The sequence below is a fragment of the Phycodurus eques genome, chromosome 14 (assembly GCF_024500275.1).
Source record: "Phycodurus eques isolate BA_2022a chromosome 14, UOR_Pequ_1.1, whole genome shotgun sequence".
NCBI lineage: Eukaryota > Metazoa > Chordata > Actinopteri > Syngnathiformes > Syngnathidae > Phycodurus > Phycodurus eques.
Genome location: NC_084538.1, coordinates 2,766,886 through 2,838,393, shown reverse-complemented (window position 1 = coordinate 2,838,393; position 71,508 = coordinate 2,766,886). Strand labels below are relative to the sequence as shown.

Sequence of the window (71,508 nt, the reverse complement as noted above, 5' to 3'; positions counted from 1 at the left end):
GAGTAATATAACTAAATAGAATGTCAAGAATCATGATTTCATGCTTTAATTGAATGCATTCTTCCGCTCTTTTTAATGTGCCTGCCTTGGCCACCGGGGGCAGTATAATAGTCATACAGACCCAAATGAGTAAGAGTCATCATTACTCGCAGCGATTCAGCAGCCGCAATAATATTAGTCGTTTTTTTCACAGAGGATGAAGAATATATGCCTGTGAGCATTGTGACGGTGTCTGTCGTACGTGTGTTCAAATACAACGGGCATTAAAGGGTTAGAAAATCACGACTATTGACGAGTACTCTAGAACGGCCTACCGGTGGAAATTAGAGCGCCTACCTCGGTAGAAATGTTTAAATCTCGATGTATGACTTATTTCTACATGCTGGCATTTATTGAAACCACACCAAGTGTGCAAATTGCCTCTTTGCCAGCTCTACCCGACATCTGGATTTTGGCCTGTTTTACTGCCACTTCTCCTCTGCCCTCCTTCCTTTCCTTCTTGAAGAAGGGACGAGGTGGCGGTGATCGGAGTGAGGCTGTTGCTGGAATGATTCGGCAGCGACCGACCGGGACGGGTATTGAGGAAGAACCGCTGGACGTGTTGTGGTGGGCGGCAGATGGCGGGCGGGGTGCGTTTTGGGTGCGCTCAGAACTCGGACGGAACCTTTCAGGAAGAGACGGCCAGGAAAGTTGGTTTTGATCCCAACATCTGCTTTCAGACTCTACAAGCCCTCTTTGTTTTTTTGTTTTTCTTTGTTTTAAACTCGGTCATAACGGTGGTAAAATAAAGTAACCACTGTAGCAAGTTTACTAGTACTCTCACTACAACATAAATATGGAAAGTAGCAGTATGAAGCTCCACATAGTAGTACCAGTAAAAAAAAAAAATTAAAAGTAGTATGCATTTTATGAAGTTCTGCAGAGGAGTAATAGTAGACTATATATAAAGTAGCATAAAGTTCCATGTAGTCATAGTATTAGTAGACCATGAAAAGTAGTATGAAGTTATAGAAAATCATCATCGGGGTGGGGGACACACACACACACACACAAAGGGATGAGGATCTGTTCTGGGTCACTGCTTTATGGAAACTGCCAAAATCTTCACAGATTATCTTGTGTGAAAGTAAAGCCGCAGCAGCATTTGGGCGAGGCTTTCATTGCCCTGGCTTCCTTCCTTCCTGTGTGACGCAAAGTGAATGCGTGCCAACGTGTGGGCGTCCAGAAGCGGCTTCCCGAGGGACACACGGCGGGGAGCAGCTGCTAAGCACATCCACAACACCCATTTTGCACACTTTTGACACCCTTTTTCCTGTTTTCTTTTTCCTATTTTTGGCCCGACATGAAGTCAATGACGTATGAAGGCAAGAGACACTTCATTAGGTACCCCTGCACATTCTGGTGCTACTACTACTATGCTTAAATTCACACTACTCTTCATGTAGTATAATACTACTACCAAAAGGAAAAGAAGAAGAAGAAGATGCAGAACTTCATGCTACCCTCTTACCTGGAACTCCAGAGTAGTCCAATTGTCTACTACTACTACGACACAGAATTTCATAAAACTACTATAGTCAAAAGGAAAAGTAGGATAAAGTTCCACGTGGCAGTAAGAATATTAGTAGATTGTATGAAGTTCTGCGCAGTAGAACACATAGAGGTCATAAGAGTAGAAAACTATTAAAAGTAGTTCCACGAAGCAGCAGTAGTAGAATATGAAAAGTAGTGTTGCGTTCATTATCGGAGTTGTTGTACTAAATGACATGAAAAGTGGTTTGAAGTTCCGCAGACCATGTGCAAGTAGAATAAAATTTTGCGGAATATTAGTAGCCGGCACGGTTGGAGACTGGTTAGCACATCTGCCTTACAGTTCTGGGGACCGGCGTTCAAATCCTGGCCCCGCCTGTGTGGAGTTTGCATGTTCCCCTCGTGCCCTGGGTGGGTTTTCTCCGGGCACTGCGGTTTCCTCCCGCATCCCAAAAACATGCGTGGTAGGTTGATTGGAGACTAAATTGCCCGTAGGTGTGGATGTGAGTGCGAATGGTTGTTTGTTTCTATGTGCCCTGCGATTGGCTGGCGACCGGTTCAGGGTGTACCCCGCCTCCCGCCCGAAGATAGCTGGGATAGGCTCCAGCACGCCCGCGACCCGCGTGAGGAGAAGCGGCTCGGGAAATGGATGGATGGAATAGTAGTTATAGTACTTACTACACCTAAAGTACCTGATGTGCCTTTTGCATCTCATGTGCCTCATGTACTGAAAGGTCCCCTTTCATCAAAATCCCAAATTTTCCATCATTTTATGGTTAACAAACGGGAGGTCAAAACGAGTCTGTGACCTGTGTGTTTCAGTTTGACCTCTTTGCGGTTTGTTGACTGAATGCAAAAGACGATAAACGGCGTAAGGCTCTCAAAACGACCCGATCAGATTTGCACGTGCTCGTGACGTAGCAAAATAGCAATTATTCAAGAACCTGCTCACTTCGTAAACATAAAAATTTAACAAAGTGGATTTATGGGTTTCGAGCGAGCGGCCGCCGAGCCATGCGAACGCAGTTTATAAAAGCATACGTGCTGTGGTGTACAACAATACTTAACTATATTTATAACTTATAATGTACTGTCACATACCCTAATGCACTTAAAACTCATTCACTGCCATTGACGGCTGTTGAATTCAAATGTCCATGTTAACATGGAGGACAGTGTTAATGACGCTAATGCCGCAGCCTATGAGCGTACGTGTGGAGATCAGGTCCGCGTCCGTGACGAGTGCCGCGTATGAAGCCGTCGTGCCGAAGTGTGAAGAATGGCGGCAGTGTGAAAGTGAGACGGTGGTGGACGACGAGTGGAATGCGATGACTGAAAAAGACAACAATGACATTTTTTTCTCTCCCGTATTGACTTTGGAGTGATTCCCTAGCATAAAAACGCCCCACAAATATCGGAGGAGAGTCTGGTGCAGCGAGTTGAGCTTCCGGCTATTTGTGCGATGTCATCACCCGCCGCGGTTCCCACAAAGCGGACGAGGCCCCGAGGGGACCCTCGCTCGGGAGCCTATCGCTTGGGAAAACACGGCTGCCGGGATAGTGTTATTGTTACGGGAGCCGGTTGCCACGGAAACTAGGCTTTTCTCAAACACGCAGCATTCCGACTGATTTCCAACTCAACGCGGTTTGTTTTTTGTTTTTTTTCAGATCTTTGACATTCAAATGGAAGCCACACAAGGATTCACAATGCTTCACTTTGAAGATCACACGAAAAGTACTCCTGTATGACACTCCGCATAGTAGTAGTCGCAGTACAAATAAAAAGTAGCATGAAGTTCTTTATAGTAGTAGTAGTAGAAGAGGACTTTTAAAATGTACTATCAAGTTCTGTTTAGTAGAAGCAGTAGTAGGAGGCAAAAAACACAAAATAGAATTAAGGTCTGTATAGTTGTAGTAGCAGTAGATGAGCTGAAAAGTAGTGAGACCTCGAGGTTCCACACAATAGTAGTAGTAGTAGACAATATTAAAAGTAGTATGACATTCCACATGATAGTAGTAGTGCTAGCAGTAATATAAAGCGTCGTCTGAAATTCCGTAGAAATAGTAGTAGTTCTATAAAAAGTAGTATGAAGTTATTTATAGTAGTAGTAATAGTACACGACATAAAAAGTAATATGAAGTTCCATGCAGTAGTAGTAGTAGTGGTGTAAAAAGTAGTATGGCATTCCGCATTGTAGTAGTAGAGTATATTTAAAGTAGTATGACGTTTTGCATGGTCGTAGTAGTAATGGACATACAAAAAATACTATGGAGTTCTGTATAGTAGAAGTAGCTGTTTCGCATAGTAGTAGAAGACATAAAAAGTAGTATCGGAATCCTCTTTATTTTGCCAAGCATGTCCAAAAAATACACAAGGAATTTGTCTCCGGCAGTCGGAGCCGCTCTAGTACGACAACAGACGCTCAATTGACAGAGAACACTTTGGAGACATAACGGCATTGAGAAACACAGCCACTGAGCAATAAAGGCTTGCTAGTTATCTGGTAATGCCGGCACAGTTTGTATTTTTTATTATTATTATTTTTTTTTTTTGGACAAATCCTCTAGCTCTTAGAGCAGTTCGAATGACTAATCTCGCAATAGTCCGGCGCAATGGCCATGGTGCAAAGGGCGCCGAGGCTTATTCTGTAGACTGTATTCAAGTTTAAAGTGACTGGGAGACTGTCGATTGTGCAAATGGAGCAGATGCTACTCTGGCATGAGTGGCCAGTATTGGTCAACAACAGATATGCAAAGAGCGCGGCCTGGCGAGACTACTACAGTGAGTGCACGAGTAATGAAATGTGACAACAAACTCGAGACAAAAGAAATTGGCAGGATGTTGCAATGGAATTGTACGTCAGCTGTTGGACAAGTTGATGGCAAGAGGGAAGACGCTGTTGGAATGTCTGCTAGTTTTAGTTTGCATTGATCGGTACCGCCTACCTGAGGGAAGGAGCCGGAAGAGCCGGTGACCGGGATGCGGAGGGTCCGAGAGGATTTTGCACGCTCTTGTCTTAGTTCTGGCGGCGTGCAAGTCCTCAAGGGAGGGTAGGGGGGTACCGACAATCCTTTCAGCAGTTTTGATTGTCCGTCGCAGTCGGCGTTTGTCCTTTTTTGTAGCAGCACCGAACCAGACTGTGATGGAAGAACGCAGGACCGATTCGATGACCTGCCTCAGCAGCTCCCGTGGCGGGTCGTGCGTCCTCAGAAGCCGCAGGAAGTACATCTTCTGCTGGGCCTTTTTGATGTTGCTGTTTCTGCGTAGTAGCAGTAGTATAAGTATTCATAGTGCTTCCGTTTTTCCACAGTTTGTAATGTATTTTTTGTTATATTCAAAATAACAACCTAAGAAATCTCATGTGCATTCCCAGCCTTTGGCACAATGCCTCAAATCTTTTGGAAATATGATGCACCAAGTTTGACCTTTGGCACGCTTGCAGTATCTTTGGCCAATTTGGCCCCTTCCATCAGCTTTATATGCGCAACTACAGAACAACATCATTCTACTGTTCATACCTCGTACTGCTCAACTGAAGAATGTGAACGAGGACAAGTGGCACATTTTGCTCTACTTCTGCTCGTCAACCTTGGCAAGTAGTAATTAGCTGCCAGAAGCGAGTTGTTGTCTTTGCTGCGTGTGCAACTAAAGATGCCGCTCAACATGCTTTCTGGTTTCAGTGTTCACAAACACATTCCACGGCCAAATGCTACGCGGTTCCCCCAAAAACACCGACAACAAAAAATGTAAACGTGTTTTTTAATAACAAAAGTAGCACTCGTAAAACATACAGCAAAAACAATCGTATGTCAAGAAAAGGGGGCAGCATAATACATGCATATTTATACACGTAAAGAAGACTGTCACAACCACCCAGTAAGCTGCAGTAATATTAGTCGTATTTTGCAAAGCATAAAGAATATAATATGCTCTGTTACCTCACAAAATAAGCACCCCCACGCCGACAACCTGGCAGCCAGGCTTGGAGGAAGTTGCAGAGTGAAAGAACCTCTTTGACGCACTATCATGTCAAACGCCAAAAAGGTAAGCAGAGCTGCAGTGTTGGAACAGATGACCCACAGCTAGCAGTGTTAGCAGCATTCATCAGTACAACAGTGGGCCAATGTCCCAGAAAGTGACGGCTCAAAAAATAGCGCTTGAGCTTGGGTGCATGTCGGTACACGTGAATGTTATTTATCATCTCTCATGAAATATTTTTAGATTTTTCCCAGATGTTAGGACTTACACCACTACTGCGCGTCACTTAGTTTTTTTTTTTTTGTTAATCACAATTTGTCTCTTTTCCTTCAGGGAACGGATGATACTGACCAGCAAGAAACTGAAGATGATGACATCATCTCAGTTGTGGATTAAAGTGCAAGCAATATGATGATGCAAGTCCAAAATCGTTGTTTAGAGAAATGCCCAACTGTTAGACGAACCACAATTTCTGTCAAAACACGCATCCACAAAAAATAATCCCCCAAATTTCTATCACGGCTGTAAAACTTTAACTTACTCTTGTGAAAATGACAAAAAAATGGAGTTTGCCCACTCAAGCATTTGAGCATCAGAGGCTTTTATATAGTCCAAAGACTCACCTGACACACAAAATGGCCTACACGCTGACAAGCAGGAAGTGAAAAACGCAGACATGTGATGCCACACACAGGAAGTGCTGTCAAATTCATATTTTTTAATGTATCAACTGAAAAGAATACAATCAAAAAGAGAATATTTTTCAGTGGAAAATTTTTTTTTTTTTTTTTTTTTGTCCATTCAAAGTCTAATTTTGTCCGTAATTGCTGGTTTAGCGTGGCCGTTGAATCCGCAGTTTTGTATCCAGGCAACCCAATGTGGAAAATATTGCAGTCTGTATTTGAATTTTGAATTAATTAAAAATAATGATAACCAGTGTGGTCGTGTGCAGCAAAACCGTTTTCAACACAGACCAAAGGCATGCAGTCAGGGTGCGGCCTCTGTCATCCAAAAAGCTCAACCTGTCCCATTTTCACAAAATGGCGCTAAAAGCAGGGATGGTGGACAAGCCTCAGCTCAGGGCTCCAGACTCCACGCAAAACCTCTAATCTCACAGGAACTTTTAAGAAAAACGCTCTAAAATATCCTTCTTCAAAATCGCATGGTTCCAATTGGCTTCTCGGACGTGGTGTCCGTTTGAAGTAACTTGCCCAATGAAGGCCAACAATCGGCCGTGTAGTTGTTTTCCCCCATAAAAAGTATGATATTCATCAAAAGTATTCCATAACAATGGATATTATTGAAAAACTCAATATTTAAAATTCATTAATTCAAAATAATTGTTGCTTTTGTAGTTATCATTCGAACCGTGAAATCTGTTAAATAAAATAAAAATTCCATTAAGTGGATGTTGAAAAATTAAATCATATTTCAAAAAGAATGTAAAAATATTTGCTTATGAAGTTATTTTTTCATCAATCGTATTAAGTTAATAAAAACAGTCATTGAAAATGACTTGAAAAAATTGCTGTGTAGTTTTTCATCCAATATATGTTCATTAAAAAAGATTCCATAAAAATAGATGTTAAAAAAATAAACAATTTAAAATGTATTTATTGACAAAAGTGTGTTATTTGCTTGTGTAGTTATTGTTTTCATCAAACAAATTAACATATAATGCAAACATTTTACAAATTCAATATTTCAAATTAGTTTTCTTTTGTAATCATGTTTTATTGACATGCATTCACTTTGGAAAAATAAATATTCCAATTAAAAAAAAATGTATTTAACAAAATAAAGAATTTAATTTAAACGTTTAACTCATTCACTGCCAGTCCTCCATTAAAAGTATTTTGATTATCACAAAAATATGTTATTTTTGTTATGATTAAAGTTACTTATCACTGTGATCATTAGGTAGCAGACAGCTCCTGTAAAAGAAAAGCAACAACGCTTAACCAATGACTTCCTGACAGGAAAGCGTCCCCATGTGCAGGGACGATGACGTCATGGTGTCAAGTAAGAGCGCTGCTTCTTCCTGTTCTTTAGCCACATCATTAGGTACACTTGCACAATTTAGGCCCGGGCCATCTGGATTGGAGACATTTTTCGAGACTACAATTTGAGTACAGTTGCTCTGCCTCGTGGCCAAGTTCGTACATTACACTTCCGTCTCCTCCAACTAAAGCGAACATGATTTTTTTTCTTTTCTTTTTTTATTAGTTGTAGATTTAGAAACAGATTTAATAATGTAAGGAGCAAAAAAATACGTTTTGATCAACAATTTTGAACAAAAAATAATTGATAGAAAAAAGTTTTAAATGTAATATAAACAATGTAGAAAAATTTAATGGAAAAGAAACTATGCATTATGTAATAACTTTTATAAATAAACACTAAAATGTACAATTTTAAAAGGAGCAAACTACTTTTCTCCTTTGAAAATGCATTAAATTTAGTTAAAAAATCTAATTTAAAACATGAAAATAAAGAAATTTGTAACGCTTTCAATGTTGAAGCAGACATCACATGGTGCATGTAGTGATGATTTTATTGCATCTTTTATACAACAGACATCGCAATCTGCCTAAAACAGATGAAGACTACCATGAATATTAATAAAACATGTTTCTGCCGTATAGCGAGTGTGTCTCAGATACAATGCTAAACTAACAATAGCACACACAATGCAGTGTCTCTACAAGCTACGCTAACAGAACACTTTGTCGTCAAACAGCTTTATTTTTTCTTAACGTCTTGAAATGACAGGAATACTTTTTTTTTTTTTTTTTTTCCTTTAGGGTGAACTGTAGCGTATCCCAGCTGACTTTTGGAATGTGGCACAGATAGAACATGCAAACTCCACAAAGGGGAGTTGAACCTTAGAAGTGTGAGGCAGAATTGCTGGCCACTAGATCACACCGTGCTGTAACAGTCAACTTTTTCATGTTGTCAGGCTGTCAAAACTATTAAATATGACCTTGAAAAAAATCTCCCCTTTTTTTGTCCCCAAAACCACTGGAATTTTTTTTTTTTTTTGGGAATGAATGGCTGTGCAATACAAGTTGGTCATGAGAAACTGTTAACTTGTGTGTGTGTGTGGGGTGGGGGGGGTTAATTCTGGCAAAACAGCTACTCGGAACAGGTCAGAATTTTTCAAAAGGAACAAGATGGCAGGAGAAAGTGGCGACGGATGGGTTGGGAGTGTGGGGGGTGGGGTCTCGGCGGGAGGGAGGAAGGCCGGGTCACTGGGCAGGCTCGTAGATGTAGCTGCCCACGCCGCCCGTGTTGACGCCTGGAGAAGGAAAAAGCACAAAGGGGCAGGAGTTGGGGGAGGCTCGTTTGCATAACGGCAAGAGGGGTGGGGGCAAAATACGGCACTAGGGCACACTTATTGTCCCGCGTATTGTAATAATATAATGTAATAATTTTATTAAAAAGTTAAGTACAATTTTAAAAAATGTAATCATTAAATTGTATTTAAAATGAATTAATTCTTGAATATATTTTTATGTAACAATTATATATATATATATATTCTGACTGAAAATAATTTTACATACACAGATTTTTTTGATAAAACAATTGGGTGACTATAATTACATAAAATATTCAGTAAATAATGCAATCAAGAAAATGCAATGATTATTATTTAATTATTGTACCTATTTTACATGCACATTTTTAAAACTCAATCTGCGAATAAACTAGCCCACCTGTTGTTTTTAAAAATCTAATCTGGGCCTTGCGCACAAACGTTTGCCCACCCCTCGTGTAGTGTGAGTTGATGTCTGTTAGTGTATGACATTCAGGTTGCGGTGCAGTTGATATACGCCGGGTCAATGGCGCCCCCTAGCGGTTACCTTTGGGCCCGAAGAGGACGGCGTAGCATGGCTTGTGGCAGTAAGGCTGGCCGTCGTGCTGGAAAATGACCACAAAACAATATGTAGACTTGGTGAAGCAGCATAAGGCTCATAGATATGAAAGTCTGATAGCGACAATAGCAGCAAAAGTGGCTGAATTGTAGTGTTAGTCGACTGATAAAAGCAACTAAACTGTAACAGTGTGGCAATGAAAGCAGCTAAGATTTAACGGCAGCATATCGACGAAAGCAGCTAAGTCATGCGTATAGCGTAGTGATACAAACGGCTAAATTGTAGCAGCAGCGTCGCAACAAATGTGGCTAAGTTGCACAGCGAGCACTGCGACAAAAGTAGCTAATTTGTAGCAGTAACAAATTGACGAAAGCAGCGGTAAGCTACCGCTTTGACTTAGCCATCATTATGCTACCGCCGAAGTGGCTTGGTCATAGCAACCAACGTGGCTAAGTCGTTGTGGTAGCGTAGTGTTGAAAGCAGCTAAGTTTTAGCGCCAGCGTAGCAATGAAAATGGAGGGAATGCGCCCTTGGGGTAGACGTGGAATAGTGAAACTGGGCAAGTGAAGAGATTGCCGTCCTATTTATTTATTATTTATTTTTTAGCTGTAATGTAGCCAGTGGTTACCTCCGCGTGGCCGCCAGCAGACAAAGTCTTGCTGCACCGCTCGCAGCGCAGGCAGGGGCGATGCCAGTCTTTGCCCAGCGACGTCACCTTCTCGGCTACACACGCAACATAAGAACAACACAACACAACGCTAATGACGATGAAAGTCTGAGATCGCAAAAAATAATCAAGGTGAGTGGAGTCACCACTAAATTTAACATTTTAAGCCACGGATATTTGACAAACAGTGCAGCAACACATGAAGGCAGACAAGATAACAGTATTCACAGGCATATATTCTTTATCCTCTGCAAAAAAAAAAAAAAAAAAACTAATCTTACTACAGCTTAGTCTCGGTAACCCTTAGTGTTACACTGTCAAATCTAAGTGTATAATATCAGTCTGCCTCCTGGTGGCCAAGGCGTGCAGACTAATAGGAGGGCTATTTAATTAAAGGATGAAATCATGATGCAAAAACTGGAATTCTTTACACAATTTCATTGTTATTGCTGGATGTTTTTATAAAGTACTATACTGTAGAGTGATATTTTTCTCATTAAAAACACATGAACAAAAGTTTTTGTCGATGTATTTTGGTGGTGACGGAATGGATGAATGGCCTTTCCGCTCAATTCAATGGGGAACAATCATTTGAGTGTTTTTCCAGTTCCAAGCGTGGTCACGGAACAAATTAAGATCGTAAGTGAAGGCAGCAATGTACTCGTGTTGTTTAGTTGTACTAACACATTCACAATGCCATTTGTATTGTCTGTGACTTGATTGCCGTCTCAATGAAGCGCCTAACCGACAGCCAGGACTTACTCACCGAAGTACACCTTCTTGTTACATCTGGGACACAAGTTGGCCTCGCCGGAAAAAGTGGTGACGCCGCCAGCTGTACACGCAGACACACAACGTTGTTAAAAACGTTCACACATCAGGTGTTTGCGTTGGCTCGGCAGTATTTGAAGTCACTTCAGCGGGCGGTGTTTCCATGGCAACAACAAAGGCAGAAGTATTCTCTGCATTACAAGCTAGGGGAATCAGCAAACATCATTTTTAACCCTTTAAATATAAGTTAATAACGTACAGTACGCTCTCTTCTTGAATCTGGGGCACCGAGCATTTAAATTACCAAGAGTGCTGTAATATTTGTTGCTTTCATGTAGACAGGTTATTCCATATAATTGGTGAGTTAAAGTATATTTATTCATTTTATGACTTTTTAGTCATCTATTTCATTAAATACTTGGTAAATTGTTTTGTGAATAAAAACAATGAATAAATACATTTGTATAATTTACATTTAATTTTATTAAATAATTGGTTAAATAATTATGACTAAAGGAATTGTTAAAAATGAACTCAATTGTATTTATGTAGCCTAAATGGGTTAATATGCATTTACTCATTTTTAGATTCCTTTGTCTCATTAAATATGTAAATTCATTTTAAATGCCAAAGTGGATAAACAAAAATAACAGTAAAATTGAGAATTTTACATAGAAATTTTTAACTTACAGTATATTTAAGCATATATTTGCTCAGTTTACGTATTGTTAATAAAATAAATATATAATAGTAACATAAGTGGAGATGTTTATGAAATACTTAGTATAAATATCGTCACAACATGAAAATGAATAATTTTATTAAAATCAACTTTTGAATAGTTTACAGCGACATTTAACTTTTTTTTTTTTTTTTTTTTAAACCATTCCTACGAATGACGTGGCTCATCTTTCCCAATTAAAAATCAAATGAGCACACAAGTTGGCACACGAGATCATTATCTTTACTGCTGCAGTGTTGTCGTCCGACCTGCTGGTGGTGCCAAAGAGCTGTGAGCCCAAACGTAACATAATGCGTGCAAAGTCGTTTAACTGCCTCAGTAGTCGTGGGAACCCTTATATAAGAGCCCGGCACAATTGGTTCATTTTAGCACCGAGCCATCAGCCGCTGGTCTCTAGAATGGAAATCTATCTGTGCCCTCTGAATCTGAAAAGACATTTTTTTGCATCAAAATTAAAGTTATAATAAAAAAAAGTGAAGCACATTTATTTTTTGTCTGAGATTTTAAAAATGTAAAAAAAACAAAAAAACCCTTCCATTTGTTTACTTCAGTTTTAATTTGAATTTAAAGATTTTTAAACACTGAATATATTAAGAATTTTTTTTTACTACAATTTTTTCTTAATGAGTAAAAAAATCTGGATAAAAAAAACAAGCTAGAAATGATGATTTTTAACATTCCGAGTTTGATTTTGAAGCTAAAAAAATATATATATATCAGTGCTAGAAATTCAAACTCAGATATACTTCGATACTACAGGCCAGTGGCTGATGACTTTGTGCTAAGATGCACCGAAAAAACAAAAAACCTCTCTCAATACCTTTAGACGGCGGCTTGGCAGCGAACGTCTTCTTCTCCTCGGCCTGCATGGGGGCGCTGTCCCCGCAGGCGGGTGACACGTTGTTATTGGCCGGCGCGTCGTACACGTAGGAGCCAGCGCCGCCGATGTTCACGCCTGCAAACATTCAAAAGGTTGCTAGAATGCGTCGTTTCGTGAAGGATTAAAACAAAAAAAATGACATTGTGTACTGCACCTTTAGGCCCAAAGAGGGCGGCGTAGCACGGCTTGTGGCAGTAGGGTCTTCCGTCATGCTGAGAGAAGACAGAATGTGATGCAGTGGAGATAAAAAGACATCACAATGAACTTCCGTTACTGTGCGGATGCGTTGTGACCCATCATGGGTGAAAACCTGCGATTGACACCGTATAGAAACATATTTTTAAACATTTAAATGTAGCGCATTTTATACATAATTGAACACAAAATTAATTGCAAGTATAAGGTGTATAGAAAATACTACTTATTGTAGAACATGTTAGGTATCTGCCTTTAAGAGGCGGAGCCTGGTGGGGTGGCGTGACTGTCTGGGCGTGAGTTGCGGCCAACAGCAGTTCAAACAACAAATGGTTACCGTCGGTCGTAACCAGTAACCACGCCCAAAACCCCCCCCCCAAAAAAACATCAGGCTCAACCAAACTTCGAAAGGCAGAAGGCCGCTCATCTAATCACAAAGATAAGAGCAGCCGTGTTAGACTTAAGACGACGCTAATGACTGCTTTGGCAAACTAGGACTAAACATGGCATCAAAACAACAACAGCTCAGCGGAACATCGCTAAACTTGCTGGATCTACCGCCACCCACCGTGTTGATCCAGCGGTTTTGGGGCAGTAAACACCGAAGCGTTGGCCATTCTAGCGCGAACTGCTACGTGTATCTGCGTGCTAAGCTGTAAGCCGTTTACTGTATTTGTAAGGGTACAGCAAGGTTTGAAGATATTTGTGCGTGTTTCAAATGTTATTAAAGTGTTTTGGAATCATAGTGTGTGTTCGATTTTTGCTGTAAACTATGAATATATGCAATTATAATCACTTTTAGGGAGCGTCAATTATTTAGGAAAATTGGCTATAGCATGGGTCCACTGTACTAAAAACATGAAATAATCGTTCTAAATCTCGGTCCTGGCTGCAACACAAGCTATTTTATAAATAACTAAATGTCCCCTCGTAGGAAAAAGCGACTCTTTCCAAAAAGGGACACACTTTTCCATCTGACGGCTGCCTGATGATGTCATCGCTGCCGGTCCACCCAACACAAAACAGTATAACATGTCAAGTGACTGTTTCCACTTGACCCCCCTGATGGCCTGTTGCATGCTGGGAATGCGGCGGTCGCTCACGGGAGAATGTGACACGGAGGGTGGGGGGGTTACCGCTGGTCCGGAGCTCAATGACCATAGATGAGGGGAAAGTGGCGGTGGTGTCGCGCTCTGGCAAGGTGCTACCCACAATGCTCTCTGCTTGGGCCACATGACCTCATTCAATTTCGTGACAGTCGAGACCACCGGTGGGCAAACTATGGCCCACCTGGCATTTATATTAACAATGATAATACATGGCTCTAGATTTTCAAATTTCTTGACATTCTTATTTTGGACAATTTTTTAAAATCATCCTGTAAGGTTTGGTGTATAAAATTAGTTGTTTTCTCACCCCAAAATTGGTTCATTAAAATATATATATATATATATATATATATTTTTTTTATTTTGCTTTCTTTAAATATTACCTCATAAGAAAAACAACAATGGGGGACCACGGGGCCAACATTTGAAAGAGAGTCTCAAAATGCTACCGTTCTAAGAGTGCGGCATCACAATTCACCATTTCCTGTGTAACTTAAACTAAGAACTACTGGCTGAAAAACTTGCCTATTCGCACCTCGCTACGTGTTTTTGGGCTCTTTCTGTAACCGCAGGAGCGTTTTGAGTGTTTGGGCGCCATCTTAGGGTGTCGCACAAAAATACACAGACAGGTGCGAATCGGTGTGTTTTTCAGCGGATACTTTCAGGTAGGATGTCGTGCAAAATTCCCTAGCAGGCGAGTTCGCATCAGCAGGGTCCAAGAACTATCCCTACAAAACTCCTACTACACCTGTATTTCGGTTTAAAAGCGACGACCTTCGAGAAAAGAAGATTAGCTGGAGAAAATGTGGACGTCAGTGTGGGAAGCTGACTACTGGGAACCGAGTGGGCTGCAGTGGTGATGGATATAACGAGAGGCAGCAGCAGACTTGCGCCACAAAGGAAGCCGTGTGTGCGTGTGTGTGTGTGCGATGTCCTGAGAAAGTCATTAGTAGAATTGTAAAAATCCAGACCATCATTTATCACATCAAAGAGAACCAATGAGCAGACATGTCGTGATGTCTCCACGGTAGTCCAGTGAGAACTTGTGACAGGCATACCATAATAATTGATTTACTGGTAGTTAGGACGTCTGTCGACTGAAAGGAACCGATTGTGGATTAATCGCATCTTGTGCTGTTGTCGTCAGAACCGACCGCAACGCTGTTTGGCTCGTGAGACCGCAGGCCAATGACGAGTACGGTTTTCGTTACCATGACGACCGGCCCGGAGTGTAGGGCCACAGCTACAGAATATCTTTAGAAGTTAGTCTTTTCAATGATTCTACCGATTATCCAAGTGACTGATCGAGTAATATATACAAATGTATTTTGCAGGGCGTTTGGGTGCCATCTTTGGATTCCAGAAAGTATACAAAAATACACAAATAGGCGCGAAGAGTTGCAGTTATGTTCTCCAGAGAAAAAATTCCTAGTTCCCAAATCAGCTAGGATTTTACTCTTTCTCCGTTCTCGTCTGTTTGATGGCTCTCAATTTCTTCCACACCAAACTCATCCAGGCGGATATTTTTTTCCCCCTCTCTTCTCTATCAAAGTCTGTATTTGGATTATGTCCGCAGAGGATGGAAGCAGGGGGTGCCGGGTGGGACTACAGTACTGATTAAACAGCAGCATGCTTTTGAGGTCTGTCAGGGAAATTGCTTTCGACGCCGAGATCCCGTCGTCCTCGCCGCACAGTGGGGGAAGGTTACGTTCACAAACCAGTGACACATTCCGATGCGGTTCACAGCGGAAAACTGTGAAAACCACGCAGCATTGAACACACAGGTCGCGACGGGTTTCGCGGACAAACGGCAATGGACAACGAGGAGCTCCTCTCTAAATTTAGATGAGAGGAGACTGAGGGCAGCAAGAAAACGAAGCGTTGCCAGCGTGTAAAGGTATTCTGCAAGCAATGCGGTGTCGCTGGGTGAAAGTGCACAAAGTTGCAGAAATATCCTGTTTTCACAGAATTCTCTGTATAAATGTTACAGTTCTGACCCGATAATGTTACGAGATCCTCATTTTTACATTTATGAAATTATATAACTATATTTAATGACCAAATACTTCAAAAAAATAAATAAAAAATTGTTAGATATGGAATTATGAAGTGTTTTTATTGTACGACAATAACAGATTTTCATTTTCGCACTTAGGGCTGTATACAAATGGCCATACTTTGCCCACCGGTCCTCTAGATGGTAGCCGTGAACCTCTTTTACATTACCCGTTTTTCCAGTGTTATCATAATGCCGAGACAGAGCTCGGCAACATTTAACACCCGACACACTTGCTTTTTCTTGACACTGTCCGCAAATTAGCTCCTCTCAATTCACAGCCGAGCTGTTAGAGTAAGCAGCGCGCATTAGTAAATCAATAAAATCGATTAAATCGGCCAGCCCTAGTTATACGTCGCTCGCATGGTATTGGTTTGCGATGCTTGGAATCCCCAGCTACCCGCTGGTGCCAACTCCGCTGTTTAAGAGCCCGGTTGTGTTGTGTCTTCGTCCCCAAAATGGCGTCGTACTGACCTCAGCGTGGCCGCCGGCGTTCAGCAGCTTGTTGCATCGGTCGCACTTCAGGCACAACTTGTGCCAGTCCTTGCCCAGTGACGACACCTTCTCGGCTGGGGGGGAGACACACAAAACAAGACACGCGCACACACACATGCACAAAAATGAGTCAACAAGGGCCTTTCTTTGTTCTATGGCAGAAGAATGATTAATTTGTGCTCCAATCCTGTCATCAGGCCAAGCCAGTGATGACTGGGAATGCCTGTGAACTAGACAGGATGCTGCAATGATGTCATCAAGGGACAGACACACAGCTGCGTGGTCCCAGTCCTGCTGGAAAAGGGGCGGCGCCCCCTTCTTCCCTATTGCCCCCTCCCCCAAGTCTAACCTAGATCCTTTGTGTGACCCTCCCACTCCCGCCGCCCCCCTCATTTTACAGTTCACCCATCCTGCCTCAGACGACCTACCTCACGCTACAAAATCTAACCTGCAACGACGATTAAATTTTAATTCCATTTTTTTGCATAACACTTCACTTGCTTGCACCATTTTTAGCACCATATTGCATAAAAACATGAAACACGCTAAAGCGAACATTCACAGACAAACTGAGTGAGTGATGTGAGGAGGTGGACTCGGTTCGTCTGCGCGCATGTGAGCATCTGGGTGCGAGCTGTGGTCCACAGAAGAGCCTTGCGAGTGTTTCATATTTGTGCATTTGACTCTTTGTCCCGTTCAATACACAGCTGAGAGGGCGTCTGCGACAGTGGGCTCCCTTGCCCACATGCGAGGGCATTACCGTACCTTAATTGCTTAATTTTTCTGCGACGGTTCTGTGGGTATATAATATAGATACACACAGGTTTTAGGACATCATTTGGGTTTTTGAGGCTAGCCATGTTCACTTGTTTTCAGAAATCTTACCAAGTAAAAATGTCCTGTTCTTTTGGGAGATAATTTTGTTTAGGTTAAGAAAAGCAATGTATTCGGCTATTCGTTATTTTTTTCCTCCCCCCCCCCCCCCCCCCCCCCCCCAAGTCAGGTTTTTCAGCCCCCCATTCTTTTTGCACTTCCAGACAGACCCCCCCCCCACCCCCTCCGCCAAGGAACCTAATAATACTCGTTCCAATAATAAGTCTGTTCGCACACAATGGTGCCCCAAGGAACCGTGCGGGGGCCACAGAGGAAAGGCCTTCTCTTATCACGGTGGGACACTAATAACCGGATACTGGAGTTGACTTCCTACAAAAGACCCCCCCCACCGACAAATATCCCGTCAAATTCTGGCGAGGAAATCGTTTTCATGAGAGTAACCAAAGCAAAAACAGGAAAGTCAGAAATGCTGAAGTCCACGGAGTGCAGTTCAACTGCTAACATTAGCCGGTAATATTAGCCGCCGACTAGCTAGCCCTGCCATTGACAAGCTGCTTTTTCGCACCGTCGTTTGCTTTCGGGAGCCCCTTAAGCCAGCCGCTCACCGAGCGACACGACTGAACCGGACAGAACTGAACAACGGGAGTGGACAAACGACAGTCAGTGACTAGCAACTAAAAAACAAGCATTGTAATTAGGGAACCACGTTTTTTAAGTGCATGTTATGTTTTACATGTTACACCCTCTGCTGTCGACTGAAATTAACGTCATAACTGCTCTCCCGCTTGCGTTAAGAACGTAACATGACCAAACCCGGAAAACAGGTAGCAGACTCCCCATGTATGCTGTGATAACTAGCATAACTACGGGTTAATGACATGATGGTTTGAACAAAATTTTAGAAAGAAAGGATTTCAGAACACTCAGAGATGATATTATAATTGATATTACTGTACACTATAATACTATTCCTCAAACCAATGCATTGGTTGTTCATTTTCCACATCATCGAACAAGGGAATTTAGGCAAACAGTCATCCCTTCAGTCAATGTTTTATTGTTTTAACATCTTTTCACGGCCAGCACAGCGCACGAGTGGTTAGAATGTCTGCCTTACAGTTCTAAGGTTTGGAGGTTTGAATCTCCTTTGCATCTTCTTTCTGCGCTTGCGTGGGTTTTTTCTGGGTGGCCTCAAGATATTGCCTAAAACAAAATTACGGTTTACAGTTTGGCGTCTCTTGGAGGAGGAGGTGCTCAAACGTTGCCTTTGTGCGACTTTCACCATTTGTGTGTCGTGACGCAACGGCGAGGTGTCAACCAACAGTCCCGAGCGTTTAAACTGGCTCTGGGAAGCGTTTTGATTTATCGCCTCGCAAATCCGAGGACACCCGTCAACATCCCGACACCGCTCTTTCTGTTCTAAAAATAGACCCACCTGCCTGCGGGCCAGCTTTTGCTCGGGTGCACTTCAGTGAATGAAAAGTGCATCGTAAAAAAATTAAGTGTCCATTTAACAGCTCACTGTTGTTGTTATTGTGAGTGTGGCGTGTAGGGTTGCGAGTGGGGGGAGGTGGCTCAGCGTGTGTGTGGCCTAGATGATGTTTATAACACACCCACCCACCCCCAGTGAGGCCGAATTGCAATACTCATTATCCCCGGGAATGAGATGTCAAGGATTCATCTGGACGGTTACCGTAACAACGCATGAACAACATATTCCCGACTGGGGGTCCTTGGTTACAATTACCTCTCAACTCCCTGTTTTTCATTAGATTGTTTTGTATTTACCGTCTAAAAGTGTTCTTCATACAAATATTTACTGTAATCGTGACGACTACTGTCTAGTGAGACAATTGGCACCTTTGTAATGCACATTACTACCTCCACAGGACTGGAGCGAAGAGAATGGCCCGACACCTTGTGTCCCCCCAACCCAATCGCTAACATACAAATTTCGTTATGGTCGCCACTGGAGGAGCGAAACTCAATCGTAAACTGAGGAGCCCCTCTATATTCCATTTAGCGCATCTATTTTACACTGCATATACTGTACATTGAAGTGAACATGATTCTGTGTTATGAGGATACACATGAAACCGAGCAGTACGGATGATACCTGCGTGACTGTAAGCAGCATTTCAGTTGAAGGTCAACTGGGTCGGAATGTCAAGCTAACACACAATTTTGGTCCGTTTCCAATCAAATTCAACAACTACACTCACTAGACTCAAAACAAACGCAGTTACTCCAATTTCAAACAGATTTTCCCCATTGGAAATTAACGAGCCCTTTTTCATCGTGAATCCCTCAAAATGGTGATTTCGACGCCTCGCTAGGCAACAAAGCTTCGTAATTTAGCCTCATCCTTAATCCCCGAAGAAAGTACTGACAAGCTTCTTCTTGCCGTTTGAAAAGCCTTAAACAAAAAATTGTAAAATCGTCATCACAATGCAGGAAATTAAACAAATTCAGGGTTGCTTCAAGTTCCTAAGCAAATTAGCCATGTGATATTCAACAGAATACCATGTTTTTACTTGTAAAGACTTCCAGTCAAAATCCTTCCACATTTTCCAGTGAACTAACGCGACTGGGGCAGCTCAAGTCTCCGGCTTAAGGTGTTCGCTCGAACCCCTGGATCTGACTTGCAGATCTCAAGTCCCGTCGCCGTGAAGATGTGGAGCGACGGATTCCATTTCATCCTACGTCAAGTTTCAGACTTCAAGGAGGAAAACTGTGACTTCCAAGAATTGGACAGAACATTGAGGAAGAGGAGTGGGCGGGGGTGGAATAGCCTGTAACTCTATGATTTAATTGCAGTTGATTTTTTCGGGCTGAACCGAGTCAGACAAAAGGGGTCGCCCTTCCTCTTGAAAGTCACAACACCCCAGGGTGCCGATTTATTTATTTTTTTATTTTTTTTTATACACAGCGGATATCCCAGAATGCACCATAGCAGGAATGTCCCGACAATCTATAAATCCGAGTGTGGCGATTCGGGCGTGGGGGTTTGGATGTTAATGGGTTTGACAGACACAGGAAGTCCACGCTGAGCTACGGTCGGAATAATAATCTTTTGTCCTCCTTATGATCGGTCGCATCAAATGACGGCTGACCGGACTCAATTTACCCTCTGGCATGGCGACCCATCTGCTCAGTCACGTGTTCCTCATGCCAAAAAGGGGCAGCTGCATCCCTGCGTGAGGTTCTTTCGGGAAGAGTCAGGTCCAGATCGTAGAGAGAAAGAACTACAATATCTTGGAGAGTAAACCCAGGACCTGTATGCTTAGACAAAGGTCTGAATCCACTTTGAACAGTCGCTAGGCTGCTTTGCCAAAAAGTGAATGGCGTGAGGTTCCCCAGGTTGGCAAAGTTGGCGTCTTATACCTCTCCATTCCTTCAACTATAATTCAGGGAGCGGTAGTTGTTTTGCTACTGCCTGACTGCAGCCGTCACTTTGACTAAATATGAAGTGATAAATTGAACGATGTTTCTAAAACTTCAGCATCCCAACAACTCGGGAGATAAATCGGGAGTAGGTATGAAACGGTTTTTGGTATACTGATAAACTGTGATGAAATCCCAAAAATTAGAATCACCGTTTCTATTCTCAAACTTTTCCTACTCCTTTTCGAATCTGTATAATTTAACTTCAGTTTTATTTTACTTTGTTTAATCGTGTCGGTTTTGGTGTTGTTTTTGTCACTTTCACACTTGTTCGAAATAAAGAATTCAACCAATCAATCGTCAATGGAGTCGGGTTCCCTAGGTTGACAAAATATGCCTGACGGCATCTCCGCAATCTTAGTACCTTTTTCAGCTACTACACTGACGAGGCAAAAATTGAGTCACGGAGCAAATGTAGCGTCTCTGCAGCTTTGGTACGAAGGAAGAGTGAACTTTCAGTTCCTACACTACACTAACAGTCACTACCCTGTTTTGACAAAAAGTAACATTGGGAATGGATCCCTGGAACTGTTGGTACCAAGGAAGGGTGTCTTTTCAGCTACTATACTGCTTACGCAAAAAAAAAAAAAAAAAAAAAGTAAATGGAGTGAGTTTCCCTGTGCTGGTAAAGTTAACACTCTTAATACATCTGCCTTCCCTGAGTCAGCTCAGTCCTGAGTTTCTTTCAGGTTGATTCAGGTCCAGAGGGGAGGATATTTCCAGCTGCTACACTTTGACAAAAATGGAAGAAGCAAATATTTTGTGGTTCTGGGTGAGCTTAAAAAAAGAAAAACAGCAGCACAGCGTGGAACAGCGCAATCGATTTCTTCTGGGTCACTGTGCGCAGTGGGCCCAGCGCCACGACATGCTTTTTGAAAAACAGGGACCTCTCTCGCCCTTTATCTCTGTCGCCCAGTGGCTGACACAACCTTGCGGTAAAACTCAGCTCTGGAGGTCGTCTGTCGCCTCGGCCAAGGCGACGTTCCCTGCGCGGGCTAACCCCCCTCCCTCACCGTCACCCTCGCTCTGCGAATAAAAGAGGCCGACCTCGTGAATTCTTGCGTCTGACGTAAATGGGCTGCAGTTAACTCGCATCCTGTCTGTGTTGGTCAGAGAAAGCCGCCGGGCAAAACTGCAGCCCTGCCTCGGTGACTCGTTTCTCCCGGTTACACGCACGCTTCAGAGATATTCAGCTTCTCGGGAAGTTTACAGAATGTTTGCATTTACAACCCCAATTCCAATGAAGTTGGGACATTGTGTTAAACAAATAAAAACTGAATACAATGATTTGCAAATCATGTTCAAACTGATAAACCTCATTGTTTTTAGCAAATAATCATTAACTTTGAATTTTATGGCTGCAACACGTTCCAAAAAAGCTGGGCCAGGTCATGTTTACCACTGTGTTACATCACCTTTTCTTTTAACAACATTCAATAAACGTTTGGGATCTGAGGTCACTAATTGTTGCAGTTTTGTAGGTGGAATTTTTTCCCATTCCTGCTTGATGTATAGCTTCAGCTGTTCAACAGTCCGGGGTCTCCGCTGTCGTATTTGACGCTTCATAATATGCGCCACACATTTTCAATGGGAGACTGGTCTGGACTGCAGGCAGGCCAGTCGAGTACCCGCACGCTTTTACTCTGAAGCCACGCTGTTGTAACACGTGCAGAATGTGGTTTGACATTGTCTTGCTGAAATAAGCAGGGGCGTCCATGAAAAAGACATTGCTTGGATGGCAGCATATGTTTCTCCAAAACCTGTATGTACCTTTCAGCATGAATGGTGCCTTCACAGATGTGTAAGTTACCCATGCCATTGGCACTAACACAACCCCATACCATCACAGATGCTGGCTTTTGAACTTTGCATCCATAACAGTCAGGATGGTTCTTTTCCTCTTTGGCCCGGAGGACACGACATCCACAATTTCCAAAAACAATTTGAAATGCGGACTCGTCGGACCACAGAACACTCTTCCACTTTGCATCAGTCCATCTGAGATGAGCTAGGGCCCAGAGAAGCCGGCGCCGTTTCTGGGTGTTGTTGATGAATGGCTTTTGCTTTGCATAGTAGAGTTTCAAGTTGCACTTACGGATGTAGCGCCGAACTGTATTTACTGACATTGGTTTTCTGAAGCGTTCCTGAGCCCACGTGGTGATATCCTTTACACATTGATGTCGGTTTTTGATGCAGTGCCGCCTGAGGGATCGAAGGTCACGGGCATTCAATGTTGGTTTTCGGCCTTGCCACTTACATGCAGTGATTTCTCCAGATTCTCTGAACCTTTTGATGATATTATGGACCATAAATGATGAAATCCCTAAATTCCTTGCAATTGTATGTTGAGGAACATTGTCCTTAAACTGTTCGACTATTTTCTCACGCACTTGTTCACAAAGAGGTGAACCTCGCCCCAGCTTTGCTTATGAGTGACTGAGCAATTCAGGGAAGCTCCGTTTCTAGCCAATCATGGCACCCACCTGTTCCCAATGAACCCGTTCACCTGTGGGATGTTCCAAACACGTGTTGGATGAGCATTCCTCAACTTTCTCAGTCTTTTTTGCCACCTGTCCCAACTTTTTTTGGAACACAATTTTCAAATCCTTGTATTCTCGTTTTATTTATGTTTCATACAACGTCCCAACTTCATTGGCATTGGGGTTGTACTTTGTTTTAAAAATATATATGTTCAGGCCCGACGAGTCTGCTATCAAAACAGGCTGAAGAAATCAAACGAAGCAAGTCCAGTTCAAGACAACAACAAAAAACAACTCTTTTGCAGGTGTTTTACTGGTCTGAGCAACACTAGACAGCTTTAACCAATAGCGATGGTGACTGGAGTGAGGTTCCCCAGCTTGGCAAAGTGAGCGCATCAACGCATCCCCTCAACTTTGATATTCCTGGAGCAGGAGTTTGTCGGCTCCTGGACAGACTTTCACTAAGTTGCTTTGACATCAAGCGACATCATGAATGGAGTGAGGATCCCTAACTTGGCAATGTTAGCGCATCAAAACCTTAACGCTTATAGCAAAGTAGTTAGGCCGCTTTTACACAATGACGTGTCGCCTCTGCTGTTACTTGAAAGGTGACGCGTGGTAAAATGCTTTCACCTGCGTCGGAAATTGAGAGGGTCTCCCACGACATAATGGCGCCTCCATTCGGGGATCATATTTGCGCCTCCAAAAAGGCAGAGGACCGGAATTGAGCGGCGGTTACGCAACGGCGCAGTGCGGGAATCAGCGACTCAAGAAAATGGACGTTACGTAACAAACGAGGAGCATTCAAGCAGCCGAGCGGAAAAAAAAGCTACTCCGGGTACGCTGACGGGAGGATAAAAAGGATATTGTGTGGTCAAAGTGGCATTTAGGTGTGGGAAAGAGCACGGTTCGGCGGTGGGGACGTTGCGACTCCACCACGGGGAGAAAAGAAAAAAAGCCTGGTGTGAATGGAAATGTCGTCTCTAATTATAATGCATGAGGCGCTTTGGGACACTCTTGTTTAAATAAAGGCCAGCCATTACAGCCTACCGAACCACCGCGCAGTGGGAGCCAAGGATAAAGGAGAAGATGTGGAACAAGAAGAAGAAAAAGGTGAAGATGAAGAGGACAGTGGTGAAGGAGATGAAGACAAAGATGAAGACAAAGGACAAGACAAAGAAGAAGAAGCAGCTCTATTATCATTTAGCTGCACAAAGACGACACCGTTTGTCAAGCAGGAGGCACCCAGCAGAGTCGGTCGACATGACTGGCTGACTGGCACGAGACTGTGGCATAGAGTGAGGTTCCCCAATTTGGCAAAACTAGCGCATCAACACCTAAGCGCACGTTTAACTTGTTGCGTCGTGGGAGGATTTGCAGTTACTGTCGCTACACTGGTTCGATATGACAATATGCTGAATGGAGTGAGGTTCCCCAGGTTGGTGACGTTAGCGTACGTGAACCAGATTGATTGTCATTTGGTCTCTTTGATGTAAAACAACAGTGTTTGGTGTGAAGTTTCGCACGTTGGCAAAAGCTCTAACTTCTCATCTACTATCACTACACTACTCTGACGTAAAGATCTAGCGAATGGAGTGAGGTTCCTTAAATCGGTGAAATTAGCTACAATACAGTCCATCCCTTCAAATTTGGTATACCCGCAGCGGAATTATTTTTTCTGCTTTGACAAAGTGAATGTCAAATGAATGGAGTGTGGTTTCTCACCTTCCCAGCTACTGATTAAATAAGTGACATGGGGTGAAGTTCCCCAAATTGGCAAAATTAGCATCTTTGCATCTCTTTATTTTGTTTGTGTTTTCTGCTACAGGACTGACCACATGCTCACTTAATAGTGAATGGAGTGAGGTTCCCCAGGTTAGCCATATTAATGCCGTTTTGGTGTTTTCTCTGCCGCTTTAAACGTCAGGCCACGACGGCGCAGAGGCGCCACATCATAACAACGCCTGGCACGGTGGCCGTCCTAATGCAAGGAGATAATCTGCGTTTATTTGACCATTAATCTCACGGTTGTACTTGAAAAGCAGTGGGGGGGGGAAAGTGGTGTTTAGCCATAATGAAAGCAACCTGCTTTAAAAGTAACCAATGGAACGTTTAAAAAACATTTCCACGCCAGACTGCAGTATTTAGTTTTTTCTTGTGTGATTTAAAAGAGGGGAGTCAAGTGTTTTGACTTGTCGCCTGCAACAAATCAATAAATGGCAACAACAGCTGGAAGTGTACTAGCGTAGCTCACCACCAACCACCACAGGAATTACAATTGGAGTCAAATGGGACAGGAAATTGTTTCCCCCCCCACCATTTGGAATCCACATTTCCACCAAGGTCGGTAAACTCTAAACTTGCTAAACTGATTGCTTTTAGGTAAATTAACATAGTGAATAGAGCGAGGTTGCCCAGCCTGCTAAAGTTAGCACAAAGTTGACTAAACTTTGATGTCCTTGGAGTGGGAGTTCTCAGCTACCGTGGCTTTGACAAAGTAAAACAGTGACTGGAGTGAAGTTCCCCAGCTTGGTAAAGTTGGCAAGAGTGTCAAACTCCTTTTTGTGTCGGGCCACATCATACTTATGGTTTCCCTCGGAGGGCTATTATGACTGTGAACCCGTATAAATGTATGATCGTCTCATATTATTACATATGCACAACGAATTGATGGCTACCTAGTTTTTCCTTCTTTGACTATTATTCAATTCATTTCAAAAGGGGCATTGGGAACAAAACAAAAAATGCTTGCAATATCTCAACATCATTAAACGTGAAGACAATTTGAATTTTTTTTTTTATGTTCGCAAGAAACAAAGTGGTAGTGATTTGCTTTTGCGGGCCACATAAAATGATGTGGCGGGCCAGATCTGGCACCCGGGCCTTGAGTTCGACGCATGTGAGTTAGCACGTCAGTACCGAAGCGTCGACACAACTATGATGCCCTTGGAAAGAGTTTCCCTCATCACAGTGGTTGGGGAAATCACTGACCCACAAAAATGTGTCCCCAACGTCTTGGTCAAAACATTCCCGCGCAATTCCGGCCAAACTGTGGGACGAGGACGAGAAAATGCGCTGATTCCGCAGAATCTGAACTCATCTGAAAACCTCAGAACGTCACCATGATAACTCCCTTCTGCCATGTGCCTTGTCATGTGGCTTCATTTTTTTTTCTTGAACCTCCCATGTGATGACTACAACTAAAATAACGTAGCGAAAGCTTCTCAAAGCTATGCGGGTGCACTTGTTTTCCCCATCGCCTTCACATCAACACAGGCCGGGCAGGGACACACCCAGAGCAGAAATAACTTTGCTCTTACATAAAAATAAAACGCCGGCTGTGCCTACGAATGCTCGCTCCACGCGTCTTGCGTATGATTCCCGGGGCCGGTGTCTTTTTTTTTTTTTTTTTTTTTTTTTTTTTGGGGCGGGATGAGCAGCAGCTGTGTCACGCCGCTTATGTAATTGATTTAGAGGCATGAAATTAAAAAGGCAACCTGATTTTTGTTGTTTACATCTGCATGACTGAATCCTAACAGTAGCATCATATTATTTTTGTTTTATTATTATTAAAAGATAAAGATCCTTGTTTACATGTTTTCTTCCCACGTTGCTTGATGTGGGCATCTGGTGTTTTTGCACACTTGGCAAGAGCGTCACCCTCATTCCCTGCCAAGCTGCTCTGTGGACCAAAACAACAAATTAAAATGGCAGTAATCTATGAGAAAGGCTGAAATCAGAGGATTTGGACAACTTGTATGGAACGATGGCTCTAAACGATTAATCGACAATCAAAATAGTCTTGGATTGTTGGGATGATTTGATTAGTTGTCGATTAAACGATTAATTGTGTCACCTCTAGAGAGAAGTGTGACAGTTTGAACAGTAGTATATGACATTTATAAATATTTTCTTTTGAGGAAAAGGAAAACTCATTAGTTTGTTTTCATTTTAGGAAATCCAGGATGCAGACAAGCGTAACAGTTTACACAAGAAAATGTAACAGCTTAAATCTCCGCTTTTAAATAAAGTGCACCATAAGTAGTTTGTCTTCATTTTAGTAAATGAACGCAGACGAGTGCAACAGTAACAGTTTTGACAGTAATTTATCACAGTTTCAGTCTTTTCTTTACAGGAAAGTGCAACATCAACAGTTTGTCTTCTTTTTAGGAAAGGAACGACACTGAATATGCAACATATTCAATGTTTTTTTTTGTTTTTTTTGTTTGTCTTCTGCCTTCAAAACTAGTTATCCCTCAATTTGTTGTGTAATGGTAATAATGTGATTTGGTGATTAAACATGTGTATGCTTCCACTGTTCTAATGGCCCTCAGAGGGAAATCCTAACTACAATGCGGCCCGAGACAAAAACAGGTTTGACACCCCTGATTGTACAACCTCTTAAATCGTTTCTTTTAAGGAAAGTCCAAAATCAATGGTTGGTGTTCTTTTTAGGTAGGAAATAAATGACGCAAACAAGTGCACCAGTGACCGTTTGAGCAGTCCCAAGTATGTACTGTATGTAAATATGTTTGATATGTTTTAAGAACCACATTTTTTTTGCAATGTTTGCTTTTTGTGGAGCCTTTTCTCCCCGAAGTTCGTCTCTGTCAATCATTGCTATTTTCCCACAGAGACTCCCTTTCCCTTTCAGGAATGCTGTCAATGTAAACCTTAACCTTAAATTGGGTGAACGTTAATAGCTGTGTGGATGTTTGTCTAATGTACATGGCGCTTTTTCAATTGAAAAGCGAAAAACAAAAACAGCAATTATTTGTGCTATTAAGCTAAGCTAACGTGGTTAAAGAAAAAAAAAAAAAAAAAAAAAAGGTCAATACTGTACAATCGATATTTTGGCTAGTAGCACTAAAATTTTGTCATTTCCACAGCCGGAAAGCAGACAAAGCGGGAGGAAAACTCACCGAAGTAGACCGTCTTGTCGCACTTTGGGCATTTTGAAGCCATGTTTGGAAAGACAAGTGATATTTTTCGCTTGAATGGGAGCGACGCGCGTCTTCTTCCCAACCCACAACACGAGTGTCGTGATGTGCAGTTTGTGAAGCCCAGCACCAGAGTCGATTCAAGCAACGGCTGCTCATTTGCATAGTCACGCCCCCTCAGGCTGGTGGTGCCTTAAGGTGCATCAGGAAAACAAAAGCCCTGTGATGTCAAAAATAGGAATCAGTGACGCGAATAGCGCCGGGTGGAAATTCAGCTACCGTGGGTCGAAGACGAACAAGAGGTGGAAAGCGGGTTCTTCGGCAGAAAGAGAAGAGGAAAACACAGAGCCTAGAACTGAATTTGGGGACTCTGAATGTTGCGACTATGACAGGAAAATCTCGGGAGTTGGTTGACATGATGATTAGGAGAAAGGTTGATATATTGTGTGTCCAGGAGACCAGGTGGAAAGGCAGTAAGGCGAGAAGTTTAGGGGCAGCTTGAGGGTGTTATGTAAAATGTGATGAGTGGCTATGCCCCTCGGGTAGGAAGTGACCTAGAGGTGAAAGAGAAATTCTGCAAAGGAGCTGGACGAAGTAGTTCTGAGCATCCCAGACAGAGAGAGAGAGTCGTGATTGGTGCAGATTGTAATGGACATGTTGGTGAAGGAAATAGTGGGTGATGAAGAAGTGATGGGTAAGTACGGCATCCAGGAAAGGAACTTGGAGCGACAGGTGGTGGTAGACGTGGCAAAAAGGATGCAAATGGCTGGAGTGAACACTTTTTTCCAGAAGAGGCAGGAACATAGGGTGACCTACAAGAGCGGAGGTAGAAGCACGCAGGTGGACTACATCTTGTGCAGACGATGGCATCTGAAGGAGCTTACCGACTGTAAGGTAGTGGTAGGGGAGAGTGGGGCTAGACAGCATGGGATGGTGGCGTGTAAGATGACTCTGGTGGTGGGGAGGAAGATTAGGAAGACAAAGGCAGAGCAGAGAACCATGTGGTGGAAGTGTGCTGGTGCCCATTTCTAAGAACAAGGGTGATGTGCAGAGCTGTGGGAACTATCGAGGAATAAAGTGGATGAGCCACTCAATCAAGTTATGGGAAAGAGTAGTGGAGGCTAGACTCAGGACAGAAGTGAGTGTTTGCGAGCAACAGTATGGTTTCCTGCCTAGAAAGAGTACCGCAGATGCATTATTTGCCTTGAGGATGTCGATGGAAAAGTACGGAGAAGGTCAGAAGGAGCTACATTGTGTCTTTGTAGATCTCGAGAATGCCTATGACCGAGTACCCAGAGAGGAAGTGTGGTACTGCGTGCGGAGGTCTGGAGTGGCAGAGAAGTATGTTAGAATAACACGGGACAGAACAGCGGTGAGGTGTGAGACAAATTTAGAGAGAGCAGACTTGGATGGTTTGGACACGTCCAGAGGAGAAATAGTGAGTACATTGGTAGAAGGATGATGAGGATGGAGCTGCGAGGCAAGAGAGCGAGAGGAAGACCTAAGGAAGACCTAAGACAATAATAAATGAATGAAATCAACAAAAAAACTTCAATCAAGTGACGCACTTATGTAACAAACAATTCAGCGTGATTTAAAAAAAATATATTTTGCCCGTAATTTTGATTCACATAATTAACTTGTATTCGTTTATTATCCAAATTCAAACTCATTTACATGAAATCAGTAGAAATAAGTTAAATTGACGACATTGCATGTAGTGTGCATAAAATACAAATGTATTTACGATGCACATTTTATTGAAATGACATTTTTAGCATTTAAATTACTACAAATAAATACAAATAAAATATAATATTAAACTGTATACGTCACATAAATTTTATTTGAACTAGCATAAATAAATGCAATTGTATGTGTTGTGCAAATTAATTAAAATTAAATTAGAAATAAATACTAAATACAAATTCTACAAATGAAATTTAAATTACATTTTCATTTTAAAAAAAGCACACAATAAATAATTAAGAATTAAAACACTTTAAATCATAAACAAGATATTTTCAAGAAAATTATACACATTCATTTAAAAAATAACAAGTAAAATGAATTAATATAATTGCAGAAAAATAACTAAACATTTATGATACACATTTAATCTCAATTAACGGGGTCATATTTTGCCCAACCAACTTTTTCTATTTCTGGGATGTACTATTGTCTCTACGGTGCCTCAGTAAACATGTAAAACGCATTCCTGAGTCGCAGACTTTTGTTCTGCCGAGAGGCCTGAAACCAGCTCATTCCAAATTCTCCAGACAAAACAAGGTGGTTTTTGAAATGAGGAATGGTTGCTATTTCATTGCATCGTGTGACCGATAATTATTGTTTACTCATTTTGCAAATGTATTAACATAATGTGTGTGTTTTTTTGTTTTTTTTTTAACTCCATAAGCGCAAAGGTGTGATTTGACGAGGCTCTATGTAGACCTTGCAGCGTTGAAGCTTCACTGAGGCGCTTTTCCTCTTCCCACCGCAGCAGCAGAAGTGGGCCCAGTTTTGCAGAATCACAATGCTCCCTTTGAGAGCCGCTGACTCGTAGGAATGCGTTAGGCAATGGAAGAGTGCCTTGGGTGGATCCCGGTCCTCCTCCGGTTCTAATAAAAACAACGTCAAGTGTCGCGTACGTCCGGGATGACTGAGTCATACGTTTTATCATCACAGGACTGAGGTCATGTGCTTTCACACGTACTGGAGGCGTCGTCCGCCGCCTGACGAAAAGCAGACGGCGGTGGCGGAAGAGCAGATTTCAGTACAGTAGCGGTAGCGTGGAGATAGAGCCCCCATTTCCACCCATCAGCACGATCCAGTTCCGTATGCGCTGTCAATGCCAAAACATCAAGTACTTTAATACCACGTTGATGTCGTACCAAATTCTGGCACCGTTCTTTTATGCTGCAGAACGGTAGTGGCAGGAAAGGTAGCAGATTTCAGTACAGTCGCGGTAGCGTGGCGCTAAAGCCCCCGTTTCCATCGATCGTAGCACTTTTTGGCACGCTCCGTTTGGCGTACAAACTCCATGGGTACGGTATGGCACAGTGGCAGGAGAGCAGCGTGTCCACCAAGCAGTACCATTTGTATTTTGCTGGCTTTATTGTCGAAAGCGCCTGTGGCCCGCGAAACCAAATTATTTGAATCAACTTCTATGATTCTTTGCTAAAATCTGTACCAACATTTCAAGCATTTTTGTTGTTGTTACCAAACCCATTGTTTTACAGTAACTTGATCAGTAGTTGAACAACCAATTATTCCTGACTTCTGCTTTCAAATAGAGTTATCCATCAATTTGTTGCGTGGCCCGGGCCAGACCACGACGAGCAAAACTTCACGGATAACTGACGCCCAGTTTGGAAAAAAAAAAAAGAAAAATGGAAAATAATTTTAAGACAGTTGGAAAAAAAATAATAATAAATAAAATCAGCGAGTATGTAACTCTCCAGTGCCAAACCAACGAGTGTGCGGGGGTCCACTGATTTTTCATGACACTATGAAACATTTATATGGTTACAAAGTCATAATTGTACCAACAATGTGGCCCGTGACAAAAATGAGTTTGACAGTCACGCTTGGTACATAGTCATTAACGCCGGCGCTGGCCGAAGGAACCGTACTATTTGGTGGAACCGCGTCAAAAGAACAGCTTTGTGTCGTCCACGGTACATACTCCGTTGGCGCCCACAGAGATAATAACATTTGTTACAGAGCGCAGGGAAAGTCACATGGATTGAGAGGCAAGGACACCGCAATGTTCTCTCTCTTTGCTCCAGTGGATACTTGCAACAAAGCTTCCATCGCCGCTATGTCGTACTCGCCTGTCCCGTTTGTCCTCATGATACTTACACAACGTTCACCTCTAAGCCTGAATGAGTCTTCGTCATTTGCTGATGATGTCCTTTTTGGGTGGACACCTTCGCTCTAAAAATTGAACAATGGTTGTTAAAAAAAAAAAAAAAACGTGGTCGGATTTAATCTGGTCATATTTCTTAAAAGGGAAATATGATGGAAGATGCTCTTTTTTCGATCTTTGTTTCCATATAGTTGTGTGCCTGCTGTGCCTTCCCACCCGTCGCAATTTGCAAACCAGTTTTCAAACTTGCGTACCCGAGCCGTGGTTTTGGGGTTCGGCAAAAGAATTTGTCACACATTTTTATGTCTTATCATTTTAAAAAGCGCATGCTGTATTCTTTATTCTGAGCTTTGAACCAATGAAAAGCTTTGATAGGATTGTCACATCTTCACATATATCCGACATCCCTGCCTAATTAGACTTTTTTTTTTTCTTTATTTTTTTTTTTTTAACAACAGCCATATTATTACAGGTTTATATAGTCCAAAATTTTGGGACAATGAAAGGCATATTTTTTTGAGAATATAATCCTATTATTTTAGAACAAATGTCTTTTTTTTTTTTAGAATATAGTCTGACATTTATAGAAAACAAAACGTTTTTTTCAAGAATCTAGTCAATTTTCAATTTTGTTTAAATCCAATCCAACCCAATTTGTTATTATAAAGCACATTCTGTACATCAGAGGGTGTAAAATATAAAAGTATGAAATAAAGCACCAACAACACAAAAGAAATGATCAGAATAATCATTGGAATCTCGTCTGTAAGGGTCCCTGGACCCCCCCCGCATTTTGAGAGCCCCCGCTCGAAACCAACTGGAGCGTCTGCCGGATCGCACGTGTGGCGATCACGTGCGCAGACCGAACGAGTGCGCGTTAATTATTGAAACGTTCCCGCGAGGCGCCGGATTATTTTAGAAACAGACGGCGTGTTGAGGAGATGATAAAATGTCGGCGCGCAGACTCGAGTGTTCGGTGGGATTCAAATGGGCAGATACATTATCTGGCGGATAAGACTGTCTCGCAGCCTTCTGTTTGGGTCTCATTGCGTGACGGATGCTACCATGTACAGCGCAAGGGTGCCGCTGGAACTATTTCTGTATCTCTGACACAGTTTAGGACTCGGACTCATTGAGTCGTTGGTTATTCCTGTCTCGAGGGGATAAGGGGAACAACATCTTCTGTCCCTTTTGGGGTCTGGAGATGCTGCAAACATTGACCTTGGAATCCATTTACGGTTGATTTGGTTGTCGAAGGAATTTCGAAGAGAAATTCTGAGTCTTCTCACCAGTTTGAAAAGTCTGGCAGACTTTCAGACAGTATAGCTCCTGAGGCTAGGGTTCGAGATTAGAAGTACAGGGGTTAGGGGTCAAGGGTTTATGTGAGTTAGGGTTAGGGCAAGGGGTTACGACAACACGTTAGGCTGCAAATCTTCTCAAGTTAGGGCTTCGAGTCAGGGGTTAGGGTAAGGGGCTTGGGCAACATTATAGGATGGAAATCCCCTGAGCTTGGGGTTAGCGTTGCGAGTTAGGGGTAAGGGTTAAGGCAACATTTAAGGATGGAAATCTCCTGAGGTTAGGGTTAGGGTTGAAGCAACATTTGAGCCTGCAAATCCTCTAGAGTAAGGGGTTAAGACAACATTTTAGGCTGCAAATCTTCGAAAGTTAGGGCTTCGAGTCAGCGGTACGGGCAACATCATGGGCTGTGAATCTCCTGAGTTTGGGGTTAGCGTTGGGACTTAGGGCTAACGGTTTAGGGAACATTTAAGGATGGAAATCTCCTGAGGTTAGGCGTTGTGGTTGGAGTCTGGGTTGGGCAGGAGTTAGTGTCGTTCATATCTCTGTCACGGACTCGGTGACCTGTTTTATCATGTACGCAGTGGGCTCGGATAAGCCTGCGGAGACACAACAAACGGCCTGTTCGCGGGTTCGATGACGGAGCGTTTTTCCAGAGAGCAAAAGGGGCGAGTGACATTTTCTTTGGCGATGGCCGGTCGCGGGGGCTTATTCCCAACGGGGGGAGCTTGAGATTCCACTGGAGTCCATTTTTAGGCATGTGGGTCCCAAATGTCTCCTCTTTCTGGGGAATGCCAGCGCTTTTATTGATTAATCTGCCAAGGGAATGAAGCAGGAAGTGCTGCGCTTGCGCTAAAATCAGACGGTGGCACCTATGGTGAGCTCCCAATGGCGCAAAGGTGTGCTGGAGAAGAAGGTTGCATATTACCAAATTCAAGGATTTTTGTGAACGCTTTGTTAACATCTCATACATTTTTTTGTGTGTGGAATTTGTCAATTGAATTGTGTCCTCTTCTTTCTGATTGTATTGATTGTATTTTTTTTTCATGAAAAGTCTCCAAAATGACACAGTTTCATACATCTCATTAACCATCTTCACACTTTCCCAAAATGTATTCAAATTTAATCGTTTGGAAAATTTGTAGTAAGCATTTGTATGAAAAAACTGTAGAAGAGAAAGTGTAAAATTTTGAAAAAATTTGTAATTCGACTCTGGGTTGTGTGTCGGCAAGCAAATACATACCAGTCTTTGTCCGTTGTGTTGTAGTCTTCTCTTTAAATCTATGAAATTTCAGAATTATTTAAAAGTCAATAAAACCTTCATTGAAAATGAATGAAATAGCTACTAAATTCCTCAATTTTCTTTTTGAATCTTGCAAAAACTGGAAAAAAATGAACACTGTTTTTCAGGAACCTTTTTTTTCCTGGACTGTAGGAACAAAAACACAACACCAAAAAAAAAAAAAAGTCAAATTCATTTTGCCACCTCGCTAAAATGACCTCAACCGTTTGGGAAATACTTTTCTTCTTTATTTTTCTGAAGCTGCTGCTCCACCGCTGAAGTCCTCTGGTGTCTACCCACACGATAGGTCCGCCGAAGACGTCAGCCCCTTACAACGCTGTATGCCTTTTATGATGTCATCACCTGTCTAATTATCTTAATAGGCCAAGCCGCAATGGCTTTGCGAATTCGGACACGACAATGTCCCGCTTCGGCGAGTTCTTTCTTAAAGGGTCGTGGGGCCGATAAATGCCGGCTCAAATGTTCTATGCCTCTGTTCCTGATGCGGTCGTGCATCTGCAGTCATTACCTTAACGCGGCAATCTGCAACGACCGTGCGAACACTCACTTCTGACGCTGCAATGTCCCGCTCGGGCAAATTCTGCCTGAAACGGTGGAAAGGCCAATAAATCTCGGCTCTACCGTTACGCCTCTGACGCCCCGATTTACCTGAAATGCAATCAAAACGGAACGTTACGGCGAGCCCCTTTCACGCCGTCCGTAAAAACGGACATCGCGCACTCTCAGCGGGATAACGGCCAGAGACGTTTGACACGGATGGAGGAAAAACAGGATGAATGTCTCTCTCGCCAGGTGGTTGGCGATAACGGACGGAAAAAGGAAAGTAGGGTGGAAGTGACAAATGATTTGCTTCGATAAATGAATAAAAAATACGTAACAAATGAGTCTCGGAAATGTCTTCGTAAAATAGGAAATCGCAAAAGTGAAATAAAAATGATTTTTTATTTTGGATTCATTTCCTTAGAATATAATGTGTGCGTGGAATTGTACATTGAGCTATTTTCATGTCATTATTAACAATAAATGAAGTTAAATTATTGATTGCATTAAATGGTTCATACAGAAATACAAATACATGAATAAATATTAACTAACCAATACTTGATTTTTTAATTGTACTTGTGAAATTGTCAATTTTAATAGTCTTTAATTTGTAGGAAAAAAATTATACGAAATTGTTTATTTTATTGATGTTTTGTTCTTATTAACAATAAACCAAATTAACAAATTATTTAATGAGACAAATAAATAATAAATAAATACAAATGAATCAATAAAATATTAGCCGATAATTGAAATATTGAATGTATATGTGAAATTGTTGATTTTACCAATATGTATTTACAAAAAAACAAATTAACTAATTATTCAATAAGATAAATGAATAAAAAGTGAACACAAAAAGTTTTACGATACAGTGATTCGACTTTTTTTTGTTACACTTATATGACACTTAGGAATGTTAAAACACGACTTCAAATGTTACGATACGGTTTGCATGACTTCCAACCGGCGTCAAGTTCCGGCGACCTCCGACCAAGTCCGAGTGCCTCGTTGACGCCGTCAGGTCTGAAAGTCGACGCCATCTCAATACATTTTTTTAGCGGCATTTGCCATTCCGGCGATTCCTGCTTTTGGCGTGGCCTGCCCCCCCCACCTCCCCCCGCCTGGAGCCGACCGATCCGAGGCAACAACTGCCACCGCTTTAAGATGGCGACCGCACGTGTGGAAGGAAGTTGACCGGCTGGTTCCCAACAGAAAATAACAGAAGCGCTGGCGGTATACGATACTCCATGCTGAAGGATTCCCAAGCTAGTTGGGGCGGGCGGGGGTATAAACAGTCCACGATAGGACCTGGGAGGGGACAATTGATGGAAAATGGACTTTTTAATGTTTCTGCGTAAATAGTTGCTAAACTGGAATGTGTGAAATTAAACAACCAAGCAAATCTTTAGTTTAGCTGCCTGTTTCGGAAAATGTTCGGGATAGACCGATTATATCGGCCGGTTGATTATCGGTGCCGATATTTGGCATGTTGACGCATGCCTTTTTTTTTTTTTTTTTTTTTTTTTTGATCGGAGGGCCAGTAAGAGATTTAACGAACGAACGAAGAGACGCTGCTGACCCTGGGATCTCCTTTTTGTTTTTCTTTTAACTTAAATCAAAATGTCAAATGTAAGTGAAAGATTAACATTTCAATTCTATTGATATTTTGGAAAAAATTGATTTACTGTCGAAAACATTCGAGCGCTATTTATTTGTTTGTTTTCATTTAACTTTATAAGACAAGCCGCAGAACCTGGGAGCTCCCTGCCCTTTTTACTTGAATAAAAAAATCGGAAAAACTGTTTGTTGATGTGTCCGTGTGCCACAAACATTCTTTAATAGTCTTGGACATGCACTGGTTTTGCCACATTATGGTCTCCGCTTTTAGGCTTCTGCTTAACGAAAGCCTCGCCATTAGCCCAGCAGTATATGGGGCAGTGGACAGAACCGCCCCTTAAAACTCATTCACTGCCAGTCTTGCCAGTTAACATGGATATTTGACTTGTAAAGCCGTCAATGGCAGCGATAAATCAAGCCGATTTCACCATAGCAAGAAATATGATGGTAGAATATGTCTATAATTGCTGATCCATGGGGTAATTTTTTTTGACACAGACGTGTTATGAAGACATCTTTACGAGTTTTAAATTGGGAGGGGGAAATGCACACACAATTTGACTCCTTTGACAGCCCCTGCCCATGTGAAGGGGGACCCCTGCTGGTAGATCAAGGTTACTACCACAACTAGAGCAACCAACAATGCCCCAAAAAGATTAGGCCAACAGTTCCCTCTAGTGTCCTACACTGGCCATCACAGTCATAGCGCCCAGTAGAGGCTCGAGCCGCTCATATTGCAGATGGCCAAATGTATTGGGACACGGCCTTTTGACTCGATTCATCTATTGGATCAAAGGAAAAAGTAGAAAAATAATGGAAAGGGGAATGTTGTATTTAGTTATACATTTTTTTTATAGTAGCTCAATGAACACTAAACCATTTAAGATTTTTTAAAAAATATTTTCCATAAGTCTATTTCAGAAAGAAAAACAATAATTTCAGAACAAGTTGAGTATTTGAGAATCAAAGTCATATATTTGTAGAAAAAAATATATTTTGCAGAAAAAGGTTAGGTATTTTTTGGAGGAAAGAGCTGCACATCTTTTTAGATTAAATGTCTTATGTTTTCAAGAATAAAAATTGCATATTTCCTAGAGGAAAAGTATTTAAATATTAAATTCTGTGAGAAAAAGGAAAAAGAAAATCAGTTTTTGGGAAAAACATATATATAAGAAAAAGGTTTTGTGTTTCAGAATGAGTGCTATATATTTCCAGGAAAAAAAAAGCAGTATATTTTCTGGAAAAAAATAATATATCTTTGAGAATAAGAGTCATATTTTCTAGAAAATGTATACTTTTTTTAAAAAAAAAAAGCTGTATGTATTTTCAAGGAAAAAAGTTTTTTTTTTTTCTAGGTAAAAAGTCTTGTTTTTTGTGTGGAAAGAAAGTGTACATTGTGAGAAACAATAAAACAAAAAAAAGTCTATTTTGTGAAAAACAATAATAATTTTGAGAAATTCGTACATTTTCTGTAATGCAATGTGCTTTTCTCAACTGAGAAAAGTTGTATATTACCAAAAATGTTTTATACTTCCGAACAATTTATATTTGAGGGGAAAAAAATTGTATGTTTGAGGAAAAAAATATATATATATATTTGAGAAATAAATCTGATAAAAATGTTGGCTATGTTCCTACGGTTCTGGTTTTATGATAAAAGAAAAACACAGTACGCAATCCTGCCTTCTGGAGCTCTTCTGCTCCAGCTTTGACGCTGCTATTTTGCAGTATGTCTGCGTAAAAGAACCGAATCCAAACGTGTTACATTCGTATCGGCGACCCACATAAGCAGAAAACGCGGAATCTGCATGTCTTCCTGCGTTTATTTTCACAAAAGGGACCATACAGCATCCCCTCCGTGCTGCAGGAACGGCGCCAACGTTGAAGACTGCACACTTGACCGGAGGGCCTGCGCGCCATTGGCTCTTTAGCGCTCACGTGACCACAAGGCCCGAATCCCAAGTGTCAGGCTCCCGTAATTGAGGCTTACACATGGTATAGATCAGATGGAGCTCTGACCGCAGCATTCCGATGGCGAGGAGAGGACGTACGCTGTTATACGAGGTAGCAAACGTCGCAAAAAAATGTCACGTAAAGATGGCATTTTTGTATTTGTATATTTTTTTGGGCAGGTTAACAAGCGTCACACTGGGAATAAACGCCTTCTTACGCGAGTTAAATCAAATTATAACGGTTAAGCCTTTATATAGTGGTCGTGGAGCCCCATTGAGCAGAGGGAATTAGGATCAGCATTGAGTGCCTGGTAAATGGCCATTAAAATCTCCATGCATTGGAAGTGCTGGGTAAATGCTCATAATTACACAGATGAAGGTCGGAATGAGCTATAAATCAACTTTATTTCGACGAAGTTGTGTATTCTAGAGAGAACATTTACATTTGGGAGAAAGAAGGTGGATACTTTGGAAAAATACAAATGTCTTGAAAAAATATTGTCCTAAAATTGTATTTCGAAGGAAAAAGTTGGACATTTTGGAGAAAAAAAATTAAGATTTTTTTTTTGGGGGGGGAATGAAAGTATATCTTTAAGAATAGGTGATTTTTAGCAAATTGTATATTTATGAGGAAACAAAGTTGTATGTCATTAAAAAAAAAGAGGTATATTTAAAAGAAATAGCATATTTTAAAGAAAAAAAAAGTCATTTGAGAGATAAGTTGTATATGCACATTTCGGACCGAAGCCCGTTCATCTGTGGGACACAGACCCCGTCTCCTTTATGAGCGGTATGATGGCTAGACAGTCCCATGCTGTTTGAACCTGATGAACCTGGCACCTTCAGGCATCTGGAAATTGCACCCAAGGATGAACCAGCCTCGTACCAGTCCACAATTCTCTTCGTGAAATCCTGGCTGGTTTCGTTTGACTTTCCAACGGTGTTACAGAAAGACGTAGCGTGTCTCAGGTGTGCCGAGTTCAAATACATCCACGAGCGTGTCTTTAATGAACTCAAATGCTGCTAATACACCTATTCAAAGCTTCCAAAGAAATGACATAATCATCTGGGTTTTCCCGATTACTATTGTGCAGTGGCGTGCATTTGCAATTTCCCTCGGAGGGCCGTTATGACAGTGAAACCATATAAATGCTTAATCGCTTCATCATATTCTTACATTTTCACAAAAAAAATGATAACTAATTTTGAAATCAGAAGACAAGGGTAAAGGTTTGTTCAAGTTACTGTAAAAAGGGGTTTGGTAACAGGAAAATGCAATATCTCAATAGTATTGTTTATTATATATGATAATTTATCATTTTGGTCCAGATTTCGGCACGAATCATGGAAGTTGCTGCACATGATCTGCTTTCGCAGGCCACATAAAATGACGTGGTGGGCCGCATCTGGCCCCCGGGCCTTGATCTATCGCTAGGCAGGCGATGTAAAACTTGATGTTTTCGAACTAACCTGCTACAAGTGGTCACGTAACACTTGGCCCACATTGTAAAAACAAGCAAAAGAAGCTAGTAAGGCGTCAAACAAAACAAAAGCAAATCAAGCAGCAATTAACTGCAAAATAATAGCAGTCGTGTTTTGTTGTTGTTGTTTTTTTTTTATGTTAGGAGTCGCTCGCCGCCTGCCGGAGCTCCGCTCGGCTCCGCTCGGCTCCCCTCGGCTGGGCTCGGTTCGTGTGTACTGTCTCTTTAAGGTCTCCAAGGCTGGTCTGTTTCGTATCGATCCGGCCACCATTTTCCAACACACAGCGGCGGCGGCGGCGCAGCTAGCAAGACAGCCGAGCGAGAGCCAGGGAAGCAGGGAGTCAGGGAGCTAGCGAGCCGAGCCACCCTCACCACCCGGAGAGAGGAGGCTTCCTTCCCCTCGGCACCGGCGGCGGGGCAGCCATGGCGGCCAACATGTACCGGGTCGGAGGTAAGACAAAGTGGGGGGGGGGGCGACGCTACGAGAACGGGGAGGTTTGTCACTCAGTCACGGTTGGACCCGCCATGGTAAATTCTCTGTTGATGCGTTTGTCTTCGTCCACCTCCCTCCTCCGCCTTCCTCCTCCTCCTCTTCGTCTTTTTTTTTTTTTTTTTTTTTTTTTTTTATAAAATAAACTCCCCGGAGGTGCTATGAGAGCCTTCCTCATGATGATGACTCGATGAAGAAGAGTCGTGTTTTTTTGGGGTCTAAACTTATAATGACCGCCAACCGTCTCTTCAATGGAGTGTCACATTCCCAGCTAGCGCATCGTTAAAAGTTATTCGAAACAACTTTCGTGTTCATGCCTTTATCGGTTCGGAAGCGCCACTCTGTTTCTGAACTAGATTTTATTTAATTTTTTTCCATACAAAGTGAAGAAAGCTTGGAACTTGCTGTGCTAAAATGCCATTTAAAAATGCCTTCGTGACAAAAAAATGAAGGTGAAGCACAGGAGACAAAACATTAGGGACACGTGCACGTTCAAACAAATGGAGAAAGGGGGAGGCAGGGGGATTGGGAGGGTGGGCATCAGATAAAATAGTAGCCGGACAGCGACAGTTGCTTTCGACGCAAGAAGTTGAGTCTCCTGTGTTAAAACTATCCAGCCCTGCTCCGATTTTCCACAATTTCCTTATGCACACTGTGGCTGTGATAGGACCCCCAAAGGCAGAAGATTGCAGGGACGACATATCAAATAATTGTTGGCCAGTGAAAATTGCTTTCAACGCAAAAAGTTGAGTGTATGGTTTTTAAATGTCACTCCCCTGTCCTGTCATTCCGGACTTCCCTGTTATGCACAGGCATCATAACAGCTCTGATAGGACTTTCGAGACAGAATTTTGCCGGGGCGACGTATACAGTAGTCGTGACAATTGCTTTCAACGCAAAAAGTTGAGTGTCTAACGTTAAACGTCACACCCCTTCCCCGTCATTCAGGAACTTCCTTACGCACAGGCATCTTCGCGGTTCTGACGGTAGAATATTGCGGGAACAACAAGAAATCATTCAAATTGTCAGGTGTCAAACATTCAGACACTTGTCCCGTCTGTCCGGAATTCTCTTACACGCCGGCGTCAAGAATGACCTGGAGGAATGTCGGTTTTTATGGGCAGCGTATAAGTGGCTACAAGCTACCATGTTAAGCTTTTATGTAAAAACGCGAACCTGGTTGTTTGAAAAACTCGACTTTATATAGCCTCTAACACACTGGCCATCTAAGACGTCTTTTTTTTTTTCCCGGCTGAGCTTTTCTTCATGTGTTTTTAAATAAATCAGTGAAAATGAAAGTTTCTCACAAATTATGTGTACTGTGGTTTCACAGTTTTACTGGATTTGGACATAAACAAGAGCCAGAACCGTACACCAATCAACACTACCCAAACTTTGTCCTAATATCGTTGTTTTTTTAACCCAATAAATCATGTGAGGGACTTGCTGTGACGTCCACTGGTGGGACAGGCCAAAAGTTGCAACAACTGTGGTTTAGGTTCCCCATTTTCTTTTTTTTTCTTTTTTTTTTTTTTGAGGGAGAACTGGAACCTGAACGTACATATAATAATCTAATATCCAAATTCCTCCCTAACCTTATCTTAATGCGTATCGTTGTCTTTTCGTAATTGGTGGAAACGAAAGATTCTCACATAATCATCTTCCTGCGGTTTAGGTTCCCTAGTTTAGGTTCCCTATTTGAGGGGGAACCGGAGCCAGAACCGTACACAAACCAACAATCTCCCTAACCTAACAGATTTAGTCCAGATGGCTATGCCAGCTTCAAATATTCAAATGATGTCGTTTGTTGTCGTTTCTCCGCTGGTGGAAAAAATAGCATGCGGGGCTACCTGAGGATTACGGCCTCCAGAGCGCTGTGGAAAGTTAACACTTCTGCCGCCAACAAGTCTGCTCAGTTGCATGACCATCTCCAGCGTTTCAGTTTGAGATGGCGTCCGTTGGAAACTGATTTGCTTCACTGGAGTATAAACGGCTGATTAATGGGATTTGCCTGCCCCGTTCTCGTTTTAACTCCTTGGATTGTAGCACGCGATCCGAGACGCATTTGAATGTCGCAGTTAGGCCTAACGCAGCACAAGCAAATCTGCCGCTGAGTCTACATAATCGTATTGCACAATAAACACACGGCTTGCGCGTTCCCTTTTTTAAATAGTAATCCCGCCAAGAGGAAGTCTTCGATTGAATGTTTGAGTCCAACTTTTTGGAGCCCTTTGAAAGATGGCCGCCGCTTTGCAAGACAATGTGAGCCCATCTCGGGAAAAGCGACGACTCCCCCGAGTGAATGAAGCCGGGACAAAAGGCCGCCTTGGCAGGCCTTGATGTCTTTGTTACCCCCCACCCCCTAATATTCCTCTCCGATCCCCTGGTGTGGGCCGCAGCCCGCACGTCCCGCACCCGCTTCCCATCTACCCACCGCTCGGCATAGGAAAACGTTGCCGACAAAGCGCTGGCTTTACTGTCCGTCTCATCGACCCAATGGCCCAGATGTTTGTTTTCTTTGGACCGGAGTCACCCAAATCTGGGATGTAGACTTGCGAGGGACACTCTCAAGAGTATGTTTGCACCACCACAAACTTGTAAAAACACGGAAGTTCAGACTTGATCAAAACAAGCCGCGTGTTTACATGCACAAACAAACAAACTAATTAAACTAAAATTAAAACACTGCAATGGCCATGCCAGGCTACCAGTTGGCGATGTCACTCTGTAATGAAGCACTGCATTGCAGACAAAACCAGTACAGGGTGTCGTCGGTTTATGATCGTACAGACATACGACGTTCTGAACGGTGCTTTGTAAGAATATGTGGTCACGCGGCAGAAGAATGAACGCTCAGTTACTGCCGTACTCACAGTTTTCCTTTGAAGCCAAGTGATTTCTCTTTTTGTTTTGTATCGCAACTCAACTTTATTTTTAGAGCACTTTATCAACAACCGCAGCAGTAACACAGTGCTGTTCATAAAACGTCAAAGACAAAAATTCAAATCGTAATAGATACCTGAATCAAGTCAAAAGTTCCCTTTACTTTGGTAGATGAGAGAGAGAGAACCAAGATTGAAGTCTCCAGCGCCAGGATCATAGATGCTGAATTTGTGATCTTGCGGTCACAGCATGGAAGACATCACTCACGTTGACTACAAGCTAAGTTTGAATGTAAACAAACTGCAGTTTCCGTTGGCGAGCAACACACATACAGAAGGAACGGTGCAATTCTCTTGTCCCATTTAGTCCTGTCTCGCTGTCGCTTCAGTTAACTTCATTTTAGCGCCAGCTCTAGTCGCTCTCCATATCTTCCCAGGGGTGCATTCCTCGCCTAGGGGACGTCTGCCGGTTCCAGTTTGGGGCCAAGCTCCTCACGGTTGTAGCATCATAAACGAACAACAGAGGTCCAATAGCGTGGATGTTCTTCGCAAAAAGAAATGACTGCTAAAATGGTGTAATGGTGCAACAACAAGCAACTAGCACCCGTATTATAGTTGCAGTTTTGGAGAAAAGAGATTAGAGTTGGGATTTTTATAACAAGGTGTAATTTCACAATTTTAATCACAATGTTACGAGGATGAAATCATACATTTACAAGTACATTTACATTCACAAGAACACAGTCATAATTATATGAAAAAAAGTTATAATTACCAGAGAGTACTCTCTCAATTTTCCCCCAAAAATTTCACCAGAATAAAGTCGCAATTTTACAAATAATCTGTAATTCTGCAAGATTAAAGTGTCATTTTACGAGGAAAGGTGGGGATTTCAAAAGATTAAAGTGGTGAGATATAAAAAAAAAAAAAGGTATAATTTCAAGTCTGAAATTTACAGTTGAGAATGAAGTCGTCATCATTTTACTGATTCCACAAGAATACTGTCTTACTGTAATTTTTTACAAAAGACAGAATTTCTCAATATTAAACTCATGAGAAAATGTTTATCTCCGTAAAATGAAAGTCTGATTGTTTGCCCCGAAAAGTTATTTTACGACCGCAGATATACCGTTGTTGCATTAGTACTCGTGTGTATGACTCGCTCGTAGCTAGCTGTCGTCTGCCTCGCATGTTTTCCCTTTCACGATCGTGTCTCGCTGGCCTGGTTCAAATCAACTCGGCAATCTCTCTCGGTAACACGCCTCGATTGGCTCACGCGAACCTCGACGTCACGATCTCGGAAGGCCGGCGGTTGGCCTACGCTGGGAGCCGGAAGGTTGGATGGAGCGGGGGGAGGGCGGTTTCTGTTTCCCGAGTTGAGGCGACGGGAGGGCTGATGGGAAAAGGAGAGAGACGAAGCGACGCTGCTCGGCCCGCAGGCCCTCTCAAGTGACGGAAACTCCAAACATCCTCGCTCTCCACTTCTCAGTTGTTCCCTTCACGGCGACTTTGTCCCCCAGCTTGGAAGCGAAGAGGACAGCCCAGGTTGTCCACCTTTTTTGGCGGCAAGAAAAGCGCCACAAAGCCTCTCGCTGTGTCGCTACGTCATCTGCTTGTGATTTAATTGCTCCCTCGGAGCTGCCGCAGGCAAACGTCCACATTCTCTTCTTCTGGGTGGCTTGTACTGTAACAGTCTGATCAGCAGACTTGTGTCTCCATGATGTGACTCACGCTTTGCGTCAAGAAAGGACCCAAATTTCTTTTTAGCGGGGTTAAGTGAGGGCCCCGTATAAGCACTGGTAGTATAAAGGTACACGATGGTGTCTTCCGCGCTGGCGGTACGGGTTCGATAAAAATGGTCGGGTGGCGTCACGAATGGCATCCAACGTTAAAATAGTGCGAGTGACGCCCTGTGGCGGCCCCTGATGGGACGCGCCGAGAGCACATAGAGAGGGCCTGCATAAACGAAACAATAATCCGACCAAATAAAGCCGCCATCTTACAAAAGTAAAGCTGTGATTGTAGGAGAAGTCATATTTGTCAGAGGCGGGTAGTGTACCAAACATTGTACTCAAGTAAGAGTAGCGTTACTTTAGAATAATATAACTCAAGTAAAAGTAAAAAAATAGTCCTCCAAATATTTACTGGAGTAAGAGTATGAAAGTACTCAATGATTTAAAAAAAAATCTACTCAAGTAACTGGTGACTAACTTCTGATTAAAAAAACAAAAAAAACCCATCAGACCATGAACGTCAAATAAAATAAAAATTGATGATATATGGGAGTCCACACACACCTGCCGCCATTTCAACTTTTGAAGTGCCCAAAAACCAACAACACATGCATTGGGTCATACAGAAACATTATTTGCTTTATTCACTTAAATGACTGAATGAAGAAGCTGTTTGCTGAACAGACTTATTGATAGTGTGTGTATGTGTGTGTGTGTGTGAGTGCGCATGCAAGAGACAGACAGAGAGAGAGAGACACTGTGTGAGAGAGAGAGAGAGAGCGAGAGAGAGAGAGAGAGAGAGAGAGAGAGAGAGAATTACAGCATGGCACATACCCCAATGTTTTACAGTTATTTATGACCATAAAATAGGGCTAAAGTTGCCAGATGCACTGCCAAAACAACAATAGAAATATCTCCAACTCACCGCAAAGTGTTTTCTCAAGTTGTCAAGAAGTAGGCTGAAATATCCACGTTTGGGCAGACGCGAGACTACATCATCATCATCATCTGCATCAGAAGTCTGTTGTTTTTCGGAGTCTATAAACACTCACGCGGCTGTTCCCCCAGCTCTCGCAATAAACACGCAACCCCTTTTTGTTTTTGGGTTATTTGTATAGTGTCCTTGGGTGTCATTGAAGGTGCTATATAAATCCAATTTATTATTATTATTATTATTATTATTATTATATTACCGTCTAGACTGCAGACATGGCATCTGTAAAGCTGAATTCTCCCTGCCGCCGTTCTGTATTTAAAAAATAGTGGGTGCTTGTGTATGGCAGTTTTGACGGCATGACCCGAGGGGGGAGCATAGATGGGGGATGGCTTTGTATGTGTTTTTTTGCGTGTTTCGGGGGGGGCCGCGAGGAGACCGGTAGCTCCGGGCAGCCGACCAAGTGTGTGAGGTATAATCTGACAGTGCTCGGCCAAGACGCATGCCGGGCGAAGACCGGGCGCCCCACCAAGCACGGGGGGCCTGCGGGGACATCCTGGTGAGCGCTAAGCCTCCGATGCGTCTGGACCCGGGCCAGGACCCACACAAACACACACATCTACGCACACGCACGAAACAATAACGTTGTATGTGTGAGTCCTGAGATAACTTATGGCTATGGACATTAGCTCAAATAAAAATTGGCCCTTTTGCATGAAGGTGGGCTAATTCAATATGACTGATGCTTCTTTTTTTCTTGTTGTCCTTTCCTAATTTTCCACCCCTTCTCCTTCCTCCTCCTGCAGATTATGTTTATTTTGAGAACTCGTCCAGTAACCCGCTGCTGATCAGGAGGATAGAGGAGTTGAATAAGGTGAGTGTCGCCCCCCCCCCCCCGTATTTATCGAGACGGTGGTGATTTAACATTCAGCCTCCTTCCAGAATGGTAACCCTTTTAATAATTAACCAGCAGTCGGAGTGGGCGTGCACGGCTGCTCGCCCGTTCCCCACGACACCTTCCGCCCAAAACCAGTGCAGCGGTTTTAATGAGAATGAAGCAATTTTCAGGAGGTTGTCGTCTGTGAAGAAGTAAGAGACGGGACAGCTGTTTAACAGGCGCCTGCTCACCCACCGCGACGTTAGGTGCACGTGGTCCTCGGTTTACCACAGTCACGACATTTCGAGGTTACGACCGATCAGAACAAAATTACTTGGTCACACGGCACAGGATGGCACACTCCGTTACTGTCGTACTCAACGTTTTTTGGCCTAGAAATATTTTTCATACAAATACAGTATTTACTGTAGTTATGACTTTGGTTAATGATTGACTAGGGTGAGTTCCGACGTATGTAAAAATTTAGTTTATGTCGCCGTAGTAGTAACAAAACTGTCATAAATTGAGGACCCCTTGTAATGACTGAAAACACACAGCCAAAACAACAAGGAGTTGATCAGGGGCAAGAGGGGACAACGTGCTAGAAATCTGGTCTTCTTCATTGCCTTTGTTGGAGTTTGTACCCTGGAAAACTCTCAAAATGGCTGCTTCAACCAAAATGTCCGACCTGCTGTTCAGTTCATCAATAGATCCTTGAGACCTTTTTGTGCATCACTTTATATATAATTTGAGACAAAATACCTTTGTTGGAATGGAATCCTCCCGAAATGCCTGCTTCAAACCAAAATGTCCAACTTCCTGTTCAATTTCGGGAAAGGGTCCTTAAGACTTTTTCATGCGTTCCGTCCCAATTTCATGTCAATGTTAGTCAAACTGGCATCTGTGGCTAAGTATGTCTAACTTTCCAGGTTGGGGCATTGCTGCGTGCATTTGGGTAGGTTGAGTTTTTGGACCCTTAAACTAATGTACACTTTCACTGCTGCAGTCCACTCGCATTGGGGTCATGTTGCACAGTGACACACTCGAACCAGCAGGTTGTGCTGTGACAAAAAAAATCTATCTGTCTGTCTGTCTGTCTGTCTGTCTCTCTCTCTCTCTCTCTCTCTCTCTCTCTCTCTCTCTCTCTCTATCATGGATTTTCTAAAGACTAGGCAAATAGGTTCCTATATTAATAAAACAAATCATTCAGGTGTATTTGCCCATAACGAGACGCTTCATGTCATTACATTTAATTAGCGGTGCACTTTATTTACACATACATGGCTGGCTAAAGGCCACACATCAATGTCTCAATGACCATTATTGCTTTTTACGCTTAATTATTTACCGCTCCCCCACCACCACCACCACCCACCAAAATCAATACAATGCTGCCATCTTAAGCATTTGCAATGTAACACAAAATGACCGTATTTCGGCTGCTGGCTGTCTTCATTGGGAAATCACATGTTCGGATTCCACGACAAAGGCTGATACTGTTCTTCTGAGTTTTGTGCCGTAAAATTTCCTCACACTGTTTTCAGCCAAACTTAAGAATGAGCCTCCATTTTTCATTTATCCTCTGTGTGTGCGTGCGTACGCCGTGGCACCACCTGTTGCCACGGTAACGGTGATTGTCTTTCCTCCGCAGACAGCCAATGGGAACGTGGAGGCCAAAGTGGTCTGCTTTTACCGACGCAGGGACATCTCCAGCACGCTCATCGCCCTGGCAGACAAGCACGCCAGTAAGCGACCGAGCGTAACTCCGGCCTGAAAACGTGGAGCGAGTGCCACGATTCTGTTTGAGTGTTTATCCTAGGGCTTCTTTTCACTATGCATTGACGTAAAAACAGACTGCAGCCCCTCCACACAACACGCCACTCTAGCCGCAAGACGAGGACACTTCCCCGTGTGCATATTTGCCTTTCATTCGGTACTCGGAAAGTGGGTCTTGGAGCCAGTGCGGTTCTCCATAAGTGCTGGCGGTCTTTTGAATGGCTTCCTGGCTGCTTCACAAGGACGTTGGGACTGATGGAGAAAAAAAATAAAAAAATAAATATATATATAAATATATATAAATATAAATATATATATATATTTTTTTTTTTCCTCCACCCCCTCAATTTTTTTATAATCTCTTTTATCAATAGTTTAAACCCTAAATCTACACAAAACTATGATCCAAAAGATTAAAATCTCATTTCAAACTCATTGTACAACATTGACCTTAAAAATAAATTCAGTTGCTTTGATATGAAAAGCAACCGAAGTGCGAGGACGCTTCGCGACCCATAAAAATACCAATTACTCTTATCCTGTTAACCATTTGATGAAATTTTTGACCCATTAATACAAAGATACTCTCGTTTGTAAAATACATAGTGGAAAACGATTCTTTATGGTTAGTTATTACCATACATGGAGCAACTAGCCATTAGCAGCTGATCAGCGGTTAACTTTCACTCACTGCCGATAGTGACCTGAACCTTTCTCTGCATCCTTCTTGATAAGTTTACCGCCCTACTTTCCCGGCATTAACCCAATAAGAAGCCTTGCCTGCCTGTTGAACCTCTGCTGGAATTTTCCTTCACATTAGTCCTCCGCTAACGTGGTAGCTTAGCAAGAGCAGGGCATCTGGGCACCATCTTAGGGTGATACAGGAAGAGCAAAAATACGCAGATGGGCGCGAAACGTTTTAGTTTTGTTGTACACAAGAATTCAGGAAGAGGTGAGTTTGCTAATGGTGATTTGCAAATTGACAAGAGTTCATTGTACTTTCAATGAGTACCCCAAAAAATGAATGCAATTTCATCAATCTTTTAACCTTAAGAATCCTCATCAAACATTTCTAGGAACTGAACAGCCTGTATTTTACAATCGTCAGTTGGCAATTGTTCTTCCCTTTTGCAGTTGCTCCTGTTTCTGTTTAAAGTACTGCACCGTACCACCCTTGGCGGGGTTTTTTAGTCGCTGTTTGTATATGTGTCAATTATCTCGGGTATCACTGGGGCGTTACAGAAAGAGTGCGAAAATAGGCATACTGGCAAAAATAGGTGTGCTTTTCAGCGAAATGTTTTATGTTCTGCCCAAAAATGAGAAAATCAGCGAGGGTTCGCTGTACTGTTACATTCCTGTTACCGTACCCTAAATGTTGTTCAACAAAACAATCCTTTTCCAATAATAAGGTCCGTATTCTACGTTTGTTACCTCATCGGTATGGTCGTCTCGTCTCGAGCTCGATGTTTTGTATATATGGCCCTCATCGCAGCGTCTCAGAAAGCGCTGGCGTCTCAAGTTACCGACAACATTGGCGCGAGACAGAAACAAGAGCAGCATGACATGACACGAGAGCATCTCCTTTTTGTGAGCGCTTCCAGCTTTCCGGGCCTGCGTTCAATAAAGCGCAAGCCGTTGATCTTCGACTGCATGATAACATCGGTGTCTAAACACGAAGCGCATGTGTGACGGAGAAGGTGGATGTCGCTGGTGCTGGGATGAAGAGATTCCTGATGCTCCAAAATTGCTTTTTTTGAAAGAAGCGTTCCGCCAAAAAGACATCAGTGACTTTGATCATAATTAAAGCTGCGAGCAGCGATGAACTGGCCCTTGGATTCCGAGGCGAGGACTCGATGCGAGTATACAGCGTCTGAAGGAAATCGGAGTGACATTAAAGCTGTTATTGCATTTATATACTTGTACATATTTCATCACAAGAGGTTTGGTATAGGATAATGTTGTGGGTGTTCTGACTTCTGATCAGAGTTTGGTGTTCAGTGGCGAGTCATCAGACTTGAAGAATCCGATGAAGAATTCTTCACAATTCGACCATCTGTGTAGTATACGTCGTTCAAATTCGGTTGCAATGTGCCACAGTTCGTCTTTGAAATACCCCTGGAAATGGGCGAAATGGCCACTTCAGATCAAGAATGGCTTTCAGGGTATGTCTTTTTCTGACTTTTTTTGTGGATCTTCTCATAGTAGAAATGCCTACAAAATTCCATGTTGCCAAAAGACACTGGCTCTCATCTTGTGCCGTGTTTTTCCCGCAGATAAAATTTGGAGGCAGCCGCCGGCACCTAATTTTGGGCCGCCTCCGCCTCTAAAACCTCTGAAATAATGAAAACTGGTCGTTGGGTATCATTTTGAACAGCAAATGCAGTATTGTGACGGTGCGGCGCTGTATCGAAAACAGTTGGAAATTGCTTCTGAAACTGCTCAAGAGCCACGAATAACAGAATTTCTGTCCTACTGATAATGAGTTGCTAGATTTTGTGGATTTTCAAACACAGTGGCTATACAGACTCACTTGCCTCACTGATATACTATTAAAAGCTGGGGAACAAGTTTGTCTTTGCCCCAGAAACTGGCGAGAAATCACCCCACAATGGCTGCCTCAAAGCAAAATCGTTTTTTTTTCAGGCATTAGTTCTTTTTTGTTTCGGTTTATAATAGTCTTGACCACGAAATTTCAAGTTGCCAAGTGAATGTGGCTCAAATCTATATATATGTTGTTGCTTTCAAAAGGTCTTTTTATGTCAAACTTTGCCGTCATGCTCAGTGAACACACAATGATGACAACTCTAGAATTCTTTTACAATTCAACTTTGCCCAACTGTCCGGTGTACGTGGTTCAAATTTGGTTGGAATCGCATACAATTTCTGTGTATGAGGAGTTCACTTTCGAAAGGTGCTTGGAAATGTCCAAAATGACCCTGAAATGGGTGCAGTAGCAATGTGGCTGCGTAAGTTTAGGAAAGGCTGCTCGTATGGAACTAAGGTGAAAACGTTGCGTTATGGCAAATTTAAATGTCAAAAGGGACGAGACTGGGGGGTTAAAATACCAAGCTAACCAATAAGGGGGGTGCTTTGATCGTAGGGGGCGGGGCTTCTTCGTCAAGGGAGCGCTCTGAATCTCTGCAAGCAAAATATTTGATCAATGACTCACAGTACACGTACATTAACACACACACGCACTCATGCAACACATTACCGCACGCACACACAGTTGGCTGTCATCCTCCACTGATCCATAGCAACACTGAATAAAATTTACGCACAAGCCATTTCTGTGGCTGGTCTGTCACGCATACATAAGAGCATGTGTAACACACGCATACATACATACCACCCACCCAGCCACACACACACACACACACACACACACGCACGCACGCACTTGGCTGTTGAGACGCACACAGGATGTAGCCCACGCCCATGCAGCCATGGACCTCTGTTTAGAAGTGCCTCACAAAACTGTAGCTGGCACAGTGCTGTTAAAAGCCAGCCTGCCCGCTTTTTACCTTAAGCTAACACAGTTAGCCTCCACGTGAGCACATTGTGTTCTTTTAGCATGACGTGATGCTACGTTGGTTCCGGCTCCCTCGCCACATTTTAAGTTTCATCACAATCCAGGTCTACGACCAAAACAGGCATCCGAGGTAACAATTAAAGCTGCTCCATCCACATTAGATGGTGTTGGCAATTTACTGTTGCCAATCTGTCAAGCACGGTGTTTCCCCATCCTTTATTGAGCCAAGGAATGTTTTACATGAGAAAAGTCTCACGGCACACCATGAAAACAAAAATGTCACCAAAAGTATATATCCTGAAATAATGATCTCAATTTACTCACAGCTTTACTTACTGGTACTCGGTGTGAGATCTGGGCCTGTTTCGTTTATAAAAAAAAAAAAAAAAAAAAAAAAAAAAAATGGCAGCAGATGGATACACAACGTAATTGTATCTGTCTATTTAGGAGCCTTGGAATATGCACAAAATGGCTGCTCTAAGCCAAAATGGCCAAATTTCTATGTTTACATTTTGGATTGTCCTGTTACAACAGATGTATTACAGACCAAATTTCATGTAGATTGATGAAACTGGTATCGTTTTGACCAGGTTGCGCTTACAAGAAATTGCTCAGTTTTTCGGGCATGTCGAGGCCCTTGAAAACTCCCCGTTTCTTTACAGGCATGGCTTTTTGAGACTTTTTTTTCTAGTTCTACTTATGATAGATGTACTTATCAAATCTTCATGTTGCTAAGTGTTGCTGGCGCTAAGTCTTGTGGTTATTAGTTTCCTATTTAATGGCGAGTCATCAAACTTGCCTGCCTTGCGCCACCCACACGCAACAGCGAAAACTAAAATCCTTCACAGTTTAGTGTTGCGCAATTGGTCTAGTATTCAAATTTGAAATTTGGTGGCAGTCGGACAAACTTTTTAAGAGCAGTTCATCGTTGAGAGAGCCCCGAAATGACCCTAAAATTGCAGCTTTGCACAAAAACTGCATTTATAGTTGCAGTACAGCTCCTTTATTTTGAGCTGTACATCGATATTAGGGTAAGAGTGTGCAAATTCAGTTACTTTCATTCAACAGGATGAATAATAGAAAGATGACTAGTTACTAATACAAAACAGTTACTGCCCGAAAAGAATATTTCAGACGAAACGGGGCCATGAAAATCAAGACTTTTTGTCATCACACTGGTGCGAATGAGGAGTCAATTTTAATTTTTAATACATTGCCAGAGATCAAGCTGACTTGAAAGCACAAACATGAAAAAGAGGCATCAATTTAACTTTAAAACTACGCCGGGAAATATCAGTGCAGATTCCGGAGACAGGGGGGACTAGCAAAATATGGCCCGCTTTCAATTATACATGACTACCGGTAACTATATAACTACAACTGTCTAGTCTGTGTATTAGAATCGTCTAGAACCGAACGAAGTGGGGCTTTGTGCGAGCTTTCACGCAGTGACAGGGCAGTCCGCATTCAGATAATGATATATATGTGACCACAAAAAACAAATATTGAACCCTTAGTGCAAATTTGGGAATAATGGACCCCCTAATTTTTTGGAAATAATTGCATAAACGGTTGCAACCAGAAGCTTACATTATTTTAAAAAGATGCTTTTCTCTCACTGGGCAGCTGAAATCTGTTTAATAGAAAAGTTGTGCTTTGGCGCCATCTTATGGCATCAATAGGAAATAATAAATCTTTTGTTGAACGGGTAGGGGGGTGGGGGGTTATTTTGTGTATTTTCGCTTTTCGCAGCATGGCTCCGTGCCTATGCCCCAACTGGATCTCCACGTGATAGCGGCTAAGTCGGCGGATCGACAGCTGCCTGTTTCGAAAGCTTACTAGTCGGGCCTGAATTAAAAGCGCCCCCCGGTCGTCGGCTTTCAGGGTTTCTCGCCAATATCCGGCGCACAAAGAATTCGCTTCTCCTCCGTGTCATTAAGGTGAAGTCGGTTCGTTAGCCTTGTAAGTCTACGCCATTTGTCAATAATTGATAATAGGCCGGGACAGGTGCGATGGAGGGGCAAATTTGTGGAGGAGGAGGTACTGGAAATTGTCCTCCGCTCTGCCACCACCACTCGTCTCGCTCTATCCTAATCTCACTTCCCATTTGATTAATTTTTCCCATTGAACTTTATTCAATAAGCTCAGTTAATAATTAGCTGCTAGATGATAGCTCGGCTGGAGCGTGCGTGGGCGTGCTTGTGTGCTTGTATTGATTTTGGCCACACATTCCCGCTGCCGAAAATCCCTTGATTGCTTTTGTTCGCCCGTGCGACTCGCTGGCTCTGTCTGGCCTCTAATGAAAGTCCAAATGAATTGGCGCACGTACGCTCTTGCTCTCTCACTTGCATTCATAGTGTCTCTCACCTCTCCTTTATTCTCTCTCTCGCTCACTTGTTTTTGCTCTCCTTCTCCCGCCAGATATCTCTATTGCTCTTCCTCCTCCTTGCCATCCCGCTGTCTTCACACATCTCTCTGTTCATCCAATGTTCCGCCGCCATTGCCGCAATGTTGACTTGAGCTATTTCAGCCCATACGTCTCCCCTCGCCTCATTCTTCCGAACCTCTTTCACCCATTTCGTCCATAACAGGAGGTATATAATCTCGATGTGGTAGTAGGGCGATATGGGTTTACAATAAATTCTCAGTCCCCCCCCCCCCAAATTTTATTTTATTTAAATTTATCACCTCTCGCTTATTGAAAAGTAAATGACACCGACTCTGATGATGAATTTTTGCTTTGATTTGCCTGATTTGATACCGTGATTGCCTCCCACCTGCCTTCTTTCTTGTGGAAATGGGGGGGGGGGAAGTAAAAATTATTCGGCTTATGTTTTCTGTTTCTTAGCTGGAATTAAAGTAAAAAATGATTTTGCTCATGTTGTTAAAGTCGCTAGTAGCTTTTTTTTTTTTTTTTTTAATAAGATTTGCGAGAGTAATATCATTGATTTTCTCCTTTATATTCTTTATACACCACCATAATAAGCGCACCATTTTTTTGGTTTTTTTTGTTTTGCAAATGTATTTTAAAGATGTCAGGAAAAGCCTACCAGAACATCTGAACTTCATTTGGAGTGAATCAGCGGCACTTTAAATGGTGGCCACATCCCCAGTTATCCTCTCTGGAAAATATCTTTTTTTAATTTCAGTTGAGTTGTACAGGGTATATAGGTCAAATTAGTGGTGGAATAAGTTTTGAAAGAATTGATCTTGGTCTAATTTTTAATGTCACAAAAACCTGCCGCTTGAACAGGGTTATGTAGACGTTTTATGTACACTGTATGTATTCACAGCCTTTGCTAAATACACTGTTGATGTACTGTACCTTTGGAAGCAGTTACTGCCTCATGTCTTTTTGAAAACGATCCCACGAGCTTGGCACACCTATCTTTGGTTACTTTTTAGTTTTGTATTTTTAATACGTTTGAAAAAATGTAAACAGAGTGTTCTTTGCATTCCAATTGTGTGGTGTTGGGTGTTGAATTTTGAGGGGAAACATGAATTTAATCCACTTTGGAATAAGACAGAATAAGAATAATAAGAAAAATAAGACAGAATAAGAAAAAAATTGACGCGCTGTGAATACTTCCCGGATGCACTGTGCAGTATATCTGAAGTGTGCCTTTTCCCCATCCGCCTCATCCCAAGGGGAGCTGGAGGAGGAGATGGAGAATCCCGAGATGACCGACCTCCCGGAGAAGCAGAAACATCAGCTCAGACACAGGGAGCTCTTTTTGTCCCGCCAGCTTGAGTCCCTCCCCGCCACGCACATCAGGTACACCGCACGCAAAATGGGCACAATTAGAGCTTAAGACACGCAAAACCGGTGGCTCATCGGCCATCCGCGGTTGTCCTTTTTTAATGTCACGAGGAGGATTGCTCCTCCTCCTCATAAGCACATTATTACGTAACATTTTCCAACAACAAATGATAAGTTGTTGTTGCGAATACTCTGAGAGCAGTTTGTTTGTTTGTTGAGGGCAGGGGTGGGTGTCCAAACCTTTCCCCTCCGAGGGCTGCATACAGAAAAATGGAAGAATGCAAGGGGGGAGAGGGAGGGAATTTGATTGTTTTTATTTGTTTTTATTTTTAAAGTTTTTATATTTTAAATTTAATAAAATACATTTTAATTAAAAAAGTTCAAATAAAAAACTAAAAAGTAAAATGATTGACTAATTAGATTAGAGCCACATATGCTTCACTTTTGTTAAAAATACATTCTTTTGGGGAATGTAAAAAAAACTTTCTACTTAAATAAAACTGAAAAAGTACAATGCATAAGTAACAAACTGAGGGCTGCATATGGAGAAAATGAAGCGTGGGCCTTTGATGTTCTTTACCTTTTATTAAAAAAAATTATTGAACAAGAACAACATTTTCATAATTTGAATAATTATTTTTAATTTAAAAAAAATTAAGACTTTTTAAATAGGTAAAACAAATCAAGAGAAAAGTGATTAACTGACTAATTACTAACTAAGGGCAGCATATGGAGGTAAGAATGAAAGGTTCTCTGTTTTGTTGAAAAAAAAAAAATGAATTTGAAAAAATCTGTTCTTTTTTTTTTAGTCCTTGGAATGTTTTTATTGTTTTACAGTTCTTAACTACACTCTGTTCAATAACACGTGTGTGTGTGTATGTGTACATATAAAACCTTTACAATAAATTCAAACTATTTATTAATTATATTAACTAATTATTAAACAAGCTGCATCCTGAAAAGAAAAAGGGACACATGGGGCCTCCTTGATACCTTTTTTTTATTTAAAATTAAAATAAGATATTCAAACTATTACTCATTTCACTTAATTGAACTTTTAGAATATTCCACCAGCCAATAAAGAAAAACAAAAAACGAGCGGTGGGTGTAGGGAGAATGCAACATTGTCGTCAGTATGCACACCTCGATAAAATAACGCAGCCACTCCTCTCATGTCACGAACCTCCAGGGGGAAATGCTGTGTGACGCTGCTGAATGAGACCGAAGCGCTCAAGTCCTACCTGGACAGAGAGGTGTGTTCATCCGAGACATGAACATTCTTCACTCTCGCACAGCTTTCGAGAGAAGTTGACTGCCATTTAAAATGAAGTACAACTCGTCGCCCTTTCGTGCGCGTTCCCAGGATGCCTTCTTCTACTCGCTGGTGTACGACCCCCAGCAGAAGACCCTGCTGGCCGACAAGGGGGAGATCCGGGTGGGCACCAAGTATCAGGCCGACATCACCGACCTGCTGAACGAAGGTGGGACGGCCTCCGTTCTTGCCGTTTGGTTGCATTTGTCTGTTGTTCTTTGGTTTTCGGGTCCACTTTCGCTCGACTTGAATAAAGCGCTAACATTTGTTTGAATATGAGTTTTAAAAAGTGTGTTACGGACAGCTCGGCCCTTCTGCTGTTGAATAATTAAATGCACCCTCTGCCACTATTTGCAAGAACAAGGTATTTATTTTATTGACTTATTATGTATTCTATATACAGGGTGGGCCAAAAGTAGGAGGAAACAGTTTCTCATTTACAGTTATTGATAATATAAATATAATTACATTTGTTAAACAGTTTAATGTGGCAACTGCTCAAAATGTCCTCCATCAGCGTTGCAACATACTGTAGCTTCCTTCCTTCCTTCCATCCTTCATGTCCTTTCTTCTTTCCTTCCTTCCATCCTCCTTTTCTCTCTTCTTTCCTTTTTTCCTTCCATTTTCCTTCCTTCTTTACTTTTATAACGTCCTTGTTTTCTTTCCATCCATCCATTCTTCCTTCCTTCCTACTTTATGCCCTCCCTTCCTTAAATAAGTTCCCTTCAAAAGTATATTCCTACATTTGGCCCACCCTGTATCTACTGTATCGTATTAGTTGTAATTTTTCTCTTTGCCATTTAGAAATGTGAATTACTTTAATGGATTATTGATTGATTGATCTTAATATTCGTTTTGTTTTATTTTATTTTTTATTAGAATTTACCATTTGCATTTAGCCTTATGTTCAGTGGGTTGTAAAGCCAAAATGTAATTCATAGCAGGTGGGATTACAATTAGCGCACCGCAGGTGGGGGATGGCGAGCTGGCTAATTAAAGCCACTTAAATGACATTTTCTTACATTTAGTTTGACTCTTAGTCACATTTGTGGTTCTGGGTTTTGCCGCACAAAAACAGCAGAAGAATCTTTCAGAAAATATATTTTAAAAAAGACTTAAACTTTTTGGATAATTCGCAAAATGTTATTCTTGTGTCTGCGTGTGTTTAGGTGAGGAGGATGCCAGAGATCTGGAGAAACTGGAGGAGAAGATCTGGGAGCCCAGCAGCTCGCTGACGGAGAAACAGATCGACCAGTTTTTGGTCGTCGCTCGGTAAGGTTGATGAAGTGAATGGAGGCAATGTTTCTGAATGATGAAGTTCGCCACTGTAAAAAAAAAGACTATTCACCCTTTGAAGACCTTCTATAGTTATCATAACACTTAGCCTCTTTGCTGTCACTGGTATGCTTATGTGGTGATGCCACCCAAAAAAAAAAAAATGCAAATGAAAACTCGCAGGGCTACTCCCTCCCTTTGTTCCTTCCTTCCTTCCTTCCTTCCTTCCTTCCTTCTTTGTGTGACGTCAGAAAAAAATAATGCTAAAACGCACTTGTGCGGAGGCAAATCCTTTAGATTGTCACTGAGCTGAAGCTCGTGGTTGTCCACGACCGTGTATTTGTCATTTTATTCCCCCTGCTTTGGTTTTTGTACACATGCAGCTGTGAAAATGATCCAGGAACCAACGTATTTTTGTTGTTACTGCCACTGTTCCGTTAGGTCGGTAGGGACCTTTGCCCGAGCATTGGACTGCAGCAGCTCGGTGCGCCAGCCCAGCCTTCACATGAGTGCTGCCGCGGCCTCCAGAGACATCACCTTGGTGAGCGCTCCCAAAAACAGGTCGAAGGTTGAATTGGTACCGCGGCACACCGATGGAATGTACGGAACGAGTTAGCGCGTGTGCCACTGTGGATTATTCACGTCATATTCATTGTGAGACATTGTAAAGTCATTTGAGGCTGTTCGTGCTCTGGTAATGGATAAGAAGAAGCTCCTGGACCTTGAAGGCTGCTCCTATAAAACAGAGACTTTTAAACAACACTCATTCTAATCACACACATGTGCACTCTCACTCACTCACACGGACTCACTCACTCATACATGCTCTCACTCTTTCACGCCTTCACCCACACTCATCTCTTTCTTTACACTCAAATCTCACACATCTCCTTTTCTCTCTCTCACGCACTCCCTCGCTCTGTCGTTTAGTTCCACGCCATGGACACTCTGCACGGCACGGGCTACGACGTGACGCGGGCCATCGCGGCGCTGGTGCCCCAGGGCGGCCCGGTTCTGTGCCGCGACGAGATGGAGGAGTGGAGCGCCTCAGAGGCCAACCTGTTCGAGGAGGCGCTGGAGAAATACGGCAAGGACTTCACGGACATCCAGCAGGATTTTGTGAGTCGATGGCGTGGCGCTTTCTCTAGTTACGATGAAATTAAATGGAATAGACGCAACTAGAACACACTTCGCAGAGTACGGATCTTTACAAAGGCCAAATTAGTCGATCATTTGTCTGACTCCTCCTATGGGCAGCGACATTTATGAAAGCCTAAAATATTGTCGTAGTTGGGCAGAATCCTCACGTCTCAGAATCTCTCCTTTTCCGGAAATAAAAAAAACTAGGGGTGCTCCAATCGGGGTTGTATGCTGCCGATTCTGATAACGATCATCCGTGAGTGAGATCTGCCGATCGCTGCCGATATGGTTCATATGGATTAGCTGTAAATTGTTCAATTTATTTATGGGTCGTGGTCTTGGCTGTATGATCTGACATGTTTCTTTGGGTTTGCCTTGAAGGTGCTGCACGCCGGCGCAATGTGAATTGGGACGCTACACTAGGACTGGGTGATGACGGGAACAAATAATAATTATAATAATGATAATAACTATTAAATAATAATAACTATTTTGATTGATATTGAAATTGTGATGAATACACCTTATATTGCGAAGCAACACAGCGCCACTCCAAAATCATGTTCAATCGCTGATTAAATTAGCTAAAAAAAAAGGCGCTAATTTATTATGCTGTCATTCACTAAAATGGTAGAATGTCGCCAGTGCCAGCTGTCCTAATCAAGTCTGCTGTCAGACTCAGACCAATATTATCGATTTGTGAAAAATATGAAATGAACTGTATTTGTACGTACGAGGTTTCTGCCCGACCCAGAAATGGAGACCAATATTGGAAAAATAGGGTAAAAGAAATTAAAAAGGAAGGGAAAAAAATGATTGGAAGCCCTCTCACCCTGTGACCCTGTGTGCGTCACTCTGACACCTGGTGGCCGCTTGCTGTCGGTCCCGACTTGGCCTTCTTCTGTCCAAACAAACAGCACCGCCATTGTGGGCGGGGGCCTCCATCTTGCTCTCATTTCGATGTTTGACATTTGATCCTCTCTGTCCCTCCCAGTTACCCTGGAAGTCCTTGACGAGCATCATTGAGTATTACTACATGTGGAAGACCACTGACAGATATGTGCAGCAGGTATAAAAGAAAAAACAATTCATGTTGCAAAAAGTCCATTCACGCATCTATAAGTCACACGAGGGTAGTATTGCCCTTAGGCCTTCACTTAAGTCATTATGGTATTGGCTTGATTCTCACTGTTAGTTTCAGATGCAACAGTAATACAATGTTGCATTAAGGGAGTGTTGTTCTCGGCTTTTTTGGTTGAATTGAGTCTGTCTATGGGACTACTCCCATGTGAAAATATGCCTGCGAAATGTGAAATATGTGCTCATTAAAATAAGTTGTACTAGTACAAAAGCCCTATTCATGAATACTTAATGGCCTCTCGCTCTCTTACTGACTTCCAGAAACGATTAAAGGCAGCCGAGGCCGAAAGCAAGTTAAAGCAGGTCTACATCCCCAACTAGTGAGTACGCAATCTTGCGGACACCACACGGAAAAATAACCTTTAATCCTATGATCTGTATTTGTATCTTAACCCCTCCTGTTATGGATACATATTATGGTTTTTGAAGTGGAGTTTCAAGGCTTGGTTAGGGTTTCTTGGCAGGGTTATGGTTTGAAATTTGTTTCAAGCCTGGGTTGAGGTTTCATGTTAGGGTTTCAGCGTAAGGTTTAAACACCGGTTTAGGGTTTCAAAGTAGTTTTACAAGCTTGAGATATGGTTTCAAAGTAGGGTTTCAAGGCAGGTTTAGGGTTTCAAGCCTATGTTAGGGTCTCAAAGGCAACAAAGAAGGGTTAGGATATCAATATGGGATCAGGGTTTCAAATTAGGCTTTCAAGACTGGGTTACTGTTTGAGGGTTAGGGTTTCAAATCTGTGTTAGGGTTTCAAAGAAGGGTTGGGATATCAGAAGGATTTCTAGAGAGATTGGCTTTCAAGTCTGGGTTACAGTTTAAAGACAGGGTTAGAGTTTGACATTATGGTTTCACGGCAGGGTTAAGGTTTCAAATTAGGATTTCAAACCCAGTTTATAGTTTCAAGACAGGGTGTCAAATTATAGTTTTAATGGCCAGATTATGGTTTTAGAAGTAGGGTTTTAAGGCTGGGTTAGGGTTTGAAATGAGGTTTTCAAGCCTGGGTTATGGTTTCACAGTAGGGTTTTAAGCCTAGGTTCTTGCTTGGCAGCTTTTAGATGGCTTCAACCTTGTCCATACGCTCATTCTGTGCTCGTGTTGTAGCAACAAGCCAAACCCCAACCAGCTGAGCAGCAACAACCCAAAGCCGGTGGCGCTGGTCAACGGAGCCGCCGGAGCCGCCGCACCCGGACCACCGGGGCAGCTGGGTCAAGTGCAGAACCCCCCACCGCTGGCACGAGCCTGTGAAAGCTGCTACAGTAAGTCCTGCACGTCTTGTGCATGACAAATGATGTCCTCCACTATGGTGGAAAGAAATTGCATTACAAACATTCCTTCCCCCATTTTAGCCCCTTGTTTCACTACTAGCTTAGGTGGGGAGGGTTTGGGAAATTCAATATTTTTTAAAATTGAACAATATAAATATATGGACAAAAATAGGGCCAGTGGGAGCAGGTTCATCCCAAAAAGTTTGCAACTAGATTTGAAACTTTTCTTCGACTATCCTTGGATGTTGCGGGTCAAATTAACCTGCTTTTTTTTTTTTTGCCAATAAAAAAATATTTGGATCACCTTTCTTCTGCTGGCCTTGTTTTCTTTTTTTTTTAAATTAAATGTATATACGTGTGTATGTGCAAAGCCAACAGTTCCTATCAGTGGTACTCGTGGGGACCTCCCAACATGCAGTGTCGCCTATGCGCCTCCTGCTGGACATACTGGAAGAAGTACGGCGGACTGAAGATGCCCACCAGGCTGGACGGGGAGAGACCCGGACCGAACCGCAGCACTATGGTACGCTCACACACGCACGCCACATACACCATGAATCCCACGATGCAACAGGCCTGACATCCTCCGCGTTGCGTTTAGAGCCCTCACGGTGTGCCTCTGCGACACAGCGGCAGCCCCAAGTTCGCCGTCAAGACGCGGCAGGCCTTCTACCTGCAGACCACTTCCCTGACGCGGGTAGCGCGGCGCCTCTGCCAGGACATCATCAAGCCCCGCTACCTGGGCCGCCACCCCTACCTCCCCGTCAACACGGCTGCTATCAAGGCTGAATGTAAGACGCCGTTAAATACGCTCAACAGGGAACCAACCCCCTTTCACTGCGGGGGCTGCCTCCCCAATCCAGACCCGCCCGCAATAGTTGAACACCCACCATATAGCACTTTTTTTCTGTTGCTTGGCACCGAGGTCCCAACCGATGGCGCCAACGCAATACTTTAGATCGGTGGTTGTCAAACGTTTTAAGCCAAGTACCGCCTAAAAAAATACTTGGCTCGCTAAGTACCACCATCATGTGTACAGCTGTACCGTTTTACTCTAATCTGTCACGGGTCCACAGGTGCGATGCGGTTGCCAGATAAAGACCCGGGCAAGCCTTCGCCGCTCAAACCCACGGAACGCAAACCTCTGGAGTCTGTGGTTCGATATCTAGGTACGCTTGAACACTGAACCCTTTCACCGCCAGGTTGCGACTTTCCAAGTCAAGTTTCAAGACATGATTAAAAGTTTCAAAGTAAGGTTTAAAGCCAGGATTTCCATTTGAAACTAGGGTTTCACGACAGGAGTCATCCACTATCTAATAGTTTATGCTGATTTAAAGACAAATGCATTGTTTACCTGACAATGTCGTCCGTCATACAGAAGCACATCCCCGTCCAGCCAAAGCGGAGACGCCCGCCCGCGGAGCGTCCATCTCCATGGGCAGCCTGACGCCCATCAAGTCCTCCCCCATCCTCAACAACGGCTCCCCCACCATCCTCGGGAAGCGCAGCTACGAGCAGCACAACGGACTCGATGGTGAGTCCCTTGAAAATGTACGCGTGTGCGCCTTTGCGCTTGTTTGAAGCATTTTGTTTCTGATAGTGCAATATTAAGAGGATAAAATTGTAATATCTTGTAGCTATATTGCATATTGTTTCTCAGAAAAATGAGAATTTCTTCTCATTTTATTACTTTTTTTGGGGTCTTTATTCCTCCAATGTGACTTTATTCCCTTAACATTCAGACTTCTTTCTTATAGCATTGTTATATTACATGACACATTAAAAACTTATTGGGCTAATCTGGGACCTTGGGTATCAAATTTTGTGCCATATCGTGTGTAAATATGTTTTGGTACAACAACGAAAATCCTGGAATCCTTATGAAGATACCTGTAGTAAATAAAAATTATTATTAAAATTTATTAGGCTGAGGACTTTTCTCATGACATCCCTTTTTTTTCTTGTAATATTATCAATCTATTCTCATGTATTCTCGTAATGTTATGACTTATTCTCGTATTATTACAACTTTTTCCCTTTAACATTATGAAATTAAACTATTCATATAACATATTTTTTCTCCAAATATTCTGTCACGAAAAAGTACGACTTTATTCTTGTGATATCACAACTCTGTTCACATTTTAGAACTTTTCCCTCTTAATATAACGACTTTAATCTTACAATGTTATGAATTTTCCTCGTGACTTTGCGACTTCATTCTCAAAATCTTCTATGACTTTTCTCTCAAATGTTTCCGACTTAGTTCTCATAAAATTCTTATCTAGAAAGAATACGACTTTATTCTTGTAATAACGCAAGTTGTTTTTTTGTGATATTGCGACTTTTTTTCTTGGATTATTCCTGGCACTTGCCCCAAATATTACAACTTGAATCTTGTAATAGAACGGCTTTTTCCTTGTAGCGTGATGAATTTTTCCTCAAAATAGTCTTGACTAAATTCTTTGTCAAATGTAATGCTTTATGATTTACGAACGCATGAAAACCAGTGGTCCAAAGTCCCAGTGTGTCTAGTAGCGCAGTGAAGGGTTACAAGTGAAGGAGGAGGGCGGCGGCGGTTGTTTGTTGTCCTACTTCGACTGTCCCCGGTGGACTTGACGGAGAGGGGGAGAGAAGAGACAGACTGACAGATCGAGAGAGGAGAGGACGGCTTTGGCCTCGCTCGCTTTAGCCTGGAGGCTACCGTCCGTGTTGTCATGGTAACGGCGCAGAGGAAGAACAGGAGGCTGCTAGCGCATCCAAGTTGAGGTTTTTTGTAGGGATTAGGAATAGCAGAATAATTGCTCATCACGTAACTGACATCACCGCTTCAATGAATCTTCTTTAGAACAACATTTTAATATTGCAGGAATGGGGTCTTATTTTTTTCGTGAACAAAAAGGGATTTGACAATGTATTTGATTTTTATTTTTAGAAAGAATAAAGGCATCTTTTCCAGAATAAAACCCGTTACATTACAAGAACAAAGTTGTAGTTTTGGAATTCGTTCATTCAAAAATTACTTTCTTCCCTCATTAAACTTGGAATTTAATGAGAGTCCCACAATGGAGAAGTGTTGTAATAATAATAATAAAAATACAAATATTACAACTTTATACTTGGAAAGAAACAATTTTAGTTTTGCAAGATTTCGACATCCCGACAAAATACATATTTGTTCTTAAAAATATTACGAATGTTCTTTTCTTGAAAAAATACAACTTTTTTTTGTTTGAAAAAATATATATTTTTTGCACCTTTTTAATTCCTATGGGGTTTAGGGCTACACACAGTAGTTAAGTTTAATTGGCGTTAGGGTAATGTGTGTGTGGGGCGTGGGGTGTCCTTGGAAGAATTTCTCCCCCAAAACGTTTGAGGTCATCTGTTTGTGTATTTCCTTTTCCTATGGCAGGCACTAAATCCAAAGGCTTGGCCCCCCAGTGGGACATCATGGCCAAACGCATGAGTGAAGTGGGCCGGGCCTCAGCTGCCATGCAGGACGAGGTGCACCAACTGGACTGAACGCGCCGCAGGGACGTCCCACGTCCACCTTCCGCACCTGCCGGGTAAGTTGCATTGAGGGGGACGGGGGGTAAAAAAAAAAAAAAAAAAAAAGATTCAAAAAATGACTTAACAGTTACAGTAAGCCAATGTTTATAATTACCTTGTTGTTGCGCTTGTGTTCTTTTCCCTGCAGAGGGCGCCAGAAGTCACGTTCCACTAAAATGCTTGGTCCTGAATGTAGCTGGAAGGAGTCGACTGTGTTTTTTTTTGGTTTGTTTTTGGGGGTTTTTTCTGCAGTCGTCCGACGGTCCATCTCTTTGTACAGGACTGTGTTTATTACTTATGTCTATTGTTGTTATTATTACAATGTCAACGTTTTTTGTTTTCTTTTTAACGACTATAATTCAGCTTCTTGTTCTTCTTTAGCAATCAAATGTTTCATGAGGAATACTTGTAAAGTACAAAAAAAAAAAAAAACCTGTGGGGAAAAAAGAGAGGGTGGAAGGACTGTAACATAAGCCACTTGCAGCTTGTATGTTTCTTTTTTTTTGTTTTTGTTTTTTTTTGTTTGTTTTTTAACGAGTTACTGTTCCAAACCCCCCATGAGGAGATGCACTTTTATTTCATGACATGAGTTAACTCCGTCTTTTTTTTTTGGGATTCGTTTGTTATTGTCATTTTGAATTTAAAAAAAAAAAAAAAAAAAAAAAAAAAAAAGCTTTACGGGAATCTTGTTTCAACGTTCCGGGCCTGAGCGCTCTTTGGGCCGAGAGAGGTTTAACTTATTGAGAAGGACTCGCTGTTTTTTCTACCTTTTTCACAAGTAATGCATCTATGCTTCGATAATGTCATTAAAAAAAAAAGAGAGAGAGAACACTGGTTTGCCCTTCATGCGTTCTATGCTTTCTTTTGTCTTTGAGGGCCAGCACTATGGCCCTGTGAGGACGAATTTGAACTCGGATTGGTGAACGAAACAGCGCTGTTGCTATTTTAGTTGAAGTTGCAATGGCCTGCACATCTGATTCTGAAGGTTCTGCCGGGTTAGGTTGACATGGCAACACGTAAGCGGCTGAAATTTGGAGAAAAGAAATACGTACTAGAAGCAATGCACGAGGAGCAATGTTACGAAATGAAGATATTAGCCAGCTAGGAATGATAAATAAATAGAATTTCATGGGGAAAAAAATAGTACCGCTTTGCTTGTAAATGTAGGTCAGAGCTTCTGATCGTGTTTCGACGTGTAAGAGGCGCGTGTGCATGTGTGCGAGTTGTGCGTGTTTTAGTGCATGTCTGGTGTAGTGGGTACGGGCATTTGTGTGTGTTTCTGTGCTAGTGTGTATCCTTTATTTACTTGTGAGTTAAGGCCATTGAAAACAGTTTGATTTACAATGCCCACCTGACTGTAGGCAGCAAGGCAAAATAAACATACATACAAATAAACTTAAAGAAATACATGAACACATAAAATGTAATTGTTACCTATTTACATAATGCAATGGGGCGTGTGTGTGTGTGAGACGTGTATTTTTGTGCATGACGTTTTTTCTTCTTTGGCGTGTTTGACGCACACACGATTGTTGTGGGTGGGTGTGGGGGGTGCGTACGTGTGTGTTTTTGCGTGTACGAGCTACTAATGCTGCTTATGGTGATGATGAAGCTGATGCTGCCTTAAATTCCCCCCGCCCCCTCACTTTTCTCCTCTCTTAAAAAAACAACAACAAAACCTTCCATCGGAGGACACCGCAGACCCATTAGCTGCAGACACGCAGCCACCGATGGAGCTTCCTGGCCGGGCGCGGCGCGGCACCCAGACTCGCTGCTTTGTGTGGTGCCGCGGAGGTTGATGTCATCCCATTTAGCGTCACAAGCGGACTCATTTCGTCACACGCTTGCGACGTCAGTATCACATGACGCCATTTTAGTGGCGTCGTGGCATTTAACAAGCGTCGTGGTGTGTTTTGCGTGTGTGACGTTCACTGTCTCACCAATGCGACGCAGAGGTTTGTCGCCATCCGCGCATGCGCGCGCGTGTCGTCACGTCGCATCAGCGTTTGTCGCGTTTGTGTACAAAGCAATGGAGACTCCGGCCGTGGTGCGTTTAAGTGTTCAATATTCATGTCTTCATTCCATATACGAAATGATGCAATCCGGTGGAGTTTTTGGTGGGTGAGAGAAAAAAAAAAAAAAAAATTGAAATTCATCTATAACATCAAATACAATTGGTCGCAATGGGGATGAGTTGTTGTAAAAAAAAATGTAAGGTACCATTTACATTTTTATAAAAGTATTTCATTTTTATTTAATTTAACAAAAAATAATCATTTTGTGTTTTCGTTAGCAGTTAGCTCAGCTATGAGCTGGCTATTTAGCACTTGTTAGTTGTTAGCCGTCATCACACGGAAACGTATCATTCTTCTATTTTTGGAGTTGAGGAACTAGCCCTATTAGTGCCAGTTAGCTATCAAGGTATGTTTAGAGCTACCTAGCACGCTCAAGAGGTACACTAGCTGAAGTCCCTTACCAATTTGACTTTTTTTTTTTTTTTTTTTTTTTTTTTTTTACCAGTAGTTGCGAAACACACACACACACACACATATATATATATATATATATATATATATACATACATAAGCTTTTTTCAATTTAGCACCAGTTAGTTATCTGTGTATTAGCAGTTAGCATCAAGGTTTATGTAGAGCTACACGAGTGAAGTTGATAACCATTTGTCAGTTAGCTAGGTAATTAGCAACTGTTGCTATAAAAGCACATTTTTTTTGGGCACATGTACTGTCCACTTGGCAAATTTTCAAGCTTTTATTTCAGACCAATACCAGTACGACTATTCACCGAGTACTCACCGATAGCCTTCACAAGTAACGGATAGTTTGAAATGAGGCCAGTATCGGTGTGATATCGGTAACCTACTATCGGTACTCTCCAATCCCTAATTTTTACCCAATAGTTGCTAAAGCTAAGAAAATAACAGCTCACTTTGCATTTAGCAAACAAGCACCAGTTAGCATGAAGGTGTGGTTTAAGCCACAAAATGTTGGGGAGGTCAAAGGCAATACATGGGCATTGAAATTAAGTCGTTACTTGCTCATTTCCCAACAGATTTTTCACGAGGTTTACTTATTTGTCAACACCAAAGTGTATGCTATCAATTCAGAACCTTATTTTTTACCTGTGAAAGGTAATTCCCAGTTCCTTTGTTGTGACTGTACAGTAGCGTGCAACCGTATGCAGCACAATGTGCCGGCATCCTTGTTCTTTAGATTTTTTTTTTGCCATCCACGCACATGGAATGGGTTGACGACTTAATAGCGTCACCGTAGGCGCGCAGCTCAAAAGGCGCGTCGTATCTATTCAACTAGCATGTTCAGATGTATGCTTGCAAAGTCGTTAACATTTCTCAGTTCATGCCTACGCTCAGACCCCACCCGCAAAGCAGCCCAAAGCCACGCACTTAATCCCAACTCGTTTTCCCTTTAAGACCTGGGTCCCGACACTTCGAGCCGCGTGGCCATGACGACCATGTCCATCCTGGCGCCTCCGTCCCCGCTGTCCGCGCTGTCCCGCTGGTACCTGTACGCCATCCATGGCTTTGTGTGCGAGGTCATGTTCACGGCGTGCTGGGACTTCGCCTTGCACCGCAACTGGAAGCTCCCGGGCGTTACCAGCGTGTGGGCGCTCTTGATCTACGGAACCTGCATCCTGGCCATCGAGCGCTTGTTCCTCCGTCTGCGCGACCGCTTCAACGTGGTCATCCGCTGCCTCATCTACACCCTGTGGACGTACGCCTGGGAGCTCAGCACTGGCCTGCTCCTGCGTCGTTTGGGAGCCTGCCCTTGGGACTACTCCAAGTTCCGCTACAATTTCATGGGCCTGGTAACGGCCGAGTACATCGTGCCGTGGTTCTGCGCCGCCTACCTGGTGGAGCGCCTGGTGATCCAGAACACCCTGCGCCTGCGGCACTACGACGGCTCAGACGACGGCTGGTCCGACCCCATGGCCGGGGCCCTCAGGGCTGCCCGCCGCGGCGAGAAGACGCTGCGTGCCGCTGGAGTCGGTGGCTTGTTCAAGTGGGACTGAGGACCCGCCACTTGTGTTTGAACCCAAAAATTCCCCCAAAATATTTAAAAAAAGAAAAACTATGTAAAAGGTAAAATAAATAAATAAATAAAAACAAGTAAAATGAATGGGTTGTGTGACAGGTCATTGGAAAAACAAGTCAAAAGTGAAAAAGTGCTTGTTTTGCTAATATGGCTGTGAAGAAAAATTGTCTTAATTCTGGCCACAAAAATTGGTCTGCAAAAATTCCTGCCTCGAGGCAATAAAAAAATAATAACTTAACAATGGTAATCCCTAGCACGCTAATGCTAATCGCGAATGCTAATGTTCAGCAAAAGATGACATTGTCGTCTCAAATTCTGTACAGAGTTTATACTTGACTCAGTACCAACACATGCAGTTTAAGAATAGAGGTTCAGCCCTCAGAAATATATAGTGGCAGCCCTAGTAAAAAATAAGGTTAAAAAAAAGTACAATTTTCAAAGTAAAATTCCAATGTAAAAGTAAAAAACTGTGGATAAAGTTGGAAGTGAAAAAAATCTAAAGAAATGGTAAAAAGGTTATTTAGGCAAGAAAATATAGTTTTGTAAACATCTTAAAAATATATATTTCTACAAATCTTTTGATGATAGTATGGACTGTAGATGACAATTGTACTGCTCACACAGTTGTACAAAATATGTTGAGACTCACCCCGTCCTTGCCTGTGAACAACTGACCGTCTGGACGAAGTGGACAGTACATGTGTCCCAAAGTAATTGCCAGTTGTCACTTCAACCGGAATTGACAAAGTGTCAGTTCCAGAATTGGCCACTGTTCTTCACTGGCGCTGCGGCGCTAAATAGGCAAGAACGGGACACAGGTATTTCCGGGTCACAGACGTGGTCGTTGAATGTGCTGACATTTCCCAAGCAATGCATTGCAGCCGGCGGCACGGTGGCCGACTGGTTAGAGCGTCAGCCTCACAGTTCCGAGGACCCGGGTTCAATCCCCGGCCCCGACTGTGTGGAGTTTGCATGTTCTGCCCGTGCCTGCGTGGGTTTTCTCCGGGCACTCCGGTTTCCTCCCACATCCCAAAAACATGCATCAATTGGAGACTCTAAATTGCCCGTAGGTGTGACTGTGAGTGCGAATGGTTGTCTGTGTGTATGTGCCCTGCGATGGGCTGGCAACCAGTTCAGGGTGTACCCCGCCTCCTGCCCGATGACAGCTGGGATAGGCTCCAGCGCGCCCGCTACCCTAGTGAGGATAAGCGGCTCAGAAAATGGATGGATGGATGCGTTGTGGCCATGATGGCAAGATGGTTATCTACTTTCGCGTAGACCTCTGTTCAGGTCGCACACACACTTAAACACGGTCGCACATTCCTCTTAAACACGTGGCCGTGTTTAAGAGGAATACGACTGGTGGAATACGACACACAAGTGTCTGGAGTCTGTTACGCGCTATAAAGTTTTGTCCCCCCCAAGCCGTTCGTCTATGGCAACGGGTTTGGAAATAGAAAGCACACACATTTTTCGTGACTCATGAAAGCGACCCACCTTGACTCGTCACTACGACACCAAGCACATCAGCGTGGTAAATTTGCATAAAGTTGTAAACTTTTCAAACTTTTTAAAGCTTTTTTTTTGTTTTTTTTATGTGCATTTACAATAACTTTGTAATAACTTGGCATTTTAGGCCACGAAAAGTACAAAAAGTACAAAACAATAATTTTGTACTTTACAGTAATATGGCCACAAAAAAAAGTGCATCAGTATA

General features: G+C 42.5%; 3 protein-coding genes across 5 annotated transcripts; 2 read left to right on the top strand and 1 right to left on the bottom strand.

The window, feature by feature from the left end:
• Positions 1-8,022: 8,022 nt before the first annotated feature.
• Positions 8,023-28,121, bottom strand: crip2 (cysteine-rich protein 2). The gene is made up of 8 exons (XM_061695721.1): positions 27,982-28,121; positions 16,281-16,375; positions 12,601-12,658; positions 12,387-12,521; positions 10,820-10,888; positions 10,015-10,109; positions 9,375-9,432; positions 8,023-8,806 (listed from the first exon to the last, which is right to left on the bottom strand). Exons 1-8 carry the CDS (start codon positions 28,022-28,024, stop codon positions 8,757-8,759), a joined length of 603 nt encoding a protein of 200 aa, XP_061551705.1. The 5' UTR covers positions 28,025-28,121; the 3' UTR covers positions 8,023-8,756.
• Positions 28,122-40,323: 12,202 nt separating this feature from the next.
• mta1 (metastasis associated 1) lies at positions 40,324-66,173 on the top strand. The gene is made up of 18 exons (XM_061695786.1): positions 40,324-40,513; positions 46,908-46,975; positions 48,630-48,723; positions 55,935-56,061; positions 57,236-57,299; positions 57,410-57,527; positions 58,528-58,630; positions 59,075-59,174; positions 59,564-59,752; positions 60,768-60,842; positions 61,175-61,233; positions 62,009-62,163; positions 62,544-62,695; positions 62,774-62,963; positions 63,249-63,341; positions 63,551-63,706; positions 65,585-65,738; positions 65,870-66,173. Exons 1-17 carry the CDS (start codon positions 40,486-40,488, stop codon positions 65,692-65,694), a joined length of 1,881 nt encoding a protein of 626 aa, XP_061551770.1. The 5' UTR covers positions 40,324-40,485; the 3' UTR covers positions 65,695-65,738; positions 65,870-66,173.
• A 1,122-nt stretch (positions 66,174-67,295) lies between these two features.
• On the top strand, positions 67,296-69,832 carry tmem229b (transmembrane protein 229B). 3 transcript variants are annotated; one of them, XM_061696754.1, is made up of 2 exons: positions 67,296-67,572; positions 69,170-69,832. In XM_061696754.1, exon 2 carries the CDS (start codon positions 69,202-69,204, stop codon positions 69,766-69,768), a length of 567 nt encoding a protein of 188 aa, XP_061552738.1. In that variant the 5' UTR covers positions 67,296-67,572; positions 69,170-69,201; the 3' UTR covers positions 69,769-69,832. The 3 variants fall into 3 exon arrangements, with proteins under 3 accessions (XP_061552738.1, XP_061552737.1, XP_061552739.1); XM_061696753.1 differs by lacking the exon at positions 67,296-67,572 and adding an exon at positions 67,655-67,838; XM_061696755.1 differs by lacking the exon at positions 67,296-67,572 and adding an exon at positions 67,738-67,768.
• Positions 69,833-71,508: the final 1,676 nt, after the last annotated feature.

Excerpts from the sequence above, each read along its gene's own strand:
- crip2 (XM_061695721.1), bottom strand. The coding sequence starts at position 28,024 with ATGGCTTCAAAATGCCCAAAGTGCGACAAGACGGTCTACTTCG. Across the intron at positions 10,889-12,386 it reads TGCCAAGCCGCCGTCTAAAG|CTGGCGGCGTCACCACTTTT; the intron begins GTATTGAGAGAG and ends CTGCGTGTACAG. Across the intron at positions 9,433-10,014 it reads CTGCTGGCGGCCACGCGGAG|CACGACGGCCAGCCTTACTG; the intron begins GTAACCACTGGC and ends GTCATTTTCCAG.
- mta1 (XM_061695786.1), top strand. The coding sequence starts at position 40,486 with ATGGCGGCCAACATGTACCGGGTCGGAG. Across the intron at positions 40,514-46,907 it reads CAACATGTACCGGGTCGGAG|ATTATGTTTATTTTGAGAAC; the intron begins GTAAGACAAAGT and ends CTCCTCCTGCAG. Across the intron at positions 61,234-62,008 it reads CAGGTCTACATCCCCAACTA|CAACAAGCCAAACCCCAACC; the intron begins GTGAGTACGCAA and ends CTCGTGTTGTAG.
- tmem229b (XM_061696753.1), top strand. The coding sequence starts at position 67,664 with ATGCGACGCAGAGGTTTGTCGCCATCCGCGCATGCGCGCGCGTGTCGT. Across the intron at positions 67,839-69,169 it reads GCAATCCGGTGGAGTTTTTG|ACCTGGGTCCCGACACTTCG; the intron begins GTGGGTGAGAGA and ends TTTCCCTTTAAG.